Source organism: Leucoraja erinacea, chromosome 7, assembly GCF_028641065.1.
Source record: "Leucoraja erinacea ecotype New England chromosome 7, Leri_hhj_1, whole genome shotgun sequence".
Lineage (NCBI taxonomy): Eukaryota > Metazoa > Chordata > Chondrichthyes > Rajiformes > Rajidae > Leucoraja > Leucoraja erinaceus.
The window spans coordinates 39,069,088-39,141,176 of NC_073383.1; the positions used below are offsets into that span (position 1 = coordinate 39,069,088).

The 72,089-nt window shown below is 45.1% G+C and overlaps 1 protein-coding gene across 1 annotated transcript; it reads left to right on the forward strand.

Annotated features, from left to right (window-relative positions):
- Nucleotides 1–4,747: 4,747 nt before the first annotated feature.
- LOC129698900 (ATP-dependent 6-phosphofructokinase, liver type-like) lies at nucleotides 4,748–58,632 on the forward strand. Its single transcript, XM_055638317.1, has 22 exons — nucleotides 4,748–4,915; nucleotides 14,401–14,474; nucleotides 19,756–19,833; nucleotides 22,395–22,584; nucleotides 24,456–24,621; nucleotides 29,471–29,515; nucleotides 34,109–34,217; nucleotides 34,599–34,694; nucleotides 35,080–35,172; nucleotides 37,966–38,091; nucleotides 39,934–39,998; nucleotides 41,887–41,950; nucleotides 44,985–45,131; nucleotides 45,688–45,758; nucleotides 49,262–49,349; nucleotides 50,567–50,719; nucleotides 51,687–51,851; nucleotides 53,362–53,423; nucleotides 54,312–54,423; nucleotides 54,801–54,900; nucleotides 55,557–55,662; nucleotides 56,707–58,632. Exons 1-22 carry the CDS (start codon nucleotides 4,831–4,833, stop codon nucleotides 56,852–56,854), a joined length of 2,343 nt encoding a protein of 780 aa, XP_055494292.1. The 5' UTR covers nucleotides 4,748–4,830; the 3' UTR covers nucleotides 56,855–58,632.
- Nucleotides 58,633–72,089: the final 13,457 nt, after the last annotated feature.

The following is a 72,089-nucleotide window of genomic DNA, read 5'->3' on the forward strand; positions in this document are numbered from 1 at the left end:
ATATCACAGGAACCCTCTCATGGCTCAGGTTCAGGTTGAAGATATGCTGTAGCGCTCCACACAACTGGCTGGCACATGCCTTGAATACCCTAGGGCGGACACCATCGGGACCTATCGCTTTGCCTGGGCGGAGTCTGCTCAGCTCATTCCTCACCTGCTCAGCCTTGATGATCGGGCTTGGCAAAGAAAGGGCAGAGGAAGTGAACCCAAGGGAATTGAGGGGGAGATACTGTTGGGGAGCAGAGGGGACGGTGGACAGAGGCCCCACCATCAAATCTATTTAAAAAAAACAGGTTTAGCTCATTGGCTCAGTACAAAAAAGGAACTGCAGATACTGGCTTACAAAAAAAAGTCACAAAATGCTGGAGTAACTCAGCAGGTCAGGTTGCATCCCTGTTGAACATGGATAAGTGACATTTCAAGTTGGGACCTTTCTGCTCTCTGACTGGCTGGGGGGGGGGGGGCGGGGGGAAGAAAGCTAGAAGAGAGGGGGAGGGAAGGACAAAGCATGCTAAGTCATTGGTCAACCCAGGCGAGGGGGGGGGTGTTTCATCAGAATCAATATGAAGGCCTAGATTATTGGCTTTCTCAGTAGTAACTTTGATCTGGAGGTCTGTTTGACAAAATATTTTTGTGCAAAGTGAAAACAAATGCAGATCAAACTGTAACAGTGGGCTGTCTGATGGAGGACATAGTGGATGGTCAGATCACCCTTGAATATTTGTATTATTTAACCATTGATTAAAGTCCACCAAAGCCTCAAACAGCTCGGCAATAAAATCCTCTATAACATAATCATTATCCTATTTTAATTTAAAAGTCATCTCCAATCATCTCATTGAAAACATGGGCAGATGATGATCTACAATAGGTAATGCTCAAAAGTTGGTCAATGCTGCCGTCGTGAAGAAAAATGTGAAAAAGTCCATTTTTAAAACAGAGAAATTGCTGTAAACATTCAGCAGGTGAAGCAGAGTTAACATTTCAGGCCAGACCTTTTGTTAAAACTGGCAAAAAGAGAACAAACAAGTTGGTTTAAATTTGCAGAGAAAGAGGGGTTAGGATAGATATAGCAGGAGGAATATCTGTGATAGGATGAGAATGGATTAAATAGATTAATTGGGACCATTAGAGAGGGAAAATATGCTTATTTATGTCATGGGTTGCCAAATACCATCTCTTCCCTGTACAGGGACCCAACTTTTTCCCTGTCGGGTCTATGGTGTTGTTGGGCCTAACATTGTGGAGCCGGCGGCGGCCTCCAACCACAACCAACCCGAGGGCTCCAGTCGCGGAGCATGCGGACTTGCCATCGCTGAGCTGGCCAACTTCGGAGCGGGGAGAGCTGTAGTGGCGCGTGGCTGCAACCCGACTTTGGACAGGAACATCGGGAGCTCGCAGGTCCCTGGTGGGAGATCGCTTTTCAGAGCTCCTGCAACGGCAACTTCTTCCGCCGGAATCGCGGGGTTTTAATGACTTGGAGTGGGGCCTAACATCGCCCGGCGTGGCTTAAACGGCCGCGGGACTTACCATCGCCCGCCGGGGGCTTTAACATCGTGAGCCCCAGTCGCCTCGACGCTGCAGTTGGACTGCTGGACCGCGAGAGAAGAACAAAGGGAGGAGATAAGACTTTTGCCTTCCATCACAGTGAGGAGGCATTGGAGATTCACTGCGATGGATGTTTGTGTTAAGTGTGTGTCTTGGTTTTTTTTGTAATGTCATGACTGCAGGAATGAAATTTTGCTCAAACCCTGTCTGTTTGAATGACAATAAAGCCATTCTATTCTAAGGAACAGTTTATAACTCTTCCATTCCTACCAACCATTCATCTTACAGCATTAACCCATTTGACTCAGCCTCACCCTATAACAAATATTCCCGGCCCTTGTTAAAGCTTCTTTGCAACATAAAACCAACCTATTTGTCTCTTTCCGATTCTGAAAAAAGGCCTCTGGACCGAAGCATTAACTTGGTTTCTCATTCCATAAATGATGCCTGATCTACTGAGTATTTTCAGCAATTCTTTGATTTTTGATTTAGATTTTGCAGTGTTTGCTGTTTTATTTATGATGTTCTTTTAAGAAAACATGAATGCCAATGCTTAACACCGAGAGGCTGTGGATGCATCTTTATTGGTATATTCATGTCCAAGATGATAGATTATCACAATTAATTAGAACGAGGACCGATAGGAATCAGGCAGGAAAGTGGAATTGAAGCCATGATAATAAACGGTGAAACAGGCTAGTAGTGTCTTATGCCTGGCTCTTAATTCTGATATCTCAGACCACATGTAGCCTTCTGTCCTTTGTTACCACTCCTCTTTTTCTCCAAATTTCTTTCCCTCCCCTCATTCTTTTTGCACTTCTTACTTCTCCTTAATACAATCTCTGCTTCGTGTGTTTGCTTAACTTCCTTCACAACTCAACCACAAAGCAGAATTGTCAACTGAACATTAATTCACCTTATACACCGAATACAACACTGATGAATGGATACCTGTAAATGCCGAGTATGTCAGAAGAGCTGTTGCACTGTTCTTGTATTGTATATATTGTTTATTATTCTGAATAAAGTTTGTTTTTTGAAACAAAGAGTTTGAACTGTGCATGGGTTCAGCTACCACACAGCAAGTAATCAGATCATCCTATCCTCACAGCAAGTAAGCCATTTGCACAGTAGATTTTCATTTATGAAATTGCCCTTAATACTTATGCCTGTAATAAAATTAGAGCATTATGACCTTTCAAGGACAGAGGCAAAAACAAAACAATCCTGACCATAAGGCACTTCGGATATACTGTGTTTGACAGCAGGGCCGCTCATGGAGTTCGAAAAGACGATAGAAGACAACAAATGCACCCTCGCAAAAATAAAATCAATCAATCCTAACCACAGCCTGCAATTTTGCCTAAAGAAAATATAGCCCAATATTACTGGAGACTTGAGACTGAAGATACTGTAATATTGAGCGACAAACTGCCAGAGGAACTCAGACTGATGGCAACCAGGGCCGGATTGACATATAAACTAGATAATCTTAAGCTTAGGGCCTCGAGATCTAGGGGTGGCCTACTCACCTCGCCGGACCTGTTGAACCTCGCCGCCCCACCGACCATCGGGACCTCCTACTCTTTGCTCGCTGACCCTGGCCACTCCACCGTCCTCCAGCAGCCCGCCGTCGCCTTACATGCAGCCCGGACTCAGATTCAGATTCAATTTTAATTGTCATTGTCAGTGTACAGTACAGAGACAACGAAATGCATTTAGCATCTCCCTGGAAGAGCGACGGGCCTCAGCACCGGGCCTGGCGTTTCCAGGCTGCAGACTCCCACTCCCCCGGGTTTGACTGCGCTGGGTTCTAGTGCTAGTCCCCCAACCCTGGTAATCTCAGTGGCTGTTCCACTGGGTCTTCCCCATTCCCCTCAAACCATGTGACCCCAGCTCTTCCCCACCCACACCTCATACCCACGACAGCCCTCATACCCCCCTACCCACTGACCACCCACCACGCCTCCACCAGACATCGCCTTGGCCTCAGTCCACTAACCTGCCTTCCTCCAGCCCCAACCCCCATTCTTGCCGTGTGTTCACCATCCACCCTGACCTCCCCCTCTCTGATACTGAACAGTCTGTCCTCCGTCCCCACCTCAATGAGTTCTGCGCCCGCCACGATTTGGAGCTCTTCTTCCCTCGCCTCCGCCTCACACCGTTCTTCCATGGGAAGGAGTCCTCGACCCCATTGATGATCCCTTTTCCCGTCTCCAACGGACCCCCTTCTCTTGGACCCCCCCTCATGGCCATTGGTACAATGATGTTTGGGGGTCACCATCCGACGTCGGAATGGGAGAACAATGGCCTACTCCTGCAACATTCTCAGTGGCTTGGACTTCCGAGTCGGCCACTTCCTACCGGAGACCGCGGCTCCCAAAGTCCACGGGCTGAGCTGGGTGGAGATTCACGCTGGCGGCCCTTGGCAAAGGGATCCCAGGGCTCCGCAATATTGAAATCAGCACGGCCTGATGCTGGGAGCTCTGCAAACCACAGTTCCGTGATGTTGAAGCAGCAAGCCCAACACTCCAGAGTTTCAAACAGCGATCCAGGTGAAGCATCGTTCGCTCCGCGGTGAATCCAATATGTATTTTAAAACCAACTGTTTAGAATGATCTAAAAGTGTCGCTGTCGGGTAGTCATGGTCCTCTAGTCGTGGGGGTGGGGGATTGGGAGGGGGTGGGGGCTCACAAGTGAAATACCTTAGGGCCTCTCTTCATCTAAATCCAGCCCTGGTGGCAACCCGATAAGTCTTCTGTCCATGTCCTCTACAGAGGCTGCCTGACCCGTTAAGTTCCTCCAGCAAATTATTGCGGCTGAAAGCTGCCGGATGGTGTTGCCTCTGATTTTAAGGGGGATGGGAGGATTCGCTGGAAGGGGGAGGGGAGGTAAAGGGTGGGGGTGTGAAACCAGGGTGGCAGTGGACTGGGAGGGGGAGGGGTGTTAGCATTCGCTGATGAGAGAGGAGTACGAGGGTGGGGAGATAGAGAGAGGGGGGTGGGAGAGGGAGGGAGAGAGAGGGAGAGAGAGAGAGAGAGGGGGGGGAGGGGGAGGGGGGGGGGGGGGGAGAGAGAGGGGGGGGAGGAGAGAGGGGAGAGAGAGAGGGGGGGGGGGAGAGAGAGAGGGTTTGGTGTAGGGGAGGGGCGTGGAGAGCCGCGGCGCGCATTGGCGAGTACGAGCCCGGGAGCAGCCGGAGCCAGATAGAAGCCAGCGGAGAGCGGACAGACAGACAGACGACCGGCCGGCATCCATCCATCCATCCACCCCGCACAGGACACCATGGCGCATGTCGACATCGAGCAGCTGAGGAGCAGGGGCGCCGGCAAGTCCATCGCTGTGTTGACCAGCGGGGGAGACGCGCAAGGTGAGACCGCCATGTCGGGGTGTTGGTCTGTCGCCCTCACCCTCGCCCTCCGTTCACAGCAAACCCTCCGCCCTACCCCGCACCAGCCGGGATAAGGGGGGGGGGGGGGGGGGGGGGGTGGCCTTGTACCTTCTTCGCAAGGTACAAGGTGCAGGAGATGGGACCAGTCTGAAGAAGGGTCTCGACTCGAAACGTCACCCATTCCTTCTCTCCAGAGATGCTGCCTGTCCCACTGAATTACTCCAGCATTTCCATCCTTCCCTCGCTGACCAGTGCCGGGCCTGGCCCTCCTCTCCTCTCCCCCCTCTCCGGTCACTAACGGACTTCCCTCGAGCCCAACGGCTGCGGCCGCCATCACAGAGACAAGCAACACACACACACACACATTGCGATCGTGCATTTATTTAAAAACCTTATTTAAAAACCTCAAGCCCCGAAAGGTGGAAACCCTTGTTTAGTGCAAGCTTGTGTTTTTTGTTTAAAGACGTGTAGCTGACCTGCATTGAATGGGCTGTAAGGGATCTGCAGCTTCCCGAGTTGCCAGTATCAAGGATGGCGACTGTGGCAGGGGAGACCACGTGGTGCGGACGTGCGTCCCTGCAGGTCGTCTCTGACGCTCCTGGCAGACAGACAGACAGACTGGCGGAAGACAAGGCACTAGGGGCACACCGTACCTGCCCTCTAAACATTTCATCCAAGGTTGCTGCATGTTCAGACCTGCCATTTTGCTCTCACTGTCTTTAAAAATTGTAGCCAGTTATTACTTGTCTCGCAGCTCCCTACTGATGAGAGATACAGCGTCCGGGGAAACAAATTAGCACATCATTGTAACATCTTAAAACATATAACTTGATTCAATAAAACCACGGCTGATCTGAACATGCTGATCAATTAATTTGCTTTTATTCAATATGTGTCGTTTTGGTTCTCTTATTAAAGATAGCATATTCAAGCATTGAGGCAGATCAGAAGAAATTCATTATTCCTGGCATTAGGGAGCTGGCGTTACATGGAGAATCATAGAGTGAGTGATACAGTGTGGAAACGGGCCCTTTGGCCCAGCTTGCCCACACCGGCCAACGATATCCCAGCTACACTAGTACCACTTGCCTGCACTTGCTCCATATCCCTCCAAACCCGTCCTATCAATGTACCTGTCTAACTGTTTCTTAAACAATGGGATAGTCCCAGCCTTGACTACCTCCTCTGGCAGCTTGTTCCATACGCCCACCACCCTTTTGTGTGAAATTGTAACCCCCTCGGATTTTTATTAAATCTTTGCCCCTTCACCTTGAACCTGTGTCCTCTGGTCCTCGATTCCTCTACTCTGGGCAAGAGACTCTGCATCTGCCCGATCTATTCTTCTCATGATTATGTACATCTCTATAAGATTCCCCCTCATCCTCCTGCACTCCATGGAATAGGCTACTACTCAACCTCTCCCTATTGCTCACACCCTCTAGTCCTGGCAACATCCTCATAAATCATTTCTGAACCCTTTCAAGCTTGACAATATCTTTCCTATAAAATGGTGCCCACAACTGAACACAATATTCTAAATGCCGTCTCATCAACGTCTTATACACTGCAACAGAGTCTGAAGAAGGGTTTTGGCCCGAAACATTGCCTTGCCTATTTCCTTCGCTCCATAGATGCTGCTGCACCCACTGAGTTTCTCCAGCATTTTTGTGTACCTATGAATGGTTATAACATGAGTTCTGTATATCTATGCACCATTTCAGTATTTAAATTTGCTGGTGTCTAGACATAGAAACATAGAAAATAGGTGCAGGAGTAGGCCATTCGGCCCTTCGAGTCTGCACCGCCATTCAATATGATCATGGCTGATCATCCAACCGTATCCTGTACCTGCTTTCTCTCCATACCCTCTGATCCCTTTAGCCACAAGGGCCACATCTAACTCCCTCTTAAATATAGCCAATGAACTGGCCTCAACTACATTCTGTGGCAGAGAATTCCAGAGATTCACCACTCTCTGTATAACATTTTTTTTCTCATCTCAGTCCTAAAAGATTTCCCCTTTATCCTTAAACTGTGACCCCTTGTTCTGGACTTCCCCCAACATCGGGAACAATCTTCCTGCATCTAGCCTGCCCAACTCCTTAAGAATTTTGTAATTTTCTATAAGATCCCCCCTCAATCTTCTAAATTCTAAAGAGTACAAGCCGAGTCTATCCAGTCTTTCTTCATATGAAAGTCCTGACATCCCAGGAATCAGTCTGGTGAACCTTCTCTGTGCTCCCTCTATGGCAAGAATGTCCTTCGTCAGATTAGGAGACCAAAACTGTACGCAATACTCCAGCTGTGGACTCACCAAGACCCTGTACAACTGCAGTAGAACCTCCCTGCTCCTATACTCAAATCCTTTTGCTATGAATGCAAACATACAATTCGCTACACCTGCATGCCTACTTTCAATGACTGGTGTACCATGACACCCACGTCTCGTTGCATCTCCCTTTTTCCTAATCGGCCACCATTCAGGTAATAGTCTACTTTCCTGTTTTTGCCACCAAAGTGGATAACCTCACATTTATCCACATTATACTGCATCTGCCATGCATTTTCCCACTCACCCAGCCTATCCAAGTCATCTTATAGCCTCCTAGCATCCTCCTCACAGCTAACACTGCCCCCCAGCTTCGTGTCATCCGCAAACTTGGAGATGTTGCATTCAATTCCCTCGTCCAAATCATTAATATATATTGTAAATAGCTGGGGTCCCAGCACTGAGCCTTGCGGCACCCCACAAGTCACTGCCTGCCATTCTGAAAAGGACCCATTAACTCCTACTCTTTGCTTCCTGTCTGTCAGCCAGTTCTCTATCCACATCAATACTGAACCCCCAATACCATGTGCTTTAAGTTTGTATACTAATCTCTTATGTGGGACTTGTCAAAAGCCTTCTGAAAGTCCAGATATAACACATCCACTGGTTCTCCCTTATCCACTCTACTAGTTACATCCTCGAAAAATTCTATAAGATTCGTCAGACATGATTTACCTTTCATAAATCCATGCTGACTTTGTCCAATGATTTCACCACTTTCCAAATGTGCTGCTATCCTATCTTTAATAACTGACTAGCAGTTTCCCCACTACCGATGTTAGAATAACTGGTCTGTAATTCCCCGTTTTCTCTCTCCCTCCCATTTTAAAAAGTGGTGTTACATTAGCTACCCTCCAATCCTATGGAACTACTCCAGAATCTAAAGAGTTTGTGAAAAATTATCACTAATGCATCCACTATTTCTGGGGCTACTTCCTTAAGTACTCTGGGATGCAGCCTATCTGGCCCTGGGGATTTATCGGCCATTAATCCATTCAATTTACCTAACACCACTTCCCGGCTAACCTGGATTTCACCCAGTTCCTCCATCTCATTTGACCCCCGTTCCCCTGCTATTTCCGGCAGATTATTTATGTTGTCCTTAGTGAATACAGAACCAAGGTAATTATTCAATTGGTCTGCCATGTCCTTGTTCCCCATGATCAATTCACCTGCTTCTGACTGCAAGGGACCTACATTTGTTTTAACTAATCTTTTTCTCTTCACATATCTATAAAAACTTTTGCAGTCAGTTTTTATGTTCCCTGCCAGTTTTCTTTCATAATCTATTTTCCCTTTCCTAATTAAGCCGTTTGTCCTCCTCTGCTGGACTCTGAATTTCTCCCAGTCCTCTGGTAGGCTGCTTTTTCTGGCTAATTTATATGCTTCATCTTTTGTTCTGATACTATCCCTGATTTCCCTTGTTATCCACGGATGCACTACCTTCCCTGATATATTCTTTTCCCAAACTGGGATGAACAATTGTTGTAGTTCATCCATGCAGCCTTTAAATGCCTTCCATTGCATACTCTGCATCTCAGTACCCATTGTAAATCGGTACTGAGCCTGTGAATATGGAGCAGTCCTGAGGGTTTGTTATATTCAAGGGCTTATAAGTGTAGTGTCATTTTTGCTCGGTGATTTTAATTGATGTCCTTTAGGCATTCGAGCATTTTTGTATATACAACAACTGCTGTCACTTTTATGTAATTGCTTATACACAGAAGTGATTTACTTTTGCAATAACAAGTTTCAATGCTATTTCTCTATATGTCATCGATCCTTTCAATTTTTTTTAGGCTGTCTCTACAAAACCAGATAATTTAAGAATGTTTATAGGGGCTTGACATTCACATTCTATTGTCTCAAGAAATAGAATGAAACCTGTACAAAAACCTTGCGAGACCTTTGTCAACCAGCATTTGTGGTTCCTTCTGTTTAACTTGTTTAACATTTTTATTATCGAAGTATAGAAGTTGGGATGTAATGTTAAAATTGTACAAGGCATTGGTGAGGCCAATTCTGGAGTATGTTGTACAATTTTGGTCGCCAAATTATAGGAAAGATGTCAACAAAATAGAGAGAGTACAGAGGAGATTTACTAGTTGCCTGGGTTTCAGAAACTAAGTTACAGAGAAAGGTTGAACAAGATAGGTCTTTATTCTTTGGAGCGCAGATGATTAAGGGGGGACTTGATAGAGGTCTTTAAAATGATGAGAGGGATAGACAGAGTTGATGTGGATAAGCTTTTTCCATTGAGAGTAGGGAAGATTCAAACAAGAGGACATGTTTTGACAATTGAGGGACAGAAGTTTAGGGGTAGCATCAGGGGGAACATCTTTACTCAGAGAGTAGTAGCTGTGTGGAATGAGCTTCCAGTGGAAGTGGTGGAGGCAGGTTCGATTTTATCATTTAAAAATAAATTGGATAGGTAAATGGACGGAAAAGGAATGGAGCGTTATGGTCTGAGTGCAGGTAGATGGGACTAAGGGGGAATAAGTGTTCGGCACGGACTAGAAGGGCCGAGATGGCCTGTTTCCGTGCTGTAATTGTTATATGGTTATCAGATCTACTTATTATTTTTATTATCAGATATCAGATCTACTTTTCTTCACATCAATTGATCTTTTCTAATCAAACAATTATTTGCTGCCTTTTTGGGATATGTGAAAATATGACTTGTTTCCACTCTAGACCAATTGATTCTGAAGCAGTTAAGTTCTTTTTTAGGGTAATGCTTGCTCACTCTGGATTAATTAACACAAGCAGGGTCTCTGTACCATCTAAGCTAAAACTTTTATAGTATAAACATCTCCAATACATAACACATGGCCTTCTAAACAACAAAAGCTTTCCTTTGCCTCCACCTACACTCCACCAAACCTTTTCCAGTTGTCTTGGCCAGACCCAATTTAAATCCATGAAACACTGCAGATGCAGGAATCTTGAACAAAAAATAACGTGCTGGAGGAACTCAGCGGGTCAGGCAGCATCTGTGGGGGGAATTGACGAATGACGTTTTGGGGTAATGGTACAATATAATATTTATATCAAATCCTGATCCGTTAATTTCATCATGGCCTACTTTTGTGGTGCCATTCATAACTTCATGATGTCAAGAGCAACAAAGTAATTTTGAAATACAATTGTTGTTCCAATGCAGTCAGCCTCTTTATGCTCCAGAAAGTCTGACAAAACAGCAATGTGATAAATAACAGATCGTCTCTTTTAGAGGAGTCTGATCATGGGATCAATATTTGGCCAGGATAATGAGGAGGAATTCTCTCTGAAAGTATAAACAGAGTTTAGATGTAACATCTGAATACCACCATGACCAGTTCTGTACTGACGTGACACTGCTTTAAATTCCATGCAGGTCTGTGCAATGGTCCTTGAACATTGTTTTTTCCGCAAGTGCTTCAAATGGAGGCAGATTTGATGCCACAGTGTCTTCTAATCGGCCAAAACAACAATTGAAATTTTTATTAATGTGATAGTTTTACAAATCGGGTCAATTTTATCTTGTAAAAATATAATAAACTCAAACTCTTTATCTATTTTTCAATTAATTTCCAATAAGACAGTAAAATTCCTACAAAATTCCTTCATTCCTACTCGATGGGTATTTTCATTAACTCCACTAATTTTACCTTCCCCAATTTTCTCCTTATGCCCTACCTCAAACATAGTATTTGAAAAATATTGAGAAACAAGAAGTTCAAGTAACAAGTGAATTGTTGTGTGGAAATACTCTATTAAGAGACAGAGGCCAATGATTCTGTAACATTAAGTAATAAATAAAAAGTAAAGAACATTATAGGATTAAAATTATTCAAAGCTTCTGAAAAGAATTGACTTTGCCATGATATGCAATATCTTCCTCCCAAATCGATGGGTTTAAAGAACTTAAACTTTGTGGGTATCACAAACCAAAACCTAGCTATCTGGTTGGTATTGAGGTTTACTTAGGACCAGATTACACAATTACAGAGTGTAGAGACGTTGCAAATCCAGGTGAAATCAGATGTGTACTTTAATGTTATGCCATTGTGTATCTCTTTGCCTGTTCCCATTATTCCCATTGGCACCAGCCTATAAATGGCTTCACCCCTCAGTAAAACTCACTGGAAGCGCTGAAGGACCAAATCCATTGTATTTTAATGAAACCCTAGTTGAAGACATTATTTTCGCTCTGAGTTTGAATTGATCTCTGCACAACAATTATTCTTGTTATTTTGTGATCAATTAAATACTTTCTACGGTAAAGGTATTCTAGATATAGGATAATGCATTGGTTGCAGATGCAGTTATAGTTGAGCTGTGAAAATATTCTGTAAGTAGTCTTTCAGCGTTGGAAAGAGTGCTGAGGTGTGAAATTTTAATTATAGCTTGCATATCTGCAATACCCTCTATAAAAATAACTGGGGGGAAAAAATCATTTTTTCAGTTGGCACAATTTCAGCTGTTAGGGGACTGAAAATAAAATTGAGAGCACGTATTTAGTTAGAGTTGTCCAGGAGCATTTTGCATGAAACCCAAAAACATTTTAATTAGCGTCATCCATTCATAACGTCATGAGTGATAGGAGTAGAATTAGGCCATTCGGCCATAAGTCTACTCCGCCATTCAATCATGGCTGATCTGTCTCTCCCTCCTAACACTATTCTCCTGCTTTCTCCCCATAGCCTCCGACACCTGTACTAATCAAAAATCTATTCATCTCTGCCTTAGAAATATCCACTGACGGCCACTACAGCCTTCTGTGGCAAACAAATCCACAGATTCACCACCCTCTGACTACAGAAATTTCTCCTCATCACTTTCCTAAACGAACGTCCTTTCATTCTGAGGCTATGACCTCTAGTCCTGGACTTTCCCACTAGTGGAAACATCCTCTCCACATCCACTCTATCCAAGCCTTTCACTATTCTGCATGTTTTAATGAGGTCCCCACTCATTCTTCTAAACTCCAGCGAGTACAGGCCCAGAGCCAACACACGCTCATCATAGGTTAAATTCCTTCTCTCCAAAGATGCTGCCAGCATTTTGTGTGTATCTTACCTAAAGATCACTTGGATTTCTTCTGATCACTTGGATTTTCTCAATTGCCTTTGGAATGTCATTAAAGCATCAGCTGAGATCATGAGATAAAAATGCAACAGATGAAGTACATTTAAAATATATTGATTAAGGCTTTATATCTCGTTTAAATGAATTCCTGTGTAGTGGCAATGATAATTGTAATGTGTCTCAACTCAGTTGATCATAAACCATTCAGTCCCGTTGTCAGCTGTTTCCTCATTCACAGACCACAGTCTATCCGTATTGGTGGAAATGTGTCATCCTCGATAACAATCAGTACAGGAGCACCTCAAGGCTGCGTGCTCAGCCTGCTGTACTCTATACTCATGACTGCATAGCAGACATAGTGCGAACTCCATCATCAAGTTCGCCGTCGACACCACTGTTGTGGGACGTATCACTGATGGGGACGAGTCAGAGTATAGAAGTGAGATCGATCGATTGACCAAATGTTGCCAGCACATTAACCTGGCTCTCAACACCAGCAAAACCAAGGAACTGATTGTGGACTTCGGAAGGGGTAGGACGGGGCCCCACAGTCACTGTTTATATCAACGGGTCGAAGGTGGAAAGGGTCAAGAACTTCAAATTCCGAAGATCTCTCCTGGTCCCAGAACATTGATGCAATCATAAAGAAAGCACATCAGCGCCTCTACTTCCTGAGAAGATTACGGAGAGTCGGTATGTCAAGGAGGACTCTCAAACTTCTACAGGTGCACAGTAGAGAGCATGCTGACCTGTTGCACCAGTTGGCTTGGTACGGCACCCTGAGCGTCCAGGAGCGGAAAAGGCTGCAAAAAGTTGTAAACACTGCCAGTCCATCATCGGCTCTGACCTCCCTACCATCCGAGGGAATCTATCGCAGGCGCTGCCTCAAAAAGGCTGCCAGCATTATCAAGGACCCACACTCATCTATCCGCTGCCATCAGGTAGAAGGTACAGGAGCCTGAAATCTGCAACATTCAGGTTCAGGAACAGCTTCTTTCCCACAGCCATCAGACTGTTAAACACAACTTCAAACAAACTATGAACTATAACAGCCTATTGCACTTTATCTGTGTATTTATGTGTGTGTATATATATTCTATGGTATATGGTCACACTGATCTGATCTGTATATATGCCTAAAATATTCTGTTGTGCTGCAGCAAGTAAGAATTTCATTGTCCTAACTGGGACACATGACAATAAACTCACTTGACTTGACTTGAATGAGCTCTTCATTCCTACTCAACTTGTCCTTTCCCATGCATATTTTATTTTTCAACTATATATCGTTCCTTCTGAAATTTAGGCACACGGAACTGCAGATGCTGTTTTACAAAAAAAGACGCTCCTTGCTGGAGTAACTCAGCGGGTCAGACAACATCGGTAGCGAATATGGATAATCGATGTTTCATGTTGAGACCCTTCTTCAGACTTTCAACTCCTAGTCCCCCATTTCCTCAGCTTTACCTTGGATGTCCAGCCCCTTTACACCTCCATCCTCCCTCTACTAACATTCACCTGGCCCTCAACAACTTCTCTAATTCCCCTCACTATCTTCATTAAAGGTGTGCATTCACTTGGGTGCCCACCTTTAATGTGGGCACTCACTTGGTATGCCTCCAGATATGCCTGCATTTTTGTTGGTTACGTTGAATAAAACGTACACCAGCACTGTCCTCCAACTCTTTCTCCACTACGTCGCGATTGCACCTGTGCAGAACCCTTTGATTTAATTAACTTTATCAAAAGTCGCCTTTCCATATTCTCCAGAGATGCTGCTGACCCACTGTTACTCCAGAACTTTATGTCTCTTTCCGAAATTTGTTTCTGTCATCTCTTTAGGCACGGAATTTCAGATCTTCACTCCTGCTACAAAAACATCTCACTTTTCCCCTCAGACATCCCTGCCCCCTTCCTTTTACGAGTTGTGTGATCTGGTTACTGCACTCCCAGGAGGCGTAAATTGTTTCATATTTACTCTGTCTTAAATATCTCATTGTTTTAAGCACCGTTATTAATTCTTCCTTTCAGATTTTCTGGTCTAACTACATGTTGTAATCTACAGGTATGAATGCTGCCGTGCGAGCAGTAGTACGGATGGGGATCTATGTGGGCGCTGATGTTTATTTTGTGTATGAGGTTAGTGTCACTGTTGGCCTAGATGTCTAATATTGAGGATTTGAGCCATATCAGGAAGGTTTCCATCCTATTATCTTGCTTTATTTGACTACTCACTTGTTTACAATGAACTTTGGTGCTCTGGCCTTGGTCTCTAACTTTTTGCATGCCATTTTATTTTGTAAGGAAGAAAAGCAGATTAAAACAGATACGGTGCTCTCCATAATGTTTGGGCCAAAGACACATAATTTATTGATTTGCCTTTGTACTCCACAATCTGCACATTGTCAGATTTTATTAAAGGGTGTTTTTACACATTTTGGTTTCACCATGTAGAAATTACAGCTGTGTTTATACACAGTCGTCGTCGTCGTGTGTGTCGTCCCCCCCCCCCCCATTTCAGGGCATCATCATGTTTGGGACACGTGGCTTCACAGGTGTTTGTAATTGCTCAGGTGTGTTTAAATGCCTCCTTAATGCAGGTATAGGAGAGCTCTCAACACCTAGTCTTTCCATCACCTTTGGGAAATGTTATTGCTGTTTATCAACATGAGGGCCAAAGTTGTGCCAATGAAAGTCAAAGAAGCCATTATGAGTGAGAAACAAGAATAAAACTGTTAAAGATATCAGCCATACCTTAGGCTTACCAATGTTTGGAACATCATTAAGAAGAAATAGAACACTGGTGAGTTTACTAATCGCAAAGAGACTGACAGGCCAAGGAAGACCTCCACAGCTGATGACAGAAGAATTCTCTCTATAATAAATAAAAATCCCCAAACACCTGTCTGACAGCTCAGATACACTCTTCAAGATTCAGGTGTGGATTTGTCAATGACCACTATACGCAGAAAACCTCATGAACAGAAATACAGAGGCTACACTGCAAGATGCAAACCATTGGTTAGCTGCAAAAATAGATGGGCAGGTTATAGTTTGCCAAGAAGTGCTTAAACGAGCAACTACAGTTCTGGAAAAAAGTCTTGTGGACAGATGAGAATAAGATTAACTTAGATCAGAGTGATGGCAAGAGCAAAGTATGGAGGAGAGAAGGAAGTGCCCAAAATCCAAAGCATACCACTTCATCTGTGAAACACGGTGGTGGAGGTGTTATGGCCTGGGCATGTATGGCTGCTGAAGGTACTGGCTCACTTATCATCATTGATGATACAACTGCTGATGGTAGTAGCATAATGAATTCTGAAGTATATAGATATATCCTATCTACTCAAGTTTAAACAAATGCCTCAAAACTCATTGGCCGGCGGTTCATTCTACAGCAAGACAATGATCCCAAACATGCTGCTAAAGCAACAAAGGAGTTTTTCAAAGCTAAAAAATGGTCCATTCTTGAGTGGCCAAGTCAATTGCCCGATCAGAACCCAATTGAGCATGCCTTGTATCAGGGTTGCCAACTCTCACGCTTTGAGCATGAGAATCACGCCCTCAAGTAAACTCTCACGCCCTCTCAGTCGCTCACTGCAGCTTCGGCCATGGAGCACTCCGGACAGTGCGAGTGTCCCGGGCCGTCGGTGGCGTCAGAAGCACCGCTGCCGCGAGAGTCTCTGTGCCGAAGGGACAGACTCTCAAAGGGAGGTGGAGAGAGAGAGGGGGGAAGAAGACAGGGGGGAGAGACAGAGGGGGGGGGGGTGAATGGAGAGAGAGAAGAAGTAGGGGGGACAGTGAGTGGGGAGAGGGGGGGGAAGAGAGAATGGGGGGTGAGAGAGGGGAAGAAGGAGGGGGGGGTAAAAGTGAGGGGCAAAGAGAGAGAGGAGATAGAGAAAGAGAGGGGAGAGAGAGCAGGGGGGAGAGTGAGGTGGGAGGGAGATATGGGGGAGTGAGAGAGGAAAGAGGGGGAGTGTAGAGAGGGAGGGGGAGAAGGGAGGGGAGAGAGAAGAAGGGGGGGAGAGAGAGAGTTAGGGGAAGAGAGGGGAGGGGCAGAGAGAGGGGTGAGAGGAGAGAGAGAGGGAGAAAGGGGAGAGATAGAGGGGGAGAGAGAGAGGGGGGTTGAGAGGAGAGAGAGTGCATCCTGGAGGACAACCAGTGGCTGCTGGAAGTAAGTACCAAGCACTGGGTAGAAACGGTGGAAGATAGTGGACTTCAAATGGGGGTGGTTGGAGAAAGCATCCTGCTTGCCTGCTAGATTTTCACTTACTGTAACTGCAGGAAAAATGTTCCCGATGTTGGGGGCATTCAGAACCATGGGTCACAGTTTAAGAATAGGGGGGGGGGGGGGGGGGGCAGTTAGGACTGAGATGGAGGACAAACTTTCTTCACGCAGAGAGTTGTGAATCTGTGGAATTCTCTGCCACAGAAGGCAGTGCAGGCCAATTCACTGGATGTTTTCAAGAGTTAGATTTAGTTCTTGGGGCTAACAACATCAAGGGATATGGGGAAAAAACAGGAAAGAGGTACTGATTTTAGATGAATAGCCATGATCATATTGAATGGCAGTGCTGGCTCGAAGGGCCGATGGCCTATTCCTGCACCTATTTTCTATGTTTCTATGCTTGAGTATATGGCAATAAAACTCGATCACTTGATTTTGAAGCATTCATGCATGGTGGAGGTATAATGTAGTCATAGAGTGATACAGTGTGAAAACAGGCTTTTCGGCACAACTTGCCCACATCCGCCAACATGTCCCAGCTATGCTACCAGCTTTTGATCCATACCTCCAAACTTGTCCTATCCATGTATCAGTAACTTTTTCTTAAATGTTGGGATGGTCCCTGCCTCAACTACCTCCTCTGGCAGCTCGTTGCATACACCCGTCACCCTTTGTGTGGATAAAGTTACCCCTTAAAAAGTTTCCTCTTAAATATACTTCATACAAAAAACATTGAAATCATACTTCTACAGTGCACTAAAACATGATTTTAATACATCAAATCCGTCGGGCTTGGTCTCTTGCAATTTCTTACTCCCAACTCTCACCCAATGTTGGCAGCCCTGCTTATATGCTGGAGAGAAAACTGAAGGTGACTAGACCCCAAAACATGCAGCAGCTAAAGATGGCTGCAATACTGGCCTGGCAGTGCATCACCAGAGAAGACACCCAGCAACTGATGATGTCCATAAATTGCAGACTTCAAGCAGTCATTGCACGCAAAGGATATGCAACAAAATACTAAACATGACTACTTTCATTTACATAACATTGCTGTGTCCAAAACATTATGATGCCCTGAAATGGGGGGACTATGTATAAACACAGCTGTAATTTCTACAAGGTGAAACCAACATGCATAAAAATTGCCTTTATTAAAATCTGACAGTGTGCACTTTAACCACATGTGATTTTTTTTTTTTGTATTACAAATCTCAAATTATGGAGTACAGAGGCAAATAGATTAATGATGGCTCTTTGTCCCAAACATTACGGAGGGCATTGTATGCGTTTCAGGACATTAGCCCCATACCATTTTATGTGTGTTTACTCGTTATTCAGTGCTTTTCTCTGACCAATAACTCTGGCATTTTGACTACACTCAAAGATAGGCCCAGAATGCTTGTGTTTTTGGCAGAATATTCAACTCTAATCCTGTTGTTACACGGACATTTGTCTCTAGGCAGGCTGCCAAAGAAACAATTGAGAATGAGTACTTGTGTTTATCTGTACACTAATAGCCACATTTACTGGTAATGTTTTGAGAGTGAAGTGCTTATGGACAGGCTATAGAATTATTTTTTTTCGCTTTCCATCCTTTGTTTTAGTCATGTAGATTTAAAACACACTTCTGGTATCTGAACTTTCATGCAGTCAACAGTTCACTTGGATTAATGTCCTTAATTCCTTCATAAATTAAAAAACTTAATTTCATCTTGATGCTTGAAACAAATACCATATTCCCAGTTTCAGCTAGCCGTTCACTTTCTTAACTTCAGAACAATTTAAATAGTTCACGCTTAGTTTGCTATCTAGTAAGTTGTTACAGATTTTAACAAACTGTATTATTTGAAAAGTAATCTTCTATAACATGTTTGCCTTTCCCATGTTGAATTTAGTCCTGTTATATTCCCAATTTTTGGTTGAAATTGAGTGTTGCAATCTGGCTAGGGATTTTTATTTTCACTAACAGGGGCAAGCATTCAGCATCTTCCCAGAAAACTCTACGAAAAGGAAAACTGTTTTATTTGTTCTTTGGCCATGAAGCTCTGGAGTTACTCATGGGAACTTGAGCTATCACTGAAACTCACAAAGTGAGTCAAAAGCAATTAGGATTTATATGCCTTTGTTACAGGAGTACAACCTCCCGAGGAAGTGTACAAACTGAATTTGACATCAAGCATCACAGGGAATATTAGTAGGAAAGAACTGCAGATGTTGGTGTAAATCGATGGTAAACACAAAATGCTGGAGTAACTCAGCGGGACAGGCAGCATCTCTGGTGAGAAGGAATGGGTCACATTTCGGGTCGAGACCCTTCTTCAAACTGATGTCAGGGGAGTGGGCGGGTCAGAGATAGAATGCAGTCGGAGACAGTAAAACTGGTGGGAGAACTGGGGAGGGGATGGAGAGAGAGGGAAGAGAGAGGGAAAGCAAGGGCTACCTGAAGTTAGAGAAGTCAATATTCATACTGCTGGGGTGCAAGCTACCCAAGCGAAATGTGAGGTGCTGTTCCTCCAATTTGCACTGGGCCTCACACTGACAATGGAGGAGGCCCAGGACAGAAAGGTCAGATTGGGAATGGGAGGGACAGTTAAAGTGCTGAGCCACCGGGAGATCAGTTAGATTAAGGTGGGCTGCGCTGAGTTGTTCAGCTAAACGATCGCCGAACCTGCGCTTGGTCACGCCGATATACAGGAGTTGGCACCTGGAACAGTGGATACAGTAGATGAGGTTGGAAGAGGTGCAAGTGAACCTCTGCCTCACGTGAAAAGACTGTTGGGGTCCTTGGATAGAGTCCTCCTTCCCAGTTCTCCCACCAGTCTTACTGTCTCCAACTACATTCTATCTCTGTCCCGCCCGCACCCCTGACATAAGTCTGAAAAAGAGTCTTGACCCAAAACGTCACCCATTCCTTCTCTCCGGAGATGCGGCCTGTCCTGCTGAGTTACTCCAGCACTTTGAGATTTGTAATATAAAAAATCACATGTGGTTAAAGTGCATACTGTCAGATTTTAATAAAAGCCAATCTTAGGACAGGTCGGTCAAAGAGATGGCTTGAAAGAATCTACTTGAATGGAGAAACAAACGAGCAGGTTTATGGACTTTGCAGCAGGAAGTATGGTTACCAATGGAGGGGCAAGGACACCTAGGGATTCTCAAATATCTAACAGGTTTGTCTTTGCTTTGCAGGGTTACGAAGGGCTTGTTGGTGGTGAGCAGTACTTGAAATTAGCAGAATGGGACAGCGTTTCCAATATCATCCAACTTGTAAGTAATAGACATTTCGTCATTCTGTTCCATAGGTCTTGCACAAGAAGATTCTGGTTTAGAAAATATAGTTAAATGTAATCCCTCCAGTCAAATATTTTTAACATTTGTGTTAGATATGTGTTGTTCACTTTCACCTCTACTGTAAACCAGAGAGCAGACCTGTAGCTACAACACTAATCCTTGTCTGAGGAATCCACACTCAAATTTAAGATGAGTTACTCCTGTGAGATATTATACAAGTCTTGGTTACAGCCAAGCTTTCCAGCACTATCTTATCCACTTTTACTGCATCTTGGAGATCATATTTTGTACATTTGAAAGTATGATTGTACATACGTGGACATCTCTCTTAGTATCGCCACCTGATTGCAATCGCACCTTTCAAATGATGTTCTCTCTCCAATAATCAAACTGAGCCCAGGAACTTCTCAGAATTACACAGCATTCGTTGCTTAAATTGGCAGCATATCTTGAGGAAGGAAATTGTGGAGCAAAGGCACGTTTGCCTCAAATCAAACTGCTGAAGGCTGTGGCTGTCTTTAGACTCCATCCAGATAGGATGTTTTACTAACCATTTTCCAATAAGCTAACTTTGGCAGCCGTGCGGAATGTTTTTGCATAACTTGACCTATGACAGACACTGTAGCTGCCAGAAGCTGTAATCGTTGGACAGTGAGTGAAATGACCTGTGAGTGCAGAAATCATTGTGATTAGTCTGATGTTCTCACAGTACAGGTGGTCTGCATGGTTAGCAGTTGGAGAATTTAACCCAGCTAAATGATGAAAGGGATGGGAGAAATAGTTCCTTGATGGTTGAGCTGAAATCTTGTTGGATTTCAGGTTGGATTTAAAAAAAAAAAAATTTGAATTACTTGCTCACGTTTTTTTTAACCATATATGTTATAGGTATCCTTCTTTCTGTACAAATTGTCATCTATCTGCCCCAGGTTGCATTCATAGTGAAATGTCATCATTTTCACGTAGTGATGGAGTGCCATCAATGGTAAGATCGTTCTGTTTCTGGCATTGGTTGCTTGTGCCATTGCAACATTGTAGCAAATGGGGGATTTGTTTGGTGTTGGGTGCAGGAGGGATTTGGAGGTGGGTTGTGAGAAAGAATGCTGCTTGTGGAACATGATGATTGTGTCTGCAACCCACTGCTGCTGCTTCCATTAACTGCAAATGGTTGGCTCATCATTTTATGCTAGAAACTATTCAATATAGAATAGTTAGCAAGCTTTATTTAACCAACATGACCAAAGCCATTCACACAATTGTTATTACCATGCCAATACATTTAATTAGTGCTGTTTATTGTTATTTGTTGCTTGGCCAGAGGAATCATTGTGCTCGGGAGATAATGGACAGATTGTGTTTATCGTAGTTTATTTGTAATTTCCGTTTTAATGTCCGTCCTACTGTCTTTGGGCATCATGTCTCAAATTAGCATGTATCTGTGTGGAATGATATCCAATCCCCATTGCTTGTCCATTCCAAACAGCTGCCTCTGTGAGACTTGCATCAACATGTCTGGAAAATGCTTTGAGATTCTTGGGGAAGGGGACAGTGGGGTGGGGGATAGTTGGTGTGAGGGTGGGCAGTGTAAGATAATCATCACTTAAGGAGCATGCCAATATAGTCCATGGCTCCAGCCTCACATTCTAGTGCCAAAACCTGGAGGTTGACTACATTTAAAGGACTGTGAGGCTAAGACAGCATCTGTTGTCCAATTTGAACCTGTCTGAAAGATTTCTGGCGTCAGCGTAGAAGAATCAAGAAGTAACCCTCCCCAATAAGGCACTCCATGGATGGACTTAAACTGTCAGAAATGGCCAGTGTGTTAACAAAAATAATGGCATTAGAACGTACATTTGTTTAAGGGAGACAAACATATTGTGTTGGCAAAATCAGTGAGTGAACTTTGACAGTATTATTAAACACTTGAACAGTGGTGGGAGGAATGCAGTAGGAATGCAGCTGTTGATAGTGGCCCGTTCTAAAGTCTGAACAATTAAAATAGCAAAGCCAGGATTGAAAGGGCAGATCAGATAGAGGGAGGTGCATGGAAAAAGGGTGAGGAATCCAGAGGGAAAAGCAAACTTAAAATGTACACATTAAGATGAACAATAGTAGATGGTCATTTTTGTTTTTATGAAAATATTTTTTATACGTATGTACAGAAAGATATACATTTATTGAAGACAAGAAGGTTCAGGAAGAAAATTAAAGTAGATGTAGAAACTTGTCTCAAAATGGATTCTGAAACTGAGAAGTCACAAGCACACTGAACAAGCCTTCCAGTTATTCCATGAGAAACCCATGCTGCCTATTTAGGCTCCAGAATTGGTAGCGCAATCTGAGATGGTGATCAGTATCTTGCAAAAGATACTAGAGACTAGGCTTAATATAATCAAGACTAGCTTTTAACATCCATTGATTTCCTTTTGCATGAGCCTGATTAGCTTTCAATGCATCCTCAACAAATGAACATTCATACCCAAAGCCATAGTAGCGCATGGGCAAGTCTCAGTAGAATCTTTCCTTTCTCTGGTGGACAGGGTGGAACTATCATTGGCAGTGCCCGGTGCAAGAGTTTCCGCACCCGAGAAGGACGCCTGGCAGCAGCTTACAACTTAGTCCAACATGGCATCAACAACCTGTGCGTGATTGGGGGTGATGGCAGTCTAACTGGGGCCAATATCTTCCGGGCTGAGTGGAGTGACCTGCTGGCAACTCTTGTTCAAGAGGGTAGGTGCTACATCTATTATCTTGACTGCTACTAAAACCTGAAAAATGAATTGCCAGCTGAAAAATGTACTGGACTTTTCTAATATTAACTAGCAATTCTGCGCAGTATTATCAACATTTCTCAGTCTAAATCCAACAATTTTTTTGTGATTGCCCCAGGCAATTAATCATTAGATGTTGGTATTATTGAGCACTGCTGGAGATAGTAACTTGAAGGGGTAGGAGAATCTGGGCAGCTTAATCCATACTCTCCATCACACCATCTGGATAACTGTGTGGGGGGGGGGGGGGGGGGGGATTTTATAATTTGAGGAACAGGGCATCTATTGTAAATTAGATTGAGAGCTCCACATGTTTCTTGCTTATCTTGTGTAGTATGGGGGAACATTTTGAGGTGGCATGAAAGGATATTGAAGTGGGAGGCATCGGGTTTTATTCTGTATAGGGGCTATGTAAATACCAGAGTGCCAAATTATCCTATTTGGAGAGCACCAAGTGCTCAGAGTAAATCAAAGGATGGGCTTCGGAGGACGGGACTTCTTGGATTATTATCTCTGGATTTTTCGCTTGAGAGATTGAATCATGGTGAAGTGGCCCGGGAAAGAGCAATTTCTTGTCATGGGACACTGGCAACAGTTTTGAGTTAGGAATGTACACAATTGAATGGATGGGCCGAATGGCCTAATTCTGCTTGTATCGCTTACGACCTTATGCACATGAAGGTATCCATTTGAACTGGATCATGATTGCTATCCAAGCAAAAAGGATAAAAAGACTGATATGGGTTCTTTAAACTAGTAAATGCTGGGGAATGGAGCACACTACCTCACACAAATTGATGTCAGGTCAATTGTTAATTTTAAATCTGAGAGTAACATTGGTGATAATGAAGGGCATTAATGGATATGGGAAAAAGGCAGGCATTTCAAATTGGGTCACAGACTAGCTATTATCTAAATGAATGGCAGAACAGGCCTGTGGCCTTGCTGAATTGGCCATTTATGTCTTTGCATTCCTCCAGTTCTCTGCTCTTTCTTGTGACAACAGCATGGTGCACTGAGCTTAAACTTAAACCTGTTGATTAGTGAGGAGGTCCATGCTGTGAGCAATCTTTTTGTAAGAATGTATGAGATACGAGTAGAAATATGCCCTTCGTCCATTCATTAAGACTATTGCACATTTTCTACCTAAACTGAAATATCTTTCCCACGTCCTCTACATCCCTTGATTTCCATATAGAATCCAAATATTTGTTGTTTTGTACCTGGCATATACTCAACATGACAATTCTCTGGACAAAGGCATTTCCCCACCATACTTCATAGTGGGGAAAACTCTTTATTCTGATATTATAGGTTCCAGTCCAAAACTCCTTGGCCAGTTTCTACCCTTCTAAGCACTGCAAGAAAGTTGTCTGTTTTAATGAGATCATCCTTCAAATGTACATCTAGACTACTCAGTCTTTGCATCATCTCAGAAACTGCAGAGTGAATCTTTACACAATTCCCTGTGGAGCATGTATTGGTAAACAGACTAAAATTGTATAAAGTGCAACAGTTGCAACACATTCCCATGTAACTGGAACAATATGTTACTTATGTCCTCTAGTTCCTTTCTAATAATGCCCAACATTTAATTTGCCTTCCTAATTATCTGCCATATCTGCAAATTAACTTTCTGTGATGCATGTACAAGACTGATATTTTCCTGTCTTTTCTATTTCTCCGGTAAAGGTGATACCTTTGAATTATAGGATAATCTTAATCTGGGAAAAAAGCAATTGCTAAATTTGAACTCTATCCCTGATGAGTAAACACCAACGTCAAGTCTTTGTGCACCAGAAACATTTGTATTTCCTATTTGTCATTCAGGTAAAATTACTGAAGAGGTTTCCCAACAATATTCCCACTTGAACATTGTTGGGATGGTAGGATCAATTGATAATGACTTCTGTGGAACAGACATGACTATTGGTACAGACTCTGCCCTTCACAGGATCATGGAGGTGATTGATGCCATAACCACCACGGCACAGAGGTATGTCTTCTTTTGAACACGTTCAGTGGCAAGGGTTTGGGGATAGTTGTATGCTACACAATCTGCCTGATGTTACTGCAGTTATTTTGGGCAACAGGCTCCACTGAAGAAAAGGGAAATCATGAATCTCCATAAACTGACATGGTTTGAGCCAGGTGATAACCAGAGGTTTGTGTTGGAAGATGCCAAATAACTTTAGACACACTGCTTCTGGTGCTTTCACCAATGACTCTCCTCTAACTATGGTGTTCATGTTTCCTTGCTGGAACCCACCAATATTTAGAGCACGTGTGTACCTCAAAAAAAATAAATCCTGATCCTAGTTGACTCGGAGTGTTATACAGCACAAAGACAGCTCTTTGGCCCAACTGATGTATGCTGACCAAGTTGCATATTTGCCCTCTCTCTCTCTGTTTTCTCTCTTCCTTTCCCCTTCCCTCTATGGATGTGTCTGCCTGTCTCTCAATGCCTCTTCCCTTCTTTATTCCTCTTTCCCTTTCCTCCTTGCATTTGAATTGAAATAAGTTGAATTTCAATTGTAGCTTTTGCAATCTCAGCACATCTGTTAACAATAGTTAAATATTTTTTTATCACAGATGTAAGATAGGACAAGTAACAATTCAGCCGAGTCTCACCAATAAATACTGATAATGACTAATGTTACTGAAGTTGGTTAAGCTTCAATATTGGGGAGTTCGCTGGGGAGAACTTGCCTGCTGTTCTTCCAAATACCTCTGGGACATCTTTTTGAATCTCCAACCATCTGAACATTCCATCTGAAAGGTGGTACCTCAGAAAGTGCAGTACATACTCAATTCTGCGCCAAAATATCAGACAGGATTTTGTGCATTCAATCTCTGGCATGCTACATTGTGACTAGGACCCACACCCTACCTCTGTGCCAGGATGTCAAAGTATCTGAGTCGGGCTTTGAGCACAGATCAGTAGAATTAGTGTATAATACTTTGTATCCCACTATTTAATTTCTATACATCACAGATAGCAATCCATCTCTGTTAAGTTCAAGCACAGCACATTCAAAGTTAATTGTCACTAATAATAGAACATTGTTGGTGTAGCCAATCGATGACAGTGAAGGGAGCTTCTATAAATTAGCTGGTTGAAATTAATTGGGGACATATTTGTAAACACTGAGAATTTAATAATCCTATACTCAATTTGTTGCTTAGAAGTTGTGTACCTGGAAATTGGATTGTGTAACATTGGGAAAGGAAAACACATGATAACAATTTTGATTCTACTCGGAATAACTCACGTTGGTGACAATTTTGATATAAAACCACACCAATGGCAAAATTGGGTCCGACATTTAAGAATGACGTTCACAGCAGCTCGGTTCACTTTCCCAGCATCAAATGCACACTTAATGATGTCACTATTTATGCAATCTCTGCACCTATGACAAAATAAATTAGACTCCACTCATAGGAACAATCTCTCTTAGATTGCGCTGGGATTTACCAGCAGTGCTGTCTTTGCACTGGTACATATAGTCATTGACTGCACTCCTGCCAATAGCACTTCCTTGTAGGCCCTGACTTCTTCATCAACAAAAAGGGCTTTCACTTCCTATTGTGCAGCTGATAGTGGATCATGAGGATTTCCTCAAGAAGAATGCCGTGTTTTTAGGAAACATGTGATTCCCTCCTCTTGTTGGAGTCTGCACTGCTGGTTGTTTTCAGCAGCCATCACTGCCCAGATCGATGGATCCCAGGAGTCCAGTGCTGCTCATTGAGGCTGCTTACACCACTGTACCCTCCAAACATACCAGACAGATTTCCTCAATGTGAAACTCAATAGCTGCATCAATTAGAGGGGCGTCTTGCACTAAGCACCCAGCAGTGTGGAGACTCATCGTAGGGCATGTTATCCTGCACAATCATGCAAACATAATGCAGATGAAGAACAGCAAGGAGAACCAGAATGAAGAGCATGGGGTAGCCCTTGAAGGAATGCAGGACCAAAAGGTCTAGAAGGAAGAAGCTGCTTGCCAGTGAGTTGTCTCCAGTCATCACCTGGGCCATGAACATGCCATTTGGCTCTTTAAGCCTTCGCTGCCATTTAATACCATGCCTCCCAGCTGAATGGAGGAGGTCAACGATGGGTTGCACAATGGGTTATGAGGAATTCCATTACAGAGACACTTCTCCCACAGAGCCTGAAAAATCTTGATCCTCAATTTAGGTTAATGCGTACTAGTGACATAGTACAGCAGTGATTGTGCACAATAATTCCTCTCATCCTGCTTTGCAGATTCATCTACGCTGAATATGTTACATGACCCAGTTACTTAAATGGATTGCTAGTACTCAGGGTTTCTTGATGAACGGCACCTCGCTTCAAAAATTAATATTTCTACTTTGTAGTTACCAACAGTGGTCCAGAGCTTCAACACTGTAGCTTGCTGTTCAATGTTGTGGGTGTGAGGCTGCGAACATCATCACTGATTATATTTATATTTAAGAAGAAGATAGATGTTGAGATGCAAAAGATATCAAAGGCTTTGGGGAGAAATCAGGAATATGGTATTGAGATACCAGATCAGGCATAAGGGGACATTAAATGGACGAGAAGGCTTAAAGAGCTGAATGGCCTGTTCCTGGTACAATTGTATTTTTCTATGGATTCTGGAGGATGTGCAGAAAGATAACACGAATGAGAGAAATAAAGTTTCTTGGACTGAAGAGTGAATATCAAGAGTTGGGAATTAATAAATATAATTACAATTATTTTTAAAACTTTTAATACATTCTTCTTAATGAAGGAAATCCTCAGAATTGGGCAGTTCTGTATCAATGAAGATGAAAATTTCTTCCTGTTTCTCGAAAATCTGCTATTAAAATATAATAGGCAAATAAAGCAAGGGTTACGGGAAGGAATTTGAAGATTTCATTGAGGCCTCTGTGATATAATGGAAATATAAATGATCAATTTTTGGACTTGAATCATCATATTTTCATTTGCATCTGCCTAAATGAATGGTCAGTTATACTAATCACTCTGTCTAAGAATGCCAGGCAGTGATGCATTGCTGCTTTCATGTTGGGGAAAACACAAACAGAATATAATTGTTTTGAGTTTGGCAGTGCGAAATCAAACCCTGGAATCCTCTAAGGACTCTAGAATGTACAGGTCTTTCTGAGTCCTCACAAGAGGAAATATGTTTTTTTATATATCTAGTACAATTGCGCCTTAATCTTCCAGTCTCCGAGCAATGTTCTCCCTGTGTTTTTGAAAAATCATTCACAATAATTAGCTACATTGTCATAGATAAAAAAACACAATGTAGCAGGAACAAATCCTTGACTGCAATGACTGGCACATGCAAGATACCAGTCCCCTTAATAATCATCACCCTTACATTCCAGGTAAAATGGGTCACTCTGTATTTATGACTTGGTTGTCCCCAAGAATTACTTGCTGAAGATAGCTCAGGAAGTCAAAGTCAATTTTATTCGTCACATACACCCAAAGGTGCAGTGAAATGAATTTCCCAGCAGCGATACACTTAATAAGAACACACAATACACAATAAGATTTAACACAAACATCCACCACAGCATTCTTCACTGTGGTGGAAGGCACAAAGTTCAGCCAGTCCTCCTTCCTTGTTCACCCGCGGTCGGGGCCATGAACCCTCCTTAGCCGCCGCTACAGATGGCCGGGTGCACAGGCCCTCTCGTCGAGATGATCTAAACTCCGACGTCGGGACGGTCAAACACACTCGGAGTGTTTTGCTTGGAGTGCCCGAATCGGCACTTTCTTATCAGAGACCGCGGCTTCAGGATGTTATAGGCCATAGGCTGGCGGTCGGAGCTCTTCTCCGGCGATCCCCGGCAAAGGATCCCAGGCTCCGGATGGTAAGTCCACGCCCCGCCCGCGGCTGCAAGCTCCGTAGACTGCGGCATCAGGATGTTATCGGCTGGCGGTCAGAGCTCTTATCCGGCGATCCCCGACAGGGGATCCCAGACTCCGCGATGGAAAGTCCACGCCACGCCTGCGGTTGGAAGCTCCGCAGACCACGGCTTCAGGATGTCGTCGTCCACGGGCCTGCGATCGGATCACTCGTCTCTGGCAACCCCCGGCAAGGGTTTGCCCACTCCGCGATGAAAAAAGTCCACGCTGCGCCTACTGCTGATGCTCCGAGCCCAACTCCAGGAAAGGGGGCTCCAATCCAAGCTGTTAGGCCGCGAGGGGGGAGGCTGAGAAGCGACATGGAAAAAGTCGCCTCTCCATCGAGGGTGACTGAAGAACGGTTTCCCCCTTTCCCCCCACCACCCCCAGCGAGAAACACCCAAAATAAACACTTAGACAAACCAAAAGAAAAAGACACGCTGCTAGCAGGGCATCCAACGCGCAGCACCCCCACCGACCCCAAATACAGGATTGAAAGAATTCTTAGAACCTTAGTGAAACACATTATTGAAGGACTGCTATGCATAAGCAAGACCCAATGGGGACAGCAATTTGTTTGCTCCAAATTATGTATCTATGTAACAACTTTGCAGTTGCTTTTACTAATAATCAAACTTTCTTGAAACACTTCCACATTGTGATTTGAACTTAAATTCTCTTTATTGGTAAGGCCTCAATTGACTTAGTATTGTGCCATTGCGACAGCGTGTTGCATTCATTCCCACCATAGCCATTTATGTGGTTGAGCTACATTGCTAATAATGTGCTGAAATGTGTTTATTTGACATGCATTAACTGACCCATGACTGGGCGATAGAAAGGATTTTACTCTTGGCTCTTGCACCTGAGAGGCAGGATTCAAACTGGTACATGAACTTTGTCTTGCAGTAATAAAGTTATTTTCACTCCACAGTCACCAACGGACCTTTGTGCTTGAAGTCATGGGCAGGCATTGTGGGTAGGTGGCAATTTATTTTTTTATTTCAATACTTAATCTAAAAGTCAATAATTCAAGAATATTATTTGAAGTCGTCAAGTTTTCAGCACAATGTCGTAAAGTAATTAAGAGCTCATGAAATCCTTTGGAAGTATTGCCACGATAGTAATAGAGGAAATGGGTTGGTCACTGTTAGGTGTGACATAATTAAGATATGTGATGTCTTGCACAATGGTACACATGCGCAGGAGAGACTCAAGGTGGCGTCCTGGAATAAAAAAGCTTGTTCATTTACTCCCGTGTTCGAGTATTAATTAAAGCCATTCCAAGCAACAAATACACAACAATTGGCGACGAGGATAAAAGAACAGAAAAGGACGGTCAAGAAAAAGAAAAAAAGTTAAAAAAGAGGTTGTATTTGGAGACAAAGTGGAACGGCACCAAGCAAAAAGATTTGGCGCCAAATGGTTTTGAATTGGAAGCTAGAAGCCTACCAGCAGGACAGTGACAGTGTCAACTTACCTGGAATGTTTTCCAGGGCTGTGCAGCCCACAGCCAGGCCCAAGCAGCCGGCGCCGACTTCGGGTGAGTTCCAGGGCTGTGAAGCTCACGGCCAGGCCCAGTAGCCGCCACCGACGTCGGGTGAGGGCTTAGTACCGTGTAGCCCACGGACAGGTCCAGCGACGACAGCCGAGTCTTCAGCCCGGCTGGGAGCAGAGTCAGCCCGGTCGAGAGATGGCCGCGAGTGGAGTCAGCCCGGACGTGAGAGAAAGTCAGGCCGAGAAGCGGGTCTGGCCTCGAGAAAAGAGGATCTGGCCGCGCGACAGAAGCGGACCGGCCGAGTGAGAAAGCGGACAAGCCGAGAGAGAAAACCCGCCCCGCGAGAGAAGCGGTGATACAGCACTTCGCCAGCCCCAGCCGGCAGACACAGTCCCGGCGGGCGGAGCAGCGGGGGCCAGCAGCAGCTAGGCCAGGCCGCGGAGCTGGCAATGAGCAGAGTAAAGGGGGTCAGCAGAGCGAGGCCGCGCCGTGGAGCCAACAGGCAGGCAAGTCGGCGGAGCAGTGGGCCAGCGGCAGCAACGGCAGGGACAGTAGCAACAGTGACTGGGGACAGCCCGAGAGTCGCGGAGGCACCGGAGTCCATAGACAAACAAGCTGGACCGGTGAATTCCTTCACAGTAAAAGCTGGACTGTTTGGATGTAATGCATCAGGAATATGGTTTAAAATGTTCTAGTTGGCTATTAACATGAAATGTTGGTTTATTAGTATAAATCTATTATTATAAGAATTAGTAATAGTCAGTGGGCTGGATAATTTCTTAGAATGTAAAAGGATTAAGTCCAGGGCAGAAAACACAGTGAGAGAACAGAATACAGTGCACCTGAATAGCAACAGGGTAGCATGGCTTTTCAAATTGTAGGAAATTTGCCCCAGTTAGATTCTGGGTGTAATTTTGAGAAATGGAACGAAGTCTTGAAGGCTTGTTTCATTTCCAATGATATCACTGCAGAGGAGAAGAAGAAAGCATGGTTCATATTAGGCTTAGGAAGAGAGGGTTATCGCACCTTACGTACGTTGCTGTGGCCAGCAAAGCCCACGGATAAAACATACGAGGATTGGAAGGAGGCATTAATGGCTCATTACTCGCCAAAACCTCAAAGGGTATCCAGAGGCAAGAAGCCTGAATTAAAGAGGGCAGGGAGTCCCTCAAAGGACAAACGTCAAGTGCAAAGGGATAAAAGTCACGTGCAATGGGGGGAAAAAGTCAAATGCAAAAGGACATTGCCATCCAGAGGGCAACCAAACTATTCAAGCTGCATACAGGGGTATGAAGGTACGGAGAGATATCCGGAACAAACAGAAGGCAGCAACGGTAATACAAGCAGCATTTAGAATGCACAGAGTATACCGTCCATACAGGGCAATGAGATTGGCAGCTATAATATTACAAACCCATTATAGGGCACACCTTCAAATGGAAAGTAATCGCAAAACTTACATGAAGGTACGCAGCAGCGTTGTACTGCTTCAGGCTGTCTACCTGAAATGGTTGTTCGAAAGCAATTGTGGTGCATGCACAAATCTGCCAAGGTCATACAGACTTATTGTCAGATGCATAAACAGCGTCAGTATTTCAAGGAACTACGCTGGTCTGCCATTGTGGTACAGCAACGACACAGAGCTTGCCAGATAAGAGATGTCCACGTGAGACATTATAATAATTTGAGAAAAGCAGTGGTTTGTATTCAAGCCTACTACCACGGGATTAAAGCCAGAGAATTGGTTGAGAAAATAAATGCAGTACGCCATATTAAGTCATTCTTAATGATGTGCATTACAAGAAAACATGTCTTGAGGCGGCTGTAGTCACTCGGCAAGCTTCAGTCCGTGGGTACCGATCAAGTGGACGCTACAGAGCTATGTGACAAGCAATCCAGAGATGGTACAAAGCATGCAAAATAGGGCATTCCCAGTTTGTGCAATATTAGTCAATGAGGTATGCAACTATTACCATTCAGGCTGCCTACAAGGGTATGGTGGTAAGGCAGTTGGTTAAGCAAAAGAAGGCTACTGTAAAAGTTCAGTCAGTTCTCCGTATGAGTTGGTATAGGAAAGACTTCCTCAAACGGAAATATACATTAGTTGTAGTGCAGTTTCACTACCTTGCTTATGAAGCAAGAAAACTACACAGAGTGCAAAACAAAGCCGCTGTTGTATTGCAAAGACAATATAGATCCTACTTGATGAATAACCAGAAATGTGACTTAAGAAGACAAATAGATGAACACCAGAAAAGCTTTAAACGATACAAAGAACGGTTAAATAAATGTGTGACAATGAGTAAAAAGCTGCTAATAGAAAAGTCTGATGAAGAACCCTTGTCGGTCGAGACAAAGGTATGCAGGACCGATTGTGATTAGGACACTTGACTACAGTCCAGCATGGAGCCTCCTTCATTGAGCAATGGACAGATGGTTATGCATTGCAGAATCTCATTAAAGAACAAGAACAACAACAAAAACGCAGTGCCAGGAAATTGAGCGACAGGGGAAGCTGCTAGAAAACGAAAACCTGCAGCCATGTGTCAGATCCCACCTACAAATAAAGAACAGAAAACAAAGCAAATATATGAAGCAGAAAATGAAACGTTAACTTTAGCAGAATACCAGGAACAGGAAGAAATCTTTAAACCAAGATTGGAAAATTTAAAAAGGGAAGAGGCAGAGATACAGGCAGAGCTAGAGTGATTAGAAAGAGTTCGCAATTTACACACAAGGGAACTGAAAATGATAACACATAAAGCAAGGGGTAATGTATTTGGTTTAAGGAAGACGGGTTGAATGAAAAAATTATAAGTGTAGAGTTTAGATATGATTATTACAATGATGAGGGTGTATTGTAAGATGCCTGTAAGAATACAATTTTGTAACAGTGTAATGATCAATTATATTTTAGGTAAAGAGCATATACCGTGGTTTAGATGATTATTACAGCTATGAGGATGTATTGTAAGATGACTTTAATAATACAATTTTGCAACAGTGTATTCATCAATTATGTTAGGTAAAGAGCATAATCCATGAAGGTGAAATTGAGTTAAAAGGGGAGGAGTGCTGTGTATGTAATAGAAATGGGGTTACCTGCCTCCAAGTTAAAGGGGGGGGAGTGAGGTGTATGTAACAGAAATGATGTTACCTGCCTCCAAGTTAAAGATATGTGATGTCTTGCGCTATGGTACGCATGTGCAGGAGAGACTCAAGGTGGCGTCCTTGAATAAAGAAGCTTGTTAGTTTACTCCCGTATCCGAGTATTAATTAAAGCCGTTCCAAGCAACAAATACACAACAGCCACTTTACACATAGTAAGGCACACGATGCAGAAAAAAATTAGATCCAGAAGAAAGTAAAAATCTTCATTCCAGCACCACAGGGAGTAGTTACAGTGAACACTAAATACATTTAAGCAATGGTTAGTCAAATGAATGGGGTCAAGGAAAAAGCGTTCGTCACTTAGCTCTGGCTGATCAATTTCTAATCTTGCGATGTGGACTCGATAAGAAGTCAAATGAATGTGAAAGAAAGAATTCCAAGGTAGTTCTGATGGGCTAAGAAGTTGCCAGTGGGCTTCATGACTTGTTTCACTGCTATAACGTAATTAATTGTCTTCTCCTGACCAAAGATTCTGATTGTTGACCCTAACTCCTATCCCCCAGTTTGTTATACACAAATTACAAGAGACTCATCATGGGTTGACATGTTGTCTGATCTTTGTTCTTATTTAAAGTTTGTAAAGAGTAACATTGGATATGCGTTCTCGATTAGTGAGTTGGGTAGATTAAATCTGCTTGTCCCAACCAAATTAAACCATTCTCTCAAGGTGTTGAAAATGTAGCCTTCATTATCACAACATACAAAATCCATAAAAGCATAATCTATTGTAAGGAGAATGCTTGATTAGCATGAAAGTATGCCGTTTAAGGCAAGTTGGGGAATGAAAATGATATTGATCATTTTGAGCAGAATGTCCTGTCATTGTGCTGCTTGCTTTTATATATGTGGTTGCATTATCAGCTAGAGTTTTTCATTTACTGTTTGCCACAATCTTTTTTTTAGATACCTTGCGCTGGTGTCTGCATTGGCTTCTGGTGCTGACTGGCTCTTCATCCCAGAGGCCCCTCCAGAGGATGGCTGGGAAGATTTTATGTGTCAGAGACTTGGAGAGGTATGCAACAGTTGGACATTTGATGACGGCGAGTTTCTTGCAATTTCTGCAAGTCTGAATTATGACCACCCTGTTTTTTAAGGGAGAAAATCCAATAATCCAACAACTTGATCAAGTGTCTGAATGTTGATTAGTTCTATTAGCCATGTCTGTCATCAAGAATATCATTGCTAAGGTTAGCATGTGTTGTTCGGTGTGAGTAGAAATACAGTGCACTGTTGAGGACACATTGGTAATTTGATAGACTGCTTTGGAATAATGTATACTGATGGTCATGACCCCTCCGTATTCTGACTACGTGAGAATGTTACCCACTAAGCCACGGGTGATACCTGCTAATTTGTAAGTCTGACTAACCAACTGAATGTGTTCTTTTTTCAGAGTCGCATTAGAGGCTCAAGACTGAACATCATCATCCTTGCAGAGGGAGCAATCGACCGGCATGGAAATCCCATCAGCTCCAACTATGTAAAAGATGTAGGTATGAGAGAATCGGAGGCAGTGAGAACATCATTGAAATGGTTTCATGAAATAGACTGTTCCCGGGAAATGTCCTTTTAATTATTGGACTTCTAAAAGAATGCAGATCCTAACTACTTGACACACAAGGCCAGTGAATTGTTTGTAGAATGAATATAATTCTTGGGGCAACAACCAAGCTATTTGAAGTTATCTTGGGGTAACAACCAAGTTATGTGGAGACTGGAGTCTAAATGATTAGGTTCCAGTTCATGGATGTTTAGCACGTGGATTCAGTTTGTAGTAATCTATGAGGATAACCTCTCTATTCCATGTTCTTGTATCCACCTTCCCTTCCTCTCCGAGTAATTTTTGTTTTTCTGTTTTGTATATTTTTTCCCAGCTTGTTTCCAAGCGCCTTGGATTTGACACACGGGTCACTGTCTTGGGGCATGTTCAGCGAGGAGGAACACCGTCTGCGTTCGATCGAATTCTGGTGAGTGAATGCAATTATTCTGAGTGTTATTGACCAGCAACACCTTCACCAGGCGACTTCCCCAAATGGCTCTTACGAACACTCTCAACATGTTAGTTGGGAAGCTACACGTTCTATTCCCTAACTGTGCAGTTGGATAAATGTTGTTATAGTACCGGCCTCAGCTATCTCATCTGGCACCTTGTTCCATATACCCACCTTGAGTGAAAAGGTTGCTCCTTAGCTTCCTATTAAATCTTTCACCTCTCACCTTAAACCTATGTCCTCTGATTTTGGGTTCCGAAGAAGAAAGTCTTAGCTTGCCCAATCTCTCCCTATAACTCATGCCTTTGAGTCCTGACAACATCCTTGTAAATTTTCCCTACACTCTTTCCAGTTTAATAATATGCTTCCAGTTGTGACCAAAACTGAATACAATACTTCAAATGTAGCCTCGCCAAAATCTTGCACAACAACAACAGAACATTCTAACTTCTATACTCAATACTCTTATTGATTAAGGCCAATGTATCAAGAGCCTTCTTTACCACCCTATCTGCCTGTGACGCCACTTTCAAGGAAATGTGTACCTGTATTCTTAGGTCCCTCTACTCTACCACACATCCCTAGACCCTACATCACTGTGGCGGTCTTGTCCTGGTTTGACTTCCCAAAATGTAAAACGTCGCAGTTATCTGCATTAAAAAATCCATTAGCCATTCGTCAGCCAACTTGCCCAGCTGATCAAGATTGGCTGTGATTTTTGATAACCATCTTGGACATTATTGCTATTGAGGGAGTGCAGCGTAGGTTCACCAGGTTAATTCCCGGGATGGCGGGACTGACGTATGATGAAAGAATGGGTCGACTGGGCTTGTATTCGCTGGAATTTAGAAAGATGAGCAGGGATCTTATAGAGACATATAAAATATAATAAAAATTAGACAGGGTAGATGCAGGAAAACATTTCCCGGTGTTAGGGGAGTCCAGAACCAGTGGTCACAGTTTAAGAATAAGGGGTAGGCCATTTAGGACTGAGATGAGGAAAAACATTTTCACCCAGAGAGTTGTGAATCTGTGGAATTCTCTGCCACAGAAGGCAGTGGCAGCCAATTCACTGGATGTCTTCAAGAGACAGTTAGATTTAGCTCTTTGGGCTAAGGGAATCGAGGGATGTGGGGTAAAAGCCGGAACGGGGTACTGATTTTGGATGATCAGCCATGATCATATTGAATGGCGGTGCTGGCTCGAAGGGCCGAATGGCCTGCTCTTACTCCTGCACCTATTTTCTATTTCTATCTACTCTTTCTATGTTACCACGTGCTTTAGTGCAGATGTCTCCAAACTCCAGGGGCCATATCCTGCCCGCCACGAGATTTTATCCGGCCCGCAGCAAGCTCTTAGCACGTTCCGTGCAGCGGGCTATTTAGCAGGTTCTGTGCTAGCAAGATAAAACAGCGCCCCACTTGCACCGCCCCTCCCGTCTTCAACCCAGGGGTGGGGAGACACCGTGCCGGGTACCTTCAGCCACTCCATCCCCCTCCCCCTCCCTTGGCTCCAAGGACACTCGCTCCCCCCAGCCCCACCCGACATCATTACCACCATGCTGGAGAAGACTGGGCCCGTGGTAGTTTTCATCAAAGATCATAGAGCGGAGCTTCTTTGGTTTACATTGAGACAGAGATAAAGAGTGAGAGAGAGAGACACACACAGAGAGAGACAGACAGACAGACAGAGATATTAAATTTATAATACTGACATTTCTTTATTTTTTCCTACGGCCTGCAAAAATGTGCTGAATATATAACGTGGCCCTCATACTGAAAGGTTTGGAGGTCCCTGCTTTAATGTCATCTGCGAACTTACTAATCGTGCCTTGTGCGTTGTTACAAGCATTCTCATTTAAGGTTCCTATTTATTGGTGATAACATATTTCATAGTTGGATAAAATATTTCTCTGATCTTGTTTTAAAGCAAATCAAAATGAAGTCAGGTAAATTCAGAAAAGGTCCCATATTTATTTCACTCATTACGACGGTGCAGTAAAACAGATCTAAATGTGCTTTGGTATATAGCTATGAAAATAACAAATGTGAAGTTATCTGACCAATAAGATATATTTATACTGTTTGGAGAAAAAAAAACAGTCTGGTGTGATTTTCCTTGGGAAGATGGAAATTCCCCTGTTGTACGTTTGTCGGAACAGTTATTTTCCAGGAGTATACCCAAAGGTACAGAAGGAGATCAGACAATTTCCCTTAAATGCCTCACTCTTGTTTGCTGATATTTGAATTGGTTAAAGCTGAGATGTAAGGTTGGCAGGTTTCATAAATATTAATGTTATAGTCATTGTATGCAATCAATTGCCCATTAATATGTTGCTACTAGTAGATGCCAAGGGTTTTTAGATAAACTTTAGGGCATTTTGTTTAGGAACCTATCAGCATTTCAGGGTACGTCTTTAACATTTCTACATCACAGCATAGAAATGAGCACAGAAATGGGTAATTCAGTCCAAATGGCTGTGATGGTTTTTGCATTCTATATGAAAATGCTCAAACCCCAGTTTATCTTATCCAGTCTGAATTGTTTCTCCCTCTAGTTAGATAGAGGGAGAAAGAGAGAGAGTTAGATAGAGCTCTAGGGGCTAGTGGAACCAAGGGATATGGGGAGAAGGCAGGCACGGGATATTGATTGGGGCGATCAGCCATGATCACAATGAATGACGGTGCTGGCCCTCCTGCACCTATTTTCCATGTTTCTTAGTTGTTTTCTCCTGCTGTCTGATGATATTTCTCCTTTCTCCATCCTCAGAGCAGCAAGATGGGCATGGAGGCTGTACTCACACTGCTGGATGCTTCGCCAGAGACCTCGTCTTGTGTCGTCAGCCTCAGTGGTAACCAGGCCTTGCGACTGCCGCTGATGGAGTGTGTGCAGCTGGTGGGTGCTTGATGCTTTCCCTGTTGAGATTTATTGCTGAAGGGACTACCCCAATGCCTGTCTCTTACTCCAAACTATGAGTTTGATGCTGTCCACTTCATTCCTTTGTGCTAGCGAGATGTAAGGAAATGGAAATCAGAGTACTCTAGAGAGTGAGCAATTTGAAACTTGGATAAAGCAGAGATATTTGAGAATTTATTGACAGGTTTCTTTTTCATATAACTGTAGAGCGAGAGTTTAACATTTTGCATCTAGTTGTTGGAAGAGGGTTGTGATATCTCCATAGGTATGGATTGCACATTGGATTGTTCAGTATTCCACTGTCTGTTCCTGATTGTGGCAGTCACATATTGCAATGGCTCTTAATTTCCAGCTATACAGCCAGCTGCCGCACCTGCCATGGTGTGTGTGTGTGTGTCCCTCTCTCTCTCCCTCCCTCTCTCTCTCTCCCTCCCTCCCTCTCTCTCCCCCCCTCTCTCAACCCCCCTCCTCCCTCACCCTCCTCTCCACCCTCACCCTCTCTCCCCTCTCTTGTACAAGGTGCATAGTAATAGCTTCCAGTTGGCTTTTCAAGCTTCATTGGAGTTCTAATTGCCACGGTCAAGTGCGTGGGTGCAAAGGCTTTCTCCTGATGAATGAGGAGGTATTTTTCTTTGTTCAATGGAGTTTAGAGAACTTGAACCATCCCAGTTTATGGCTGGAGAAATGGCATTTGCCAGCACAGGCACCCAGGATATGGGATTGGACAAGTGTTCCAGAGGTGCACCACTCTGCAGTATTAAGTGGTATAACAACAAGGTTGTTAAGACTGCATCTGGCCGATACCACTGCTCAGTATGTGGCTATTTTGTTCAGAAGCGCATCTATGGGGGCCTAACGGCATAATTTGTTAAGTGAGAGATCAATATGTACATCAAGCATCAATAACAATCTTCGCCTTTTCATAGTGACAGGTATCATTAGTAACCATAGATAAAAGCGATTGGTAGAATTAGCTCAAGCAGACTAAAATATATAGGCTTGCAAGACTCTGGAGGAGATGAGAGGTCTAGGCTCTTGTCTTCTAGTATGCCTTTTAATCTTGGAAGAGGAACTATACATGTTTGCCATTGTGATACTTGAGCTGATAGGGTTAAATTACGCATGGTTGATCGCATTGCCTTGATCCAAGAATGTTAACAAATTAACAATTAACTAATTAATATGTTGCAGATGATTAAAGGATCAATGTTTATAGAGACAATGTTTCCAAAAGGTTGTTTAAAGAGATTAGCTGTGTGAATGAGGGGGGAGAGCAGGAGGCAGAAAGGATTTGACTGAAGGCTCAGCTGTCAAAGCGGAGCATTGAAAAACTGGGATATGTAAGAGGTCAAAATAAGGGTAGTGTAGAGATTCCAGTTGGTTGTCGAGAATGCAAAGATAGTTGAAGATGAAGTTGTGGAGGAATTTGAATGTAAGGAAGGGAATTTTAACATCAAAATATGAATCCGAATGGTAATAACCAATCTTCCAAGATCTGACATTAGACCTATGCTCTGACAATTTGGCTGTGCTCTGTTGACCAATGTTTCTGAGCTAATGAAGGAAAAATCTGGGACATATGACAATCAAACACTCTTGACTCGTATAATTGCCTCCCATTCTCACTCATCAAGGGTGAGAGCAAGACTAGCCACAATGGCGCATTTCGTAGCTCACTTGCTGAAGCAAGTGCTGGTATTCATGGAACTGTACATATTTGGAAGAGATTGAGGAGAAAATGTATTTTTTCATCATTGAGCAAGTTGTTTGAACTTGTGCAGAGGCCAGAAACTCACTTTCCTCATTTTGCTTCATTTCTAGACCAAGGATGTTCAGAAATCAATGGATGAGCGGAGATTTGATGAAGCCATCACACTACGTGGAAGGTAAGGCCTTGTTTCTGTTCTCCCCCTCGATCTCGGTTGCAATCTCTCGGTTAAACTTCCATTTGTATCCCATCCATCATGGCCTCCAGATGTTGCAATCACTTTGTAAACAATTGAGTACTTTTTGAAGTGTATTCAGTGTTGTTCAGGGAGAATGTTGCAGCCAGTTTGTGCACAACAAGATCCAGTAAACTAATGTGGTGACCAGATGGTTTGCTTTATTGATATTGGTTGAGGAATAAATGTTCATTACATCAATGGGAATAAATACCCAGCACTTCAGAATAATTCTATAATTGGATAAGTAATATGAGAGAAGAGGGATCAATTAGGAATAAAGAAGGTGGGCTTTGCACAGAGACAATGGGCATGACTGGAATACAAAACAATATTACGTATCACTTTTTACCAAGGAAAAGGATGCTGCAAAAATCTCAGTAGAAGCAGAAGTAATAGAGAGAGGTCATGGAAAGGGTGAAGATTGATAAGGGTGTGGGTGTTAAAGTTAGCAAGCCTCTGGGTCTGGATACAATGCAATTGTTTAGGGATGTAAATTGAATGCTACAGAAGGGCTTGCTATAATTTTCTGGATCTTCCGAGATACTGAATAGTTGGCAGATGTCTGGATCAAGTAACCTCCAGTTTGGGGTTTGTTGACTTACTAGGTGACTGCAGATCAGCTGGTATTAGCTACTTTTAGAAGCAATAATCTGGTGAATCATTTTTTCACACTTGGAAAGATTTGAGTTGCTAAAGGCAAGCCAGTGTGAACTATTCAATGGCAAATTACATTTGCTAACCTGATTGGCGTTTCTGTCAATGTATTAGAGAAGGTTGATTAAAGGACTGCAGTAGGTGTCAAACGGGTGTTTTGGGGAAACATTTGGTTGACCTCTGTACAAAAGACTTCCGTAGAAGGGTTTCGACCCAAAACGTCACCCATTCCTTCTCTCCAGAGATGCTGCCTGTACCAATGAGTTACTCCAGCATTTTGTGAGCTGTCACATTGATGTGCTAGGAAAAGCATCTCACTGTTCAGTAATCTGCATTGTATAAAGGGTTTAGCTGCAGATACTTTCATTGTTTGCTGCTACTCTATCCTGTCAGTTGGGAACTGCATTGTCTTCCTTGAACAGCTCTGAGGCAGAGGTGGCCACTAGAAGCACAAGAATCCTTGTGTGATTAGAGGATTCGAGGATGTATGCACATACACTGGAGAACCCAGCATCTTCCCTCCCTCAATGGCAGCCGGCCCCAACGCTGCACAGTGACGGGAGGAGAGTTCTTTAAGCATTGGTTTACTTCCCAGGGGTCAACATGGCAAGCAAAGCCATGTTTTGGCACACAGTTTGGGCTTAAACATTGTAAATGACCCAGTCATGATCTAGTACGTTTCTTTTTATGTATTGCAGCTCAATTTCGTAAGTTTTAGTTTCAGTTCAGCATTAGCGTTAATGACAGCACATGTTTTGTAGACCAAGTAAGAGTGAAATCCAATTTGAAGACAGAGTTTTAAAAATTCACAGTTATTTACTCGGGGCCTTTTTTTTTAAAGGTTCTGAATAGAACTTCATTTTATGCAGCCACAAGAAAATGTAGTAAATGCTGTGTTTTTCAATTTAATGGAGATGCTTAAACTTGCATTAAATGCAGCATAAACAGTTAGGTCCAGTTTTCCATGCTTTCTTCGCAGTTGTACAATGAGCTTTCCAACTGTTCTCACATGATTTGCCTTTTTGGCACAGTTTATGGAGCAAACTTTTCTTGAATATTCTCCATTCAAATTAAAAAGGAAGTTCAAGCCCTGCCCTGTTAGTCTGTGATTTAGAATACAATCCAGGTGGAATCCAAACCCTGATTGAGCACTTTCTTATTCCTTTTGTTGCAGGAGCTTTGAGAATAACTGGAATATCTACAAGCTGCTGGCTCACCAGAAGCCTGCTATGACTAAGGTAAATTTGTGACCACAATGTGTCAAGTAAACAGCCAATTTGGACCTCTTGTATTAGAGCATCAGGAGAACCACAAACAAAGCCACGGTGTTTGTTGGCACTTGCATTGCACAGGATTCAGTCACCAGCAGCTAAGATGGCAAGTAATGTATGGGCCGTGGTTGGTTGCAGATAACATGTGGCCTCCTCCAACTGCAGAATGAAACCTTATAAGAGACTATATATACTATATATATATATATACGACAAACTGTGCGGAGGGGGTTGAATTGTTATTCAATAATTATACAGTGTTGCTGAATGCACATTTTTTGAGCTGCTTTCAGGTGAAAGTCCTCCTTTCATGTTCATAAGTGATAGGAGTAGAATTAGACCATCAAGTCTACTCCGCCATTCAATCGTGGCTGATCTATCTCACCCTCCTAAATCCATTCTCCGCAGGAGAATATTCCCCCATAACCCCTGACACAAGTCTGGCCTCTGCACCAGAGGAAGGATACGTTAACCTTGCAGGCAGTGAAGGTCAGGTTCACTGCAGTAACGCTGGGATAAAGGGTTCATGAGGATTGGGTGCATTGGTTAGACTCGTGCTCCATTGTAAGGAGATGATTATGAAATCGCCCAATTGAACTGCTTAAAAAGACTGTATTTAACAGTGTAAACTACACTACACAAAGTGCTGGAGTAACTATGGCAGGTCAGGCAGCATCTCTAGAGAACATGGATAGGTGGTGTGTCGGGTTGGGATCCTTCATCAGACTGATGATCGGTCTGAAGAAGGATCCCGACCTGAAACATCATCTCTCCACGTTCTCCAGAGATATTGCCTGACCCACTGAGTTGCTCCAGCACTTTTGTGTAAACCGGCATCTGTAGTTCTTTGTTTCTAGAGCAAACTATTTCCTATTGTAGGAGAATGTGACAATAGAGGGAATAACAAAATGGAAGGTTTGACCGAATGGAGAGACTTCCGGAAGCATTTTATTTTCTAACTGAACAGGCAATGGAACTGAACAACTGTCCCCAAAATTGTTTTGGAGGTCAATTAGATTAATTTTATTTTATTTCATCGGGATATTAAATATGGAACTATGGTGTAAAAGGAGTTGGATACAGATCAGCCAACTAATTGAATGGCAGAACATGCTTGAGAGGTTTATTAGCCTCTTGTGAGTATCATCTGGTTTTAAGCACAGGTCTCCTCTTCTGCTACATCCAGCATGTGGGCATAACACATGTGTAGCAGGGCTAATGTGGCTAATGTGGTGTCTGTTGCCAGCTATTAACCACCAGTTCTGATGTGACTGAGTTATCTCAGCCTTTTTAGCACCTTGTGAAAGGGCTCTGTTACAGTAGAGCTATTGTTTTGGCAGGTACCATCCCCTTTACTACAGAGATCTCTCATCAAGAACCAAACGTAGTGATATCAGATATTTGGTGAAATATGGAGATCTCCTCTGGTCTTATGCCTGTATATTACCAGACTGATTCCTGGGATGTCAGGACTTTCATAATAAGAAAGACTGGATAGACTTGGCTTGTACTTGCTAGAATTTAGAAGATTGAGGGGGGATCTTATAGAAACTTACAAAATTCTTAAGGGGTTGGACAGGCTAGATGCAGGAAAATTGTTCCCGATGTTGGGGAAGTCCAGAACAAGGGGTCACAGTTTAAGGATAAGGGGGAAATATTTTAGGACCGAGATGAGAAAAAAAATTTTCACACAGAGAGTGGTGAATCTCTGGAATTCTCTGCCGCACAAGGTAGTTGAGGCCAGTTCATTGGCTATATTTAAGTGGGAGTTAAATGTGGCCCTTGTGGCTAAAGGGATCAGGGGGTATGGAGAGAAGGCGGGTACAGGATACTGAGTTGGATGATCAGCCATGATCGTATTGAATGGTGGTGCAGGCTCGAAGGGTCGAATAGCCTACTCCTGCACCTGTTTTCTATGTTTCTAAATCTCCTCAGCAAATCTAGACACATCTATTACAAACCCACTGACTCCCACAGCTATCTAGACTACGCTTCTTCCCACCCTGCTTCCTGTAAAGACTCCATCCCCTACTCCCAATTCCTCCGTCTACGCCGCATCTGCACCCAGGATGACGTTTTCCATACCAGGTCATCAAAGATGACCTCATTCTTTAGGGAACTCGGGTTCCCCCCTTCCATTATAGATGAGGCTCTCACTAGGGTCTCCTCGATATCTCGCAACTCTGCTCTTGCTCCCTCTCCCCCCATTCGTAACAAGGACAGAGTCCCCCTTGTCCTCACCTTCCACCCGATCAGCTGTCGCATACAACATATAACCCTCCAACATTTTCGCCACCTCCAACGGGATCCCACTACTGGCCACATCTTCCCATCTACACCCCTTTCCGCAGAGACCATTCCCTCCGCAACTCCCAGGTTAACTCGTCCCTTCCCACCCAAACCACCCCCTCCCCAGGTACTTTCCCCTGCAACTGCAGGGGATGCAACACCTGTCCCTTTACCTCCCCCCTCGACCATCCAAGGACCTTGACAGCCTTTTCAGGTGAGGTTCACTTGCACCTCCTCCAATCTCATCTACTGTATCTGCTGTTCCAGGTGTCAACTCCTGTATATCAGCGAGACCAAGCGCAGGCTCGGCGATCGTTTCGCTGAACACCTCTGCCCGCTCAGTCCACCTAAACCTACCTGATCTCCTGGTTGCTCAGCACTTTAACCCCCTCCCATTCCCAATCTAACCTTTGTCCTGGGCCTCCTCTGTTGTCAGTGAGGCCCAGCGCAAACAGCACCTCATATTTTGCTTGGGTAGCTTACACCCCAGCAGTATGAACATTGACTTCTCTAACTTCAAATAGCCCTTGCTTTCCCTCACTCTCCACCCCCCTTCCCAGTTCTACCACCAGTCTTACTGTCTCCGACTACATCCTATCTCTGTCCCGCCCACTTCCCTGACATCAGTCTGAAGAAGGGTCTCGACCTGAAACATCACCTATTCCTTCTCTCCGGACTTGCTTTTCTGACACCTGTGCTTTCCCATTTCCAGAGTCATTTCAATATGGCCATCGTAAATATCGGCGCTCCAGCGGCAGGGATGAATGCAGCTGTACGTTCGGCAGTCCGAGTTGGGTTATCAGCAGGACACGTGGTCTACACTGTTAGCGATGGGCTGGAAGGCTTTGCTAGCGGACAGGTAAGAGGCTCTTAAGTCCAGTGGAACAACCCCTCTGTGATCTTGTTTGTGTGAGTCACAGCAATGATGTAACTCTATCCAGGTGGACGTGAGTTTGTCAGCATTGGCATTGCTCCTGTTCTGAGACCATGGAGGAGTTTACCTGGAGATAGATATGCTGTATCAATAGGTATTTTCCACTTCTGGAGGTGATTTAAATGCTGTTGAGAAGAGCGATCTCAGAATTGCTCAGTCGGTGGAGGTGCTGATAGCTGATGGCATTGCTCGCTGCGTGCTTGTGCAGGGAAAGATGTAATAGATCTTCAGTGCAATTGACCAGACTTGGAGAAGAGTTATGTTTATAGGGAGATGGGTGTTGGTAGATCACCAGGCTACTGCAAATTGTGCTTCCATATAAATGTTTGTAGCATTGTTCACATTCAGAACAAAAGATGGATGTTAAGCAGATCTTGGGGGCAATGACTACTCACAGAAGAGAGGTCCAATACATGGCATTACCAATGTACTTACACTCTTATGAAAGTAACCCAGGGATTGCCTTCTCTTCTTCCCGCAGATTAAGGAAGTGAGTTGGCGTGATGTTGGAGGCTGGACTGGACAAGGCGGGTCACTGCTGGGCACTAAACGGTAATTATTACCACAATCCTTGATGATCTATATTGACTGTGTGGATGCAATGCTACTCTCCGCAGCATCTGACTGTACATTAACTCAAAAACAGAAGAGGTTGTTTTGGGGATCACTCATACTGCTAGTTTCAATAGTGGTGTCCAATTATTAGCTACTATCACGCGGCCAAAGTGGACTCTAACAGTGGTGTCCAAAGATACTAGAGGAGCAGTATCTTTGGTGGTGTCTGTAAGAAAGGAGGATTGAGCCAGAATCTCCGTCAGTTTGTCATTGTGATGGCAATACTTCATCATGGTAACATAAATCATAGAATCTCAGAGAGACAGCACTGAAACAGGCCACTGTCCACTCCAACCACCAGAAACAACCCATTTACATTTAGCTTACATTAATCCCATTTTCTATTCTTCACAAATTCCCGTCAGATTCTCCCCTTCACCTACAAACGGGGAACAATTTGCAGTTGCCAAGTAGCTCTCAACCCATATGTCTTTGGTAGCTGGGAGAAAACCGGATTAGGGGGCGGCACGGTGGCGCAGAGTTGCCACTTTACCGCACTTTCAGCGCAGATACCCGGTTCAATCCCGACTACGGGTGCTGTCGGTACGTTCTCCCCGTGACCACATGGGTTTTCTCCGAGATCTTCGGTTTCCTTCCACGCTCCAAAGACGTACAGGTTTATAGGTTAATTGGCTCAATATAAATGTAAAATGTCCCTAGTGTGTGTGTAGGATAATGTTAATATATGGGGATTGCTGGTCGGCGCTCGGTGACTCGGTGGGCCAAAGGGCATGTTTCGGCGCTGTATCTCTAAACAAGACTAATCTGGAAGAAACCAATGTGGTCACAGGGAGAACTCCACATAAGCAGCATTGAGGTCAGATCGGACCCATGTCTCTGGAGCTGTGAAGTTACTAACTGTGCCATCCTCAAAACTTAACTAAACTAAGGTCCTCTGCCAAGTTATCTCATCTGAACAACACTGCCTCTGAAGCTTGTACAGCTTTGTGCTGGAGGAGGGAACAATAGCAAACTTGAGGCCTCTGGAGAGATACCTAGTATAGATGTATTGTGGAATTCTTTCTATATCATAGAAGCCGCTTCTTATCAAAAGTAAACAACAGTGACAACATTTACTATCACCTTCAGTTCGCCACCAGTGAAAGAGTAATCAACGTCCATCATACTTGGCACAAAGCTCAGTGTCTACTGCATGGCAGCAACCTCTACCTCCTTTGTCCTTCTGCGGCAGGAACTAATATTCAGCAGACATTGTGAAGCCCCAGCTGGTGAAGGCAAGCATTCCATACCCCTTGTTCCCTGCGTTGCCACTTTTGGGGAACTATATACATGTACCCCAAAGTCTCTCTGTTTAACAACGCTCCACAAGGCCCTCCCATTCTTTGAGTATTCTTAAACTCTCCTGGCTTAACTTCCCAAAATACATCATTTTGAGTTAAATTCCAGCTGCCACTCCCTCGTCCACTTTTGTGGTCTGTACAGTAAACCCTCACAATAACAGACCTCTATACAGCAGAGTACAGTGGACAAGGGCACCCTCACCTTCCAACAGTTGCCCTGAGCTGGCATCACACCCCAGCCTGTTTCCGGGAATTCCACAACCTTCTACACTGGCCAGTATAGCACCACAGAAGTATTTTGCAAACTAATAATTTATTTGGCAGGAAATCAATCGCAAACTGAACTATCAAACATTTTCATCAAAGGAGATATGCTGCTCTTAAGACCCTTGGTGCTACCTTGTGGTGTGATCTGGAACTCAAAATTGAGGCTGTCCACTTTAATAGTGAGATCCTCGATTCATCAGTGGGCGAGATCCAGTGCATTCAGAAAGTATTCAGACCCCTTCACTTTTTCCACATTTTGTTACGTTACAGCCTTATTTTAAAATGGATTAAATTCATTTTTTTATCTTCAATCTACACACGATACCCCAGAATGAAGAAGCAAAAACAGGTGTTTAGAAATTTTTGCAAAGTAATTACAAATAAATAACTGAAATATCACATTTACATGAGTATTCAGACCCTTTGCTATGACGCTCAAAATTGAGCTTAGGTTTATCCTGTTTCCATTGATTATCTTTGAGATGTTTCTACAACTTGATTGGAGTCCACCAGTGGTAAATTAAATTGATTGGACATGATTTGGAAAGGCACACACCTGTCTATATAAGGTCCCACAGTTGACAGTGCATGTCAGAGCAAAAACCAAGCCATGAAGACGAAGGAATTGTCCGTAGCCTCCAAGACAGGATTGTGTCGAGACACAGATCTGGGGAAGGGTATAAAACAATTTCTGCAACATTGCAGGTCCAGAAGAGCACAGTGGCCTCTGTCATTCTTAAATGGAAGTACTATGGAACCACCAGGACTCTTCATAGAGCTGGCCGCCCAGCCAAACTGAGCAATCGGGGGAGAAGGGCCTCGGTCATTTCATCAACAACCCTGAGGAAGAGCGAGGACCTTGCCTGCGCCAGAGCACCAGCCTGGGCTCAGCCTTCTCCGGACCGGCGCTAGACTCTGCCGCGCTGCAGGCGGCCCTCAGACCCAAGTTGGAGCTGGACCAGACTCTGGGCTTGGGTCTGGGCAAGGGAGGGGGAGGAGGTTGCTGCAGCCGCCAGCACCACAAACAGCACCCGCAGCTCCAGCGGGCGCCCGGCCTGCCCATGGCCAGCAGGAGCCCGTCCGCAGACTCTCCGACCAGAACGACTGCAGCAACGCCCGTCTTCGAGCAGGGCCGGCGGCTGCCCATATTCAACATGATCTTGGTGTCGGACTGAGGGTGGGGGGTGGAGGTAGAGGACTGCCGGCCAACCCGGCGGGACAGGCAGAGCCGAGCTGGGGCCAATGGCTGCAAGTCCGGGCTTGGGACAGAAATGGGTCACTGGGGAGGGGACGAGGACGGCCCAACAGCAAATCAACAGCATCCGCAGTGATGGAGAGCCGAGCCGACCCCGATGACAGATGAAAAGCAAACCTGCAAACAATGCAGCAGCACCGTTACCGAGATTGTTTTATAGCTAATGACCTATGACCTGGGCATGCGCAGTCGGAATACCAAACTCGCTTATTTGTCCTTTGCCCTGTGGCCCAATGGGCTTCATATTGCAGCAACTCACTATCCCTTCCGGCAGTGACCTTGTTCCCAGATCCCACTCTAAGCACGTGCAGGTTGGTAGATTAACTGGCTTCGGTAAAAATTGTAGATTGTCCCTTGTGTGTACATAGGATAGTGTAGTGTTATTGTTTGGGGATCGTTAGTCGGCACTGACTCGATGGGCTGAAAGGCCTCTTTCTGTGATGTATGTCTAAACTAAACTAAAAGACTCCTGACCCTCCTGCTGCACAAAGCTTGTTCCTCATAATTTTCATCATTACTCCTCATAACGGTTGCATTCTAACACACAGTGCTAACTCTTCTAACTTTGGATCAACGGCTTACTTCCATCGGGCTTATTTCATCTGTTTTGTATGCAGAACACTCCCTGAAAAGTGCATGGAAAAGCTTGTGCAACAAATACGCAACTACAAAATCCATGCTCTCCTGATCGTCGGAGGCTTTGAGGTGAGTACTCGTTCTCATTCCTGTGCTTCCCTGTTGCATTTTCCTTTGGCTATTACAGTCACGGAACTGCTCCCAGCCATTTTCACCCCATACAAATGTTTCGATGCTCGTGCAGTATCACGAGCCTGCTGCCAGGGGGAGGTTTCGAGCTGCTTGTAGCCAGCCCTCAGCACTGCCACCTGCTGATATGTAATGGCACTGCAGCCATGATTTTGAGTGCTGCGGAATTGTTCAGTCTGAAGAAGGGTTTCGGCCCGAAACGTTGCCTATTTCCTTCGTTCCATAGATGCTGCTGCACCCGCTGAGTTTCTCCAGCATTTTTGTGTACCTTGCATTTTAATTTTGTTGGAAGCCGTCTGAAAAACTCAAAATATGAAGTGTGGAGATGTCCGAAACTGCAGACGCTGGAATCTCGATCAAAACAAAATGCTGAAGGAACTCAGCAGGTCAGGCAGCATCTGTGGAGTGAATGGACAGGGACTTGCCTATCCATTCCGTCCATGGATGCTGCTTGACCTGCTGAGTTCTTTTGAAATGTGATTGATTTGTTGCTTTTAACTTTAAAAAATTATTTTCTCAATCCCTCTCCTTGTTCCTACCCCTCTGCTGAAAGGTCAGACGGTGTGATACAACACCAGGTTAATGTGCATTTCCACAGGTGGAGGTAGTTCTCGTAGCCAAGTGTGGTGGTGAGCATCACTGTGTATGGCAAGTGCTTGCTGCATGGGCTTGAGCACACACGTATTCCCACTCTGCCGCATTGTTTCCCACCATAGATTTTAGGAGCATTCGGTGGATTTTTAATAGTCCCCAACCTCTCTACATTTTTCACACTTTGAAGTGAAAAGACTACAGAAATATCTGAAATAGACTGAAACAGCTGGGAATATAATTCAGCAAGTCGGGCAGCAAGAAAGAAAATCATAGTCAATATTTTAGGTCAATGACCATTCCTCAGGCCTTTCAGCAGGTCCGTTGGAAGATCATTGACCTGAAATGTCGACTGTTTCTAAATCCACAGATGTTGCATGACCTGCTGAGTGTCTCAGTTATCATTGCTCTTCACCATTCTCTTCCTCTCACCTTTCCCAGAAGTTTCCTGCATTCCTGTTGTTCTCCATCTCCTGGGCCAGCTTCCTCTTCCAGTGGGCTCCCACCTTTATATGCATTGGTGGTGGGCATGCACAGGTTAATGGGGACTGCTTCTCCCACTGCAGGCTTTTGTCGCAGCCCTGCAACTGACCGAGGGCCGGGAACACTACGAGGAGCTCTGTATCCCCATGTGCGTCATCCCCGCCACCATCAGCAACAACGTGCCGGGAACTGACTTCAGTCTGGGCTGCGACACCGCTGTCAACGCAGCCATGGAGGTACGGTCGGGGGGAGACTGGGCAGCACAGGTCATTCGGCCCGTCGAGAAGGCCTATCTGGGAGGCCATTCAGACCAGCTAGCAGGTTAATAAGAATTGGGTCCATTCAGCTCAGCGAGCAGGTTAATAGAATGGATGGTCATTCAGCCTCTTAAACCTATTGATGTATATGGGGCGGCAAAGTGGTGCAGCTGGTAGAGCTGCTGCCTCACAGTGCCAAAGATCCGGGTTCGATCCTGATCTATGTATGGAGTTTGTGCGTTCTCCCTGTGATCGAGTGGGTTTCCTCCGGGTGCTCTGGTTTCCTCTCATACTCCAAAGTTTGTGGTTTAATTGGCCTCTGTAGATAACCCCTTTTGTGTAGGGAGTGGATGCAAAAATGGGATAACGTAAAACTGATAAAAGTGAATGATTGACGTTTGGCATGGACTTGGACGGCCAAAGAGTCTGTTTCCATGCTGTATCTTTCAATCAATTCCATCTACATAAACCGCCAAAGCCCATTGAGCTTGTTTATCCAGTTGTAGTTAGCAACAGTCTCTCTGATGAAGGTATCCCTCCAGGATAGGAGTTGTCACTGGAAAGATGATTGGGGTCCTTGTGTGGGTGGGGTGATGATGTGGAGGTGGGATGTTGCCCTGCGGACTGTGGGGTCAGGTTGGATGTTGTGAAGTTGAGGGAAATACTGATGGGGATTTACCCCTTGCCTACAGCAGCCACCGTCGAGCAAACCAAGTTCCCTGTGACCGATGTGGGAGGTAAATCCCTCGGAGTCCCTCATCACGGGGTCAGTGAGGTGTAGTTGCTGCTGCCTTCCAGTCTGGGAGAGATCCTCTGGCAGTTTTATGGGGAAGTCGGTCTCCATTTGATGTGGGATTTGGTAGACGGGTCAGGATGGCTCGGTTCTCGGGTGAGCTGGTTCTGACCCTGACGGACCCTGTACTGACTGTGATGTTCCTCCCCACAGACCTGTGACCGCATCAAGCAGTCGGCCTCAGGAACCAAGCGGCGGGTCTTCATTGTGGAGACCATGGGGGGTTACTGCGGCTACCTGGCCTCTGCCACTGCCCTGGCTGTTGGGGCCGATGCTGCCTACATCTACGAAGACTTGATCAACATCCACGACTTGACGGTGCGTTCTGCTCTATCCCTCCCAGTGGGGGAGGTATGGTGCTCAGTCACTTCTGACCCCCACCCTGAGGGCATTTACTTGCTGCAATCTGCCGTCGTGATTAGGGGGACTGTATCCAGTGGACATCATCACCTGATCATATCGCACATTCCAGCTAGCAATTTGGTTACTTTGTGTTGCAGGCTAAGCCCTGGCACGACCCCCCCCCCGTTCCCCCCCCCCCCCCCCCCCCCCAGCCATGTCTCCAACATCTAACTATACAATACAATGCAATACCATTTATTTGTCATTTGAACCTCACATGAAGTTCAAACAAAATTTGGTTTCTGCAGTCATACAACAAGAAAAGAACCAAGACACACACCAACACAATCCACACAAACATCCATCACAGCAAATCTCCTCACTGTGATGGAAGGCAAAGTCTTGTCTCTCCCCTGCTCTCCGTTCTTCTCCCGATGTCAAAGTCAAAGCCCCCGGTGGGCGCTAGAAAGTCCCGCAGCCACTTAAAGCCGCGCAGGGCGGTGTAAGGCCCCGCTCCAGGTCACCTTTAACCCCGCAATTCGGGCGGCAGAAGTCGCCATTGCCGATGCCCCGCAAAGCGGTCGCCCACCAGGGACCCGCGAGCTCCCGGTGTCACCATCCACCGGAGTCGGGTCGCAACCACGCGCCACTGCAGCTCTCCACGCTCTGAAGCCGGCCAGCTCCATGGTGGTAGGTCCGCAGCTCCACCAGCTCCACGACTTGAGCCCCCAGGTCGTTCCGGTTGGAGGCCGCACCACGGCACCAGGCCCCAACGACAACGGAGACCCGACAGGGAAAAGGTTGGGTCCCCGTACAGGGAAGAGATTTAAAAGTTTCCCCCACCCCCCCCCTCCCCACACATACACAGTCAAAAACCCACTACAAACTATACCCTCAACAGGACAATAAAATAAAAAAAGACAGACGGACTGCAGAGGCCGCTGCGACATCGGTTGCGCCGCCCATAAATAAGAAAAGCCACTTAGCTTATTGTAACCATGCTGACTGTTCACTGGCTTGCTTTTTCTCTGCAGATCACTCCCTCCTCAATTATTCATACAATTCTCTTAACCCACTTCCACCCTCTTCTGGCCATGCATTTCAGATCCTCTGCCTGTTCCTCCCTCTCCCACTTCCCGGATGCTCTGAAATCTTTGCCCTCCAATTCCGCAAATCTTTGCTGGGAGAGCCCTTCCTCTGGCGTTATTCCATCAGCAGCTGGCCATTTGCTTCTGGGGTTTGGGCCAGGAGGGGATTAGGCTGGGCCAGGAGGGGTTGGGGTTGCGATGGGCAAGGTGGGGAGTGGGTGGGCCACGTGGGGAGGGTGGGAATGTGTGGCGATGGGGGAGGGGTCGTGAAGGGCGAAGGTTGGGGTGGGCTATGAAGGGTGGGGGGGGGGGGGGGGGGGATGTGTGCTGATGGGTGGGGTGTGGAGTGAGTGCTTTTTTTCCATGGTATTCACCTTCTGACTCTGGGTTTCCCCCAGGCTAATGTGGAGCATCTGACGGAGAAGATGAAGACAACAGTGCAGCGAGGGCTGGTGATCAGGTGCGTTCCGCTGGCAATTGCAGAATCAGCAAAAGCAAAAGCTGATTCTGATCTTTTTTTTCCCCCTTTTGATGCGGAGAGCAGGTCAGCGTGACCCCAAACGGTGATGTACTCCAGTGAAGTCCTTCATTGAACATTCAGCCGAGTTCCCCACCCTGCAGCAGTGGCACCACTCGGGGCTGGCCACCAGGTGGGGCCTCTGAGCTGGTTGCCAGGGAGTAGGTCACCTCTCTCTCCTGTTTACTCAAGCCGACCTCCTTCAGGGGACTCGAATATGACAAGAGCATTGAACCAAACTTATCCCATGATCAATTGTGGGGAAAGTTGCTGCTGCAGCTACTGGGGGCCATTCACCTTGATGGTGTGTGGACATTGCGTCCCTCCCAGCTGTCTACCCGTACCGTCCTTGCTCTGCTCCTGTACTACTTCATGCGACTGAAATGCCCTCCCCATCCTGATTTTCATTCTCTCCCTGAAGGAGCTTTTGCCTGACCAAAACAAGGCCACTCGTTCCACCCGTGGCAGGGATTGTGGTAGAGCTTGACTCTACCGTCACCCAATCCTCTAATTTCTATGATGGAGCATTGTGTGATCAGCAGGGGTTGCCGGGTCATCACCAGATTTCCCATGGTTTAGTAGATGAGTGCAGCTTGTTTAGGGCCCATGCAGTGCCCAACACACTGGGCCTGAGCCTAGGTCTGGAAGTCAGAGCTCCACATACAGGGTTGAGCGCCACCTTCCTTTAACTCCCAACCTCATCCTTGGTAGTGAAACAAGATGGTGTACCCTCTCTTCCACCTGCAAACCCAAACCCTATCACTGGGCTATCGTACATGACGGCTCTTATGTTTCCATATAAACATGACATGATCTTTCTTCCTCCTCAAGAAATGAAAAATGCCACCAACACTACACCACGGAATTCTTGTACAATCTGTACTCTGCTGAAGGGAAAGGTGTGTTTGACTGTCGTACCAACGTGTTGGGCCACATGCAACAGGTGAGGCTCGGGGCACTGACTATGGGCCCCGCTATAAAGCTTCAGTAATGAAGTAACGTTACAACATTGGACAATAATTTGACAAGACCTCTCCCAGCCTAAGCTCGGGGATTCCTAGTAATATACACTGTTCCTGATAATTCCCAATCCCACATTCTGCTCCTAATATTTCAGATTCAATTCAAGACACAAGCTGTGGTGGAGGCAGATACAAAAGTGACATTTAAGAGTTTTGGACAGGCATATGGATGAGCAGGGATACGGATTACGTACAGTCAGATAAAAGTTGGTTTTGGGATCATGTTCGGAACAGACATTGTGGGATGAAGAGCCTGGCCCTGCGTCACATATTATATGTTCTTTGCTCTCTGTTACAGGGAGGAGCACCTACCCCGTTTGATAGGAACTTTGGGACAAAGCTGGGCGTGAAAGCTGTGCAGTGGCTAACGGAGAAGCTCCAGGAATCCTACAGGAAAGGTGTGTTGTAACGTGGGCTGGCTGGGGGATGGGAGTGGGGGTGGGGGTGGTGGTGGAGGTGAACTATCCAGGCTGGACTGGGTCAGGCACATGCACAGTCTGTACAGGGAGGGAACCACGTTTGAAGAAGTTTGGGACGGTGAAAGAAGCCTTGGCTTCCATGAATCCTAGTTTAGGGGGTGTTGTAACGTGGGCTTGGGGGGGGCATGGGAGTGGGGGTGGGGATGGTGGTGGAGGTGAACTATCCAGGCTGGACTGGGTCAGGCACAGCACAGTCATACAGAGGGAACCACTGAAGAAGTGGCGGTGAAGAAGCCTTGGCTTCCATGGAGTTTAGGGGGTGTTGTGGTGGAGCTGGAGCAGAGGGAGGGAACCAACAGAACCCTGTGAGACATGGAGGGAGTTGCAAGCAACCCTAGGTAGTGCTCCTGGATCTGGGAGCACTTCAGATCTTTTGAGCAAACTGAATCTTCAAAATGTTCCCTTTGGGCTTCCTGAGCAACGGAATGTTTCCTTGGCAATGGGAAAGAAAGACCAGGAATGGGACAGGATGTTGACACCGTTACCATCACCGGTGGGGGTGAGCGCGTTAGGGCTTTCATTGTATTAATGTTGTGATCATTGTCTGTGTAACCTGCTTGCCTTTTCTTCGATAGGGGCAGTCTTTGCAAACTCTCCTGAGACGGCCTGTGTCCTGGGAATGAATAGGAAGGCCCTGGTGTTCCAACCCGTCGTGGAGCTGAAAGGACAAACCGACTTTGAGTAAGTTGCTGGGGATTTTGGAGTGGGTTTAGGGGTCAGGATGCTGAGACTTCAAGGACCTTTTGGGTGAAAGCAGGAAACCATAGGTGATGCTCGGGTTGGTGGAGTTCGTGGGACGGTGGTGAGCTGAAGGGCTGCTCGTGAAGGAGGCAGGGATGGTTGCTTGCACCGAGGAGGTCATATCCCAGCATTGGATTTCATGTGATTAATTATACACTGGTCGTTATTGATATAATAAAAGTGTATCCAAGGACTTTGCAAGAGAGTAAAATACAACATTTTTACTCTGAGGCATTGGGCAGGTTGTCAAAGGCTGGGACAAAAAGCTGGGTTTTGCGTGAGAGAGGGAGTCCCTGGATTTGGTTCTTCAGCAGTTAAAGGCACGGCTAGCAGCACAGAGATCAGCGGGTGGTGATTAAATACAAGAGCTGGTACCAGTATCAAATACTGGTTCAGCACTGTGCCTTGGGTCACCGGAGAAGTCAATTCATACTCTTAGTGTAGCTGCCCTGCTCCCAGAGAATGCAGGTCAAGTGATGCCACGCTGTCCCTCACAGTCACTGACCCCACAGTTCTCCCTCCAGGGTTTGCAGTTCCCCTTCAGGTCCCGTAACCATGAAGCTGTACGGTGTAATCAAATGCCGTTGGAACAGACACTCCATGTGTGCTTGCATTGCTTCTGATGTATGGCAGGTATAGACATTGGACGGGATTTTAGCACAAAGTAAACCTTTGTCCCGTGAAATCAGGTTGATGTGCATCTGTTACTAACTATCCAAATCCCTAGCACCAGCGGGAAGCCATCAGTGTGAGCTGGATCTGTTCACTCCACAATTTGTGTGTTTTGGGGCCGGGAATTACCCAGAAACATGGAGACCCGGCTGCTGCACTCTTGAGGTGTGAGCAGGTCGGACCCTGGGCTGACCAGTGGGAATGGGCACTGTTGCTGGAGATGGGGATGTGAGAGGTCCACTGGAAGGGTTGGCATGGAGACTGTTGCGGTCTGGAGTGGGCCATTTAATTGTGCGTGTGTGTGTTGGACAGGCACAGGATGCCGAAGGAGCAGTGGTGGCTGAGGCTGCGGCCTCTGCTGAAGATGCTGGCCAAGTACCAGACCCACTTCGACAACTACATCACGGGCAAGGTCGAGCACGTCAACAGGAGGAGCCTCAGCGTGGAGTCCGGCTTCTGAGACAAGCAGCTCCGTGCATCACTTTCTACTGTATTTCGTCCCCTTACCATGTTGACTGTGAGTTAGTGTACAACAACTTGCCCTGCACTAGCTCCACAACTTAGTACATCCCCGGGTGCTTCAAGCACACTCTCAGACTAGTGGGAATTTTCAGCCGAGGTGGCAGCAGATGTGGTCCTGAAGGGGCCGTGCCCATCTACTCGAAGGTGTCTCCATGTTTCTGATCACTATGTCCCTTCCGACACATCTGTACTGACTCCCACACCTCTACATTCTACTGTTCATTAAACGCACAGGACAACTTGTGTTGGTTGTGATGCCAACTCCTCCACGTCCTCTCACATATTTCTCTCTCCCTTTTCCTCTTTCCCTCTCCCAGCTCTCTTTCCATTCCCTCCACAGTAGTCCTGAAATCACAGGAGCTTGACACAAAGTAAAGTGTTCTCAGTGTTTTTAGATCTCGGGTATAAATAATCCAACACCATCCCTTCCACTCAGCGCAGTAACTGGAGGCTGTCTTGAGGGTGAAGGCGTAAAACCAGGAGTTGGGGATGCTGAAAAAGTATTCTTTAAATGTCTCTGGTGAAGCAAATGTGATGGAATGAGTGGGGATGGATATAGGAGGTGTATTTAAGTAAATTCAGTCTGAAACTCAGTACCCTCGCCAACCTCCAGTGGCACATAGGAAATACAGGGCTAGCACTGATATGACTACCTTCCCATGTCTAATTACTGTAAGATATCTCCTGAAAACAATGTTGTGTTTTATGCATTCTATAATCTGAGTGTTGATCATGTAATCCTAGTCAAGCCTCTGGCTGCATGTAACTGTCCTATACACTCCTACATTAATACTTGATTTGAATACAATTTATAATGTTCACATCTTCTGATAATGTACTGTAGAAATTAACAGGGATCATCCGTTTCATTGCAATGAAGGCTTTGAAAGTGAAAAATTCCAAGTAATTCCCTTTACCAGAAATGTATTGATCCATGGGTTAATTGTGGCTGATTATACAAGATTCTTTTAATAACAAGATTTTTTTTAATCCTAAGTAATCTTATAGTTACTTTATCTTAAGAAAGTATTGGCAAGGACACAGCCATGGAGTATTATTGTCGCTCCTCAATAATATGTATTACATTTATTCCAGTGTTTATTTTGAAATGAATAAACATTTGTTTAAATATCAAGGTTGCATTTCCCTTTATGTATTACCATAGTATACTCTGGTTATATGGCCACTCCAGCTAATCCCCTGTGGATCTGTCCCTTGTGTTGTCACAAGAGGGGTCCAATCAAGGCAGGGTGGCAGGATGAGTTATGGCTCTGTCCATCCAACCCAGATGGAAAGAGTGAGAGTCGTCCTTGCCAGCTGGTGAAGCCAGCCCTGCTGCTGATGCATACAAATACAACTTAGAATGTCCGGTCTGCAGACTGCCAGGCTGCCGTAGAGGGAGCCTTTCATTCGGGATTGGGCACCGGACCAAAGTGAAAGGGTTTTACTTCATACCTGATCAAAGGTACTCGCACATGGTGAAGAAAAGATTTCTGTGCCAATATAGTATTTTACAATCTCCAACAATGGTTCAATAAGGTACAGTGACTGTTATATAGCACCACCTTTAACATAGAGTACACCATCATTAGCCAGTGTGTCTAATCTGTACTACAGCTATTTGTGGGATTTATATATATTATCTGCATCATGTACTGACCATGGAATTTGATTTGCTAGATTATGTCTTGTGATTAAATTTGTATTGCACAATGACTCGTCTGTAGAGTTGTTGATTTTTGGATTCTTTGTAAAATTCTGATATTTTCTCGGCCTTCTTCCAATTTACCTGAAATATCAAGACGTTAGGATTACCTGTCTTCAAAGAAGATGCCCATATAGTGAAGGAAGAAACTGCAGACACTGGTTTAAACCGAAGAGAGACACAAAAAGCTGGAGTAACTCAGGGGGTGTCTGAAGAAGGGCCTTTACCCCAAACGTTACCCATTCCTTCTCTCCAAATGCTGCCTGTCCAGCTGTGTTACTCCAACTTTTTGTGTCTATCTGCCATATAGTGATGAGAGTGGGTACTGCGAGGACAGCAGAGTGGTTCCTGCTACCCCGTGTGTTACAAATCCCCTGTCACTTTATCGCTTCCCCTGAATCCAAGCCCAAGAGGAGCACATATGATACCAGGAGGTAAGGATTGCTCAGGTCTGCCTGTCATAAAGGTCTACTGTGCATTAATATTTCCTCTGAAATTGTTCTTGCTAGCTAAGTTAATGGATCACGTCAGAACTGAGAATAAATTGAGTAAACTATCGCCAGCCTCTAGGGAAGGGGCAAGGTCCATCCCTGAAGCAGTATCGGTAACATCCGGTGATGTGCTCACTCAAAAGGAAGAGGTATCAAAAAGTATACAGTAATATATATTTTTGGGCAGTACCTTGAGGTCAAGGATGATTTGCTTCCACTCGAGTGCGGTGGGTTCTGATGAGGCCAATATAGGACTGCAGAGCTCTGCCCCAGGTAGAGCAGGTGGCAGTCCTGGAATTACCTTGTGTGTCAGTAATGAAAACATAGATGAGTGTTTCAGCAGCTGATGAGCAACAAAATGGAAACTGATGAGAGGTTCAATAAACTTGAGTTGTTTTCTCTGGAGCTTTGGAGGCTGAGGGGTGGTCCGATACATTTGTAACACCATGCGAGGCCTAGTTAGAATAGATAGACTGGAGAGCATAGTTTTGAAGTTTAACAATGAGCTGGGTCATTTTTATTTACAGATTGAAGTGTGTGCTTGGCATATGCTGGCAGGAGTAATGGTGGGTGCAGATAGAATAGTGACTTCGAAGAGGCTTTTAGAAAGGCACATCATTAGACAGGGAGTGGAGAAATATGGATCCCGTACAGGCAGAAAGGATTAGTTTCACCTGACTTTGTGTGCAGCAATGGCTTAGTGGGCCGAAGAGCCTATTTTAGAGATACAGCATGAAAACTGGCCCTTCTGCCCACCAAGTCCATGCAGACTATCAATTACCCATTTACATAAGTTTCTATGTTATCCCACTTCTCAATCCACATTACACATTATGGTGCAATTTTACAGAGACCCCACATCTTTGGGTGTAGGAGGAAACTGACCATCTGGAAGAAACCCATGCAGTCACAGGGAGAACGTGCAAACTGTACAGACAGCACACAAAGTTAGGATCGAACTCTGGTCTCTGGCACTGTGAGGCACCCGCTATGCTGCACTGTTCTTTGATGGCATATTCAGAATGCATCTCACTCTCAACTCCCAACCCATCATCTCTTTATTTCTCCATTACTGCTTACATTCGATCAAATTAGGATATGTAACTTTTGTGACAGGAGTGTTAATCTGGTGAAAGCAATGCACCAGGGCTAATCCCACCAACTGCTTGCTGCAACCCATCTGCTCAGTGGACCCTGCATTGCCAACCATCACTAAATTGTGTATATCGATGCTGAATGGGGCAGTGGAGAGCAGGAGCCCATATGCTGCAACATAAGGGTCCTTGGTTGCGGCTTAGAACGTCTTGAAAGCTAAAATTATTATGATGCTTGACAATAGCATCCGTTCCAATTAATAAATCACAGCCCCTTCCATTGACCATAATGTCACATACATGTGTAAAATTAATTACTCCCATCCAATAAACGCTGACTTAATTATGGTTTAATTTGCCTTGCAGTCGGTTTTAAATCCTAACCTAGTTGGAGAGGTTTTGATTAATATAACAGTGAATTATTACAAGTCCACGACAAGAGGCTGTTCTGAATAATTGATTTCCATCATAGCTAATCATCTCACACATTCAGTGTGTCCTGACACTGGAGGGCACACTCACTGTGAAGCCAAAGGAAGGAACCCCTATTATGTGGATGAGTTCAATGAGAAGGGTCTCAGTAGTGAAAGGCATAGGTAACCTTTATCCCTGCTTGCTCTGCATGTGCCAGTGATCTTCTGAGGCCACATTTCATGGATGCTAGCAGGACAACGGAATCAGGGAGCAGATCTGACCGCCTAAAGGAGCTGTCCCACTGAGACGACCTAATCCACAAATTAAGAAGAGTATCTTCGACCTTCAAGCTCGAGGGCACTCGCCTGGAAAACCTCGAGCTGGATCGACCGTCAGCGTTGAAACCGGGAGCTGGATCGACCGACCACACACACACACACACACCGCAAAGGCGGGGGGCCAGGTAAAGGGGGAGCACTGCCTGAAATTCACACACGATGGGAAGGTAAAACTGTCTGCATAGTGCACAGTAACCCACGGGGGGGGGAGAGAGAAGGTGGGAGACGGCTTTAGCACATTTTACCTACCGGTCGGTCAGCGAAGGAGATTGCCTACGGCTGCCCTCAACTGCTTGTTAGAGAGGGGGTTAAATAGAACCATGGGACCAAATTTTACTCGCGGAGAAGGTCAACAGTGCTGAACTTTCTTCCACGAGAAGCTGATAATATGCGGGAACTTTTAGCGAAGGCAGTTTGACCTACTAGGACCTGTCGACCATGCTGCGAGTTTTTATGAACCTTGGTCCTGGGACAGGCCCTTGAATCATTGCGGTATTCATCCAGACGATGTGAGAGAAGCTGAAACAAAACCAAACATAACCTCGTCCCCTCTTCCACAGTCATCCAGCTGTTACGATGCAGTACCACAGCTCTGCCTCACAGTTCCACACACCCAGGTTTAGATTAGATTAGATTCAACTTTATTGTCATTGTGTGGAGTACAAGTACAGAGACAACAAAATGCAGTTAGCATCTAACCAGAAGTGCAAAAACAGTGTATGTGGTGGAATAATATCTAAGAAAGTGCAATAGAGCAAATAGGCAGTAAGAGTGGGATATATACAGTCGATAAGGGTACACTATAGGTGGGGAAATATATGTACAGTGGGACATTGTAGTATGGATACACTGGGTGGGATATATGCAGTATAGACAGAAGTATTAGTGCAGTAAGCATTAAGTGTGTTGTGGATGGATATATACAATATAAACAGATGTAGAATATATACAGTAGCAGTAGTGTAAGGAACAGTATAAACAGTAGTATATATATATAGTAGCAATAGTGCAATGTTCGGGGGGGGGGGGGGGGGGGGGAGGAAATCAGTCACTGGGGGAAGGAGTGTGTGGAGTGTCCGAGGCGATCACCAAGGCGTAGAGTTAAGTAGGGTGACAGCCGCAGGGAAGAAGCTGTTCCTGAACCTGCTGGTCTGGGAACAGAGAGACCTGTACCGGGGAGGAGGCTAAACTGTCTGTGGTTGGGGTGAGAGCAGTCCTGCGTGCCCTTCGCAGACATCGCTTGCTCTGGACAGACTCAATGGAGGGGAGTGAGGAACTGGTGATGCGTTGGGCAGTTTTCACCACCCTCTGCAGTGCTTTCTGTTCAGAGACAGAGTAGTTGCCATAACATACTGTGATACAGTTAGTAAGGATGCTCTCCATGGTGCAGCGGTAGAAGTTCAACCAGAATATAAGGAGACAGATGGACCTTCTTTAGTCTCCTCAGGAAGAAGAGACGCTGGTGAGCATTCTTGATCAGAGTTGAGGTATTGTGGGTCCAAGAGAGGTCTTCAGGGATGTTGATACCCAGAAACCTGAAGCTGGCAACACGCTCCACCTCCATCTCGTTAATATTGATGGGGGTGTGTGTGCCACCTTTAGTCCTTCTGTAGTCCACAATTAGCTCCTTGGTCTTCTTGGTGTTAAGGGCCAGGTTGTTGTTGGCGCCCCACGCTGCTAGGAGATGGACCTCGTCCCTGTAGGCCGACTCATTGGTGTCGCTGATGAGGCCAATCAGAAGTTCAATGCCGACCTCTGATAATGTCTATGTGTGGTTTGCATGTCCCCCCTGTGACCACATGGTTGCCTTTGGATGCTCTGGTTTCCTCCCACTTCTGGGTCAGTATGTTAATTGGCTGCTGTAAATTCCCTATAATGTGTAGGTGAGTGGCAGAAATTGGGAGGAATTGATGCAAAATGGAAGAATAAAATGAGAGTTATGACAGATCAGTGTAAATGGGTGCTTGACACCTGGAACTGATTCAATGGCTGAAGGGCATGTTTCTGCACTGTATGACTCCATAAGTAATCAAGAACTGGAACGCTGGCTGAGGGAACTGGGGCAAGGGATGGTGCAATGTGGATCACAAACAGGCGAATTGGTCCAATTAATGCAGCTCTGCATCAATTGAGATCAGGTTTGCTTTGTTCTAACCATACTTTTAATACTGCCAAAAACTGTTCTGATGAAGAATCTTGGAACTGAAACACTAATGGGCCTGTCCCACTTACACGACTTTTTTGGCGACTGCTGGCACCCGTCATAGGTCGTTGCAGATCGCCGAAAATGTTCAACATGTTGAAAATTCAGCGGTGACCAGAAAGACGCTACGACTCTATGGGCGACTGAGGAGACTACTCATGACCATACAGGCGACACCATGGCAACATGCCGCGGGGTGAAGCCTGTATGACCGTGAGTAGTCGCCCAAAGAGTCGTACCTTGTTCTGGTCACCGCTGGATTTTCAACATGGTTGCAATTTTTTGGCGACCTGCTGTGACTATGACAGGTGCCCGTCAAGTCGCCGAAAAAATTGCGTAAGTGGGACAGGCCATAACCGTTTCTCATTCCACAGATATTGCCTCACCTGAGTGTTGCAACATTTTCTGAGTTTATTTTGATTTTCCAGCAGTTTTTTTTATTATTTCCATGGCTTTCTGCTAGTATCCCAGGCTTTCTGCTAGTATCCCAGGCAGGCTGGGTTTGTTTTGTGTGTGAGGCGCAATGGGAGCCACTCACTGCAAAAGCAGTAGCAGTAGAGCCGGCCACACTGCACCTCTCACCACAAGCTTCAGGCCGCCACCGTCCCTTTGTGCCTCTGTGTTAGAGAACGATTGGTCTCTCGATATTAGTCAGTGAACAGCGCACTATGCAGACTATACTCCAACGAAGAAGCTAAATGAAAGCTAAAATTAAAGAAATTGCCGTGTGAATGTAACATGGTGAGATATAATCACTTTCCATTGACACAACTTTCATTTTTTAATTTAAAAAGATAAAACTTGTTTTTATTATTTTTCATCTTTTTCAACAACAGGAAAAGGCTGTCCCGTCCACTAATGCTGGTTCTTGGAGCACTCCGTTTCCCCAACTGTTTGCTTACCACTCGTTCTATTTCCCACTGCCAACTTACGTACCAAGGATAAGGATGAGAGAGAGGTATACCAAAAAAGAGGAAAAAAGGAACAGAGGATGATAAAGGGAAGCAGAGAGAGTGAGAGACCAAGATAAACAAAAACGGGAGAAAGGGTGAGGGAGGTAGAATCATACAGGACCTGTGATGTTAGAATATTAATTAATAACTAATCCTACCCCCTGGGGCTACAACCACAAACCACTCATATTTGGGATGTGGGAGTGAACCCTCATGGTTACAGGGAAAACATGCAAACTTCACACAGACAATGCCCAAGGTCAGGATTGAACCTGGGTCACTGAAGCTGCGAGGCAGTGGCTCAACCAGCTGCACCGCTGTGCCCACAAAACTGCTCTCAATAGACTAACTTCTTGTCTGGCATGCCATATTTTGCAAGTGATCAACTTACCATTTTATTCTTTATAAAGTTGGAGAACCCACAAAATAATATTTATCCCACTTGCAGAGTTTTCTGGATTAAATGTAGCCATGTTTTAAACTGCCCACTCCCTATGTATTAAACAATGCAATAGAGAAACCAAAGCTAACATTGAATGCAATTCAAATAAACATTGATTAAGAGCTTAAATTGCATTCCACTCAAAATATGTTTCTGGTATAGTGTCATTGTCCGGATTATCATTGTTCCTCTCTCCATGTTTGCTGGCAAACCTGCTGAGTGCTTTTGATAGTCTCTGTTTTTATTTCAGATTTTCAGCATGTGGAATATTTTCCTCTTGGTTTGTCACCTTGTATCTGGCACAGACAATAGAGAACTCTCTTTCAATATCTAGGCTATCACCATGACCTGTCTGTTATATGGATATTAGAAATCGAAGTAGGAGTAGGCTATTCACCCCCTCATGCCTGCGCCACCATCGTGGCTCAGCTCAACTCTCCTGCACCAACCCCATATCCCTTCACTTCCGGTGGGCGACGCGACTCACGTCGCAGCGGCCTCTGCAGTCCGTCTGTCTTTTTATTATTTTTTGTCTCGTTTGAATGTAGTCTTTTTTTTTGTATGTGTGTGGGGGGCGGGGGGTGGGGGAAACTTTTAAAATATTTTCCCTGTAAGGAGAACCCAACCTTTTCTCTGTTGGGTCTCCATTGTCGTTGGGGCCGAGCACCGTGGAGCGGCCTCCAATCGGGACGACCTAGGGCTCCAGTCGCGGAGCTGCGGACCTACTTACCATAGTAGAGCTGGCCGAGTTCGGAGCGGGAGGAGCTGTGGTGGCGCTTGGCTGCGACCCGACCCCGGAGATTCGGAGGCTTACCGCAGTTCTGGTGGACAGTAACACCGGGAGCCCGCGGGTCCCTGCTGGGGCTTCCGCAACGGGTCCCTGCTGGGGCTTTCGGGGCTTCCGCAACGGCGACTTCTCCCGCCCGAGTTGCAGGGTTGAAGATGACCTGGAGCAGGGCCTTACATCATCGCCCGGCGCGGCTTTAAATGGCCGCGGGACACTTTCCATCGCCCGCCGGGGGCTTTGACTCTGACATCGGGAGGGGAATGGGGAGTGCAGGGGAGAGATAAGTCTTTGCCTTCCATCACAGCGAGGAGGAGATGCGCTGTGATGGATGTTTGTGTAAATTGTGTTGTGGCTTGGTTCTTTTTCTTGTGTGTATGACTGCAGAAACAACATTTCGTTTGAACCTCAATGAGGTTCAAATGACAAATAAATTGTATTGTATTGTATTGTCCTTTGACATCTAAACATCTAGCTATCTCAGGCTTGAATGCTACTGAGCAACTGAGTTGGCACGGTGGTAGAGTTGCTGCCTTACAATGCCAGAGACCCAGGTTTGATCCTGTCTATGGGTGCTGTCTACGGAGTTTATAGGTTCTCCCTGTGACTGTGTGGGTTTTTTCCGGATGCTCCAGTTTCCACCCACGTTCCAAAGACCTACAGGTTTGTAGGTTAATTTGGCTTTGGTAAAAATTGTAAAATGTAAATAGTCCCTGGTGTGTGCTGGTGTAATAGGGATTGCTGTTCGACGTGGACTCGGTGGGCTGAAAGGCCTGTTTCCACACTGCAACTCTAAACTGAGCCTTCCCAACCTTCTTGGGTAGAAACTCCAGTGAAACTCCAGAGATTTGCCATTCTCTGCGTGGACGTTTATTCTCATCTCTATCGTGAATGGCTGACCCTTTCTTCTGAGACTATGACTTCTGGTTCTAGACACCCAGCCGAGGGGAAGTGTCGATCTAGCATTCACCCGTCAAGCCCCATGAGAATTCTAACGCACTTCAATGAGTTTGCCATTAGACAATAGACAATAGGTGCAGGAGTAGGTCATTCGGCCCTTCGAGACAGCACCGTCATTCACTGTGATCATGGATAATCATCCACAATCAATACCCCGTTCCTGCCTTCACCCCATATCCCCTTGACTCCGCTATCTTTAAGAGCTCTATCTAACTCTCTTGAAAGCATCCAGAGAATCGGCCTCCACTGCCTTCTGAGGCAGAGAATTCCACAGATTCACAACTCTCTGGGTGAAAAAGTTTTTCCTCATCTCCGTTCTAAATGGCCTACCCCTTATTCTTAAACTGTGGCCCCTGGTTCTGTACTCCCCCAACATCGGGAACATGTTTCCTGCCTCTAGCGTGTACAATCCTTTAATAATCTTATATGTTCCAATAAGATCCCCTCTCATTCTTCTAAATTCCAGTGTATACAAGCCCAGTCGCTCCATTCTTTCAACATATGACAGTCCAGCCATCCCGGGAATTAACCTTGTGAACCTACGCTGCACTGCCTCAAGAGCAATAATGTCCTTCCTCAAATTTGGACACCAAAACTGCACACAATACTCCAGATGTGGTCTCACCCTGTACAACTGCAGAAGGACCTCTTTGCTCCTATACTCAATTCCTCTTGCTATGAAGGTCAGCATGCCATTCGCTTTCTTCACTACGTGCTGTATCTGCATGCTTATTTTCAGTGACTGATGTACAAGGACACCCAGATCTCGTTGTACTTCCCACCATTCAGATAATAATCTGCCTTCCTGTTCTTGACACCAAAGTGGATATTTATCCACATTAAACTGCATCTGCCCACTCCCCCAACCTGTCCATATGTTATACTTCTCTTTTATTTTTATACTGTCCTTGACTTCCTTTGCCAGCCACGGTCGCCTCTTACTCCCCTTAGAATCTTTCTTCCTCTTTGGAATGAACTGATCCTGCAACTTTTGTATTATTCCCAGAAATACCTGCCATTGTTGTTCCACTGCCATCCCATCTAGGGTCTCTTTCCAGTCAACTTTGGCCAGCTCCTCCCTCATGCCTCCATAGTCCCCTTTGCTCAACTGTAATACTGACACTTCCGATTTTCCCTTCTCCCTCTCAAATTGTAGATTAAAACATCATATTATGGTCACTACCTCCTAATGGCTCCTTTACCTTGAGTTCCCTTATCAAATCCAGTTCATTATACAACACTAAATCCAGAATTGCCTTCTCCTTGGTAGGCTCCAGTACACGCTGCTCTAACAATCCATCCCAGAGGCACTCCACAAACTCCCTTTCTTGGAGTCCAGCACCGACTCAGATTTTCCTAGTCTACCTGCATGTTGAAATTCCTCATAACCACCATAGCATTACCTTTGTGACATGCCAATTTTAACTCTTGATTCAACTTGCACCCTATATCCTGGCTACTGTTTGGGGGCCTGTAGATGACTCCCATTAGGGTATTTTTACCTTTGCATTTCCTCAGTTCTATCCATACTGACTCTACATCATCTGATTCTATGTTTCCCCTTGCAAGGGACTAAATTTAATTCCTTACCAACAGAGCTACCCCACCTGTCTGTCTTTTTGATAGGACGTATACTCCTGAATATTCAGTTCCCAGCCCTGGTCTTCTTGAAGTCATGTTTCGGGAATTCCCATGTCATCAAACTTGCCAATCTCTAACTGAGCCTCAAGCTCATCCACTTTATTTCTTATACTATGCACATTCATATAAAACACGTTAACTTCGGTATTCACTTCCGCTCTCACTATTGCCCCCGACCTTACTCTCTTATCCCTTCTCGAACTTTCCTTCCCATTAATTCGGGAGCCTTTTGTAACTTTTCCTGTAACTCCATCTTTATATTCCCAATTTGTCAACCTATCTTCTAAACCCAAAGGGGATGCATCCTAGTGGGCAATATCTCCTTTTTTGACAAACACACTACCCCAAAAATAGACCAGGAGAACCTTTGACCCCCTTTCTCCGTCACAAGAACATCCTTGTGGACCGAACTGGGTGGTAAATTCTGCAATGAATCCAGGATGTCACATTCAGACCTGATGTTAGAACCTGTATCCACATTAAACAAATGTCACCATAACTGTAGCAGATGCCAACTGGGTCTCTCTGCAATGGAGTTTCTACAGGCTGTTTCAGACCCGGAAGAGGGCCGCAGAGTGGTAAAATGTGGCCGTGTACCTACACTGCTTTCAATCTGCAGCCGACAAAAGCTCGCAGTTGACAGACACAAAATGCTGGAGTAACTCAGCGGGTCAGGCAGTATCTCTGGAGAAAAGGAATAGGTGATGTTTCGGTTCAAGACCCATCATCAGACTAAGAGTCGAGGAGCAAACTAGATGTATGGGAAGGTACAGAACAAAGCAGAGCCTGTATCAATGACTCAGGAAAGGTTGAGCCCCTTTGGCTGTTGGCTGTTTGGACTTTGAAACAGTTAGCTGTTTGCTCTACTGTACCAGACCTAGCTTGTGTCAGCAATAACGTGGTGGTGATGGAGTGACTGCTCCTCGTGTGCCTTTGATATCCAGACCAATTAATTCGAAGTCCCATTGACAGTCATCCTGCTTATACACCACCTCAGGAATATGCGTTTACCTTATCGGTTCAGAAACAGTTTACGGAGCCTTGACCTTGGGGGGGGGAGCAGGGGAGGGGTTGGGCAATTTTGGGAACTATCACTCACATGCATAGGCTGTCAAACATCTGGAGTGTCAGACTGCATGCTTGAGTTTAGTTTATTGTCACGTGAAAAGCTAAGTGTCGCCTGCTACTGTGATAAATGTCACCTCCAAGAAGCTACCCTAACCCATTCTTTTGTATCCTGTATAAAAATACAAAATTTCTGGATGGGAATATTCAATACCATTTCTAAAACACTCAAAATTCAATTGGATTCAGACTCAAAATTAATAATATTAGGAATGTCAGAGTGCTGCTTTAAGTTAATGATATTCCAAAGACGTTTCCTTGACTACGGTTTAATAACTGCGAAAAAACATACTTAAATTCTGGAAAAAGATAACAGTCTCCACAATAAATATGTGGATCACAGAAATGACCGAGACACTACATCTAGAAAAAATAAGGCTTGCTTTGGCTGATAAATCAGGCCAATTTTCCAAAATATGGTCTCTTTCATTGAATTTCTTCAACAACAGAATGATTGAACACAAATTCAAAGCCGATGCTAGGGTTGGGTGAGCGGGTGTAGGGAAGGATATATCTCCGCTTTTCCTTCTTTTTTTTCACTTCTTTGTTAGTTCAGGGTTTTTTTCTTCTTTCTTTTTTGTATCTTTCTTCTTCCTCTTCATTCTTTCCTTTTTACTTTTTACCAATGCACTTATCAGTTTATATAATGTTAAAACTGAAGCTGTACGAAAATTGTATAATTGTTATGTCGATTTCTTTCTTCTTGTACAATTGCTTCTAATAAAATAAACATTTTTTTTTTAAGTGTCGCCTGCTAACCAGTCTGCGGAAAGACATTACATGATTACAATCGAGCCATCCACATACACATGATAAAGGGAATAACGTGAATTAAATATCAGGGTTAGTGCAAGATAAAGTCCAAAGGAAGTCCAAGGATCTCCCTTGAGGTACAGGTAGATGGTAGTTCAGGACTGTTCTCTAGTTGAACTTGTCCTGAGTCCTACATTTTGATATTCTGCAGATCCTGCAATTGTCTGCACTGACCTACCCCAGGAGCTGAACCTGTCCTACTACCTGTTCACAGCTCAGCAGTCTGCCTGAGGCACAATATTATTCAGCCCAGTGGACGGTAGTTCAGGAGAGCTGGACTGGAGGGAGTTGCACTCCCAGCACCCAAGTGAACAGAGAGAAGTCATTAATCATACAATCAGTTCTTAATTACTGTTTATACCAAGCTGTCTGCAGCCGCACTGCAAGAATGTCTATCGCAGTGCAACTGAAACCACTGCTGGGTGACGTTAATGTGTTAATTACATTTTGCGTTGCCTTAGCACTATGCTAATTAACCCAACATGCTCAGCCACAAATGTTAATCGACAGTTAAGGAGAGCTCAGTCGCTGTCGCCCTGCCGACCATTGGGATGGCAGGGGAAGGACAGATGGGAGGGGGCAGCTGGCCAACTGCTGTGACCTGCCGCATCCCTGGGACCCCCGGCCCAGTGACAGGAGGTTGATGGTCGCCGAGCTGGGGGATGAGAGCGCGGGGCCAGACACTTGAATCTTGGCCCGTTCTAAGCCAGCAATAGGCCTCAGCTCATCTCTATGGCAACTTCATATTTTCCTCCCCTCTGCGTTACGTTGTGTGTCTCTCCTCTCTCACTCCCTCTGTGTCTCTCTCTCCCCCTGTCTACTTGCCCTCTTTCTTTCTCCCCTATCCCCGTCTTTCTTTACCTTCCTAACTCCCCCCATTTCCACGTTCCTCTTATGAGCCTGTGACCGACGTCGCAGCGACCTCTGCAGTCTGTCTGTCTGTCTTTTATTTTTGTCCCGTTGAGGGTATAGTTTGTAGTGGGCTTTTAAATGTGTATGTGTGGGTAGCGGGGGGTGGGTGGGGGAAACTTTTAGATCTCTTCCCTGCACGGGGACCCGACCTTTTCCCTGTCTGGTCTCCGTTGTCGTTGGGGCCTAGCACCGTGGAGCGGCCTCCAACCGGAACGACCTGGGGGCTCCAGTTACGGAGCCGGCGGAGCTGCGGACCTACCACCGTGGAGCTGGCCGGCTTCGGAGCATGGAGAGCTGCAGTGGTGCGCGGCTGCGACCCGACTCTGGTGGATGGTGACCCCGGGAGCTCGTGGGTCCCCGGTGGGAGACTGCTTTGCGGGGCACCGGCAACGGACGACTTCTCCCGCCCGAATTGCGGGGTTGAGAGTGACCTGGAGCGGGGCGATACATTGCCCGGCGCGGCTTTAAATGGCTGCGGACTTGCTAGCGCCCACCAGGGGCTCCAACATCAAGACCCGGAGCAGGGCCTTACATCGCCCGGCGCGGCTGCAGACTTGCTAGCGCCCGCCGGGGGCTTTGACTTTGACATCGGGAGAAGAATGGAGAGCAGGGGAGAGACAAGACTTTGCCTTCCATCACAGTGAGGAGGAGATTCACTGTGATGGATTTTTGTGTAAATTGTGTTGGTGTGTGTCTTGGTTCTTTTCTTGTATGACTGCAGAAAACAAATTTTGTTTGAACTTCATGTGAGGTTCAAATGACAAATAAACTGTATTGGTATATTGGTATTGGACCTGACTTGACACTCCCCTCCCACAATGTAGTGAAAGGGCTTCATTCAGGAGAGGGTGGTATTGTTATGTTTTCGTTATCGCTTGGCCAGGAACCTCCTGCCCAACACCACTGTGGTGCCACCTTCACCAGAAGGATTGATTCAACAAGGCAGCTCCCCACCATGAATGAGTGGTAAATGCTGGCCTTGCCCACACCCCAGGCATCTCAAACCCCATCATTTCTAATGCTAGTGGACAACTTTGCTTGAATGACTTGCTAAAATGTAACTGAAAGTTTATCAAAGCTTGATATAATATTTCCAGCAAATGGAAGAAACAGAAAAAGGTGCCCAGTCCCAACTTAAACATGGAGGACCATCAGCCAGAGTTAGCGACAGGCAGCACTGGGAGGGCAGGAGTTGGAGCTCGGTGGATCTCCCAGTCACCAGCAGGTGGCAGTCAGCACCATTCTTGCAAGCTTCTGTGTCCTGACCCAAGCCGCCGCTGTGGTTTCCTTTGTCCTCA

What these genes read in the sequence shown, in the direction of transcription:
- LOC129698900 (XM_055638317.1), top strand. Translation starts at nt 4,831, where the DNA reads ATGGCGCATGTCGACATCGAGCAGCTGAGGAGCAGGGGCGCCGGCAAG. An exon ending in ATAACCACCACGGCACAGAG is followed by an intron (nt 24,622 to 29,470) that starts GTATGTCTTCTT and finishes TTCACTCCACAG; the next exon opens with TCACCAACGGACCTTTGTGC. An exon ending in TCAACATCCACGACTTGACG is followed by an intron (nt 51,852 to 53,361) that starts GTGCGTTCTGCT and finishes GGTTTCCCCCAG; the next exon opens with GCTAATGTGGAGCATCTGAC.